The 72,089-nt window shown below is 39.7% G+C and overlaps 1 protein-coding gene and 1 non-coding gene across 5 annotated transcripts; both read right to left on the bottom strand.

Moving 5' to 3' along the window:
* Positions 1 to 39,746: 39,746 nt before the first annotated feature.
* On the bottom strand, positions 39,747 to 67,791 carry RGS13 (regulator of G protein signaling 13). 4 transcript variants are annotated; one of them, XM_005897389.3, is made up of 8 exons: positions 67,486 to 67,791; positions 66,160 to 66,230; positions 65,605 to 65,649; positions 62,044 to 62,117; positions 61,473 to 61,541; positions 58,192 to 58,253; positions 42,693 to 42,859; positions 39,747 to 41,543 (listed from the first exon to the last, which is right to left on the bottom strand). In XM_005897389.3, the coding sequence occupies exons 5-8, from the start codon at positions 61,535 to 61,537 to the stop codon at positions 41,358 to 41,360; spliced, it is 480 nt and encodes a 159-aa protein (XP_005897451.1). In that variant the 5' UTR covers positions 61,538 to 61,541; positions 62,044 to 62,117; positions 65,605 to 65,649; positions 66,160 to 66,230; positions 67,486 to 67,791; the 3' UTR covers positions 39,747 to 41,357. The 4 variants fall into 4 exon arrangements, with proteins under 4 accessions (XP_005897451.1, XP_070241624.1, XP_070241623.1 ...); XM_070385523.1 differs by lacking the exon at positions 62,044 to 62,117; XM_070385522.1 differs by lacking the exon at positions 65,605 to 65,649.
* Positions 54,833 to 55,023, bottom strand: LOC138991308 (U2 spliceosomal RNA). The gene has a single exon (XR_011467335.1). It is a non-coding gene; the product is annotated as a U2 spliceosomal RNA (small nuclear RNA).
* Positions 67,792 to 72,089: the final 4,298 nt, after the last annotated feature.

Below are 72,089 nucleotides of genomic sequence, written 5' to 3'. Positions count from 1 at the left end.
TCGTGGTCTGGAAACTGCATTCACATGGACCAAACTAGTCACTTTTAAGAGCTTAATGTGGTTTTTGAGGGCCATGTAGGTTCCTTGTCTTAAAGAATGGGTCACTTTTGAGTAGGAGAGCAGAGAAGGTAAATTCTAAGACTGGGACCCACAGTAAGCAAAGGTAAAGGGAGAAATGCAGCTTGGTGGGCGGGAATGGCCTTAGGGAGCAAGCCTGGCTTTGAGCAGGAGTGCTCATTCAGGGCGCGCCTCCCTCCCTGGGACACGAGGTCACTTCTGTAGATGTGTTTGCTTATCACAGGCGGGGGAGTGTGGTCCTGGCCTCCTGTGAGGAGACATCAGGGTTGTGCTGGACATCCTATAATACATAGCCTGTCTCCCTCCAGGAAAATTATCTAGTCTGAAATGTGAGTTGTGCCAAGGTTGAGAAACTCTGCTGCAGATGAATGTATGTGGAGGGAAGCAGAGAGAGATTTTAGATGTTATGTCCTGCAATTTATTGTTAAATGCTTCAGTATAGAAAGTGTTAGTTAATTTAATCTATACTCTAGGGTTGATTGGTTAACATGTAGATACTGTGGTCAGGAATACGCACTTTAGGGGTGGTGAGTCAGGGTAGAAAGACTCTAAACAGAGGCCCAGGCAGGAGAGAGCGTCACTGTCTTTATTTTAGGTAATATCAGTTGCCTTATTAATTCGTATAAAGAAAGAAAAGAAAGTGAAGTTGTTCAGCTGTGTCTGACTCTTTGCGACCCCATGGACTGTAGCCTACCAGGCTCCTCTATCCATGGAATTTTCCAGGCAAGAGTACTGGAGTGGGTTTCCATTTCCTTTGCCAGGAGATCTTCCTGACCCAGGAATTGAACCTGGCTCTCCTGCATTGCAGGCAGATGGTTTACCGTCTGAGCCACCTGGGAAGCCCATTAATTTGTACTATTTTTTAATCCATGAAATGAGGGCTGATCAGTCTAGAAACCTTGTGCAGGCTTGGCAGCTGTGGCACAAACAACGCACAGAGATCCCACGGATACATGCTGTGGATGATACCTGGGCTCAGGTTTCTGTACCTGACTGGTGTTCACTTGTTGAGCAGAGGATACTGTTACTCAACCCTGACCAGGTTAGTTGCATCCTGCCATTAGAAGAGTGTGTAGGGTGGAGAATCCCGGGGATGGGGGAGCCTGGTGGGCTACCGTCTATAGGGTCGCACAGAGTTGGACACGACTGAAGTGACTTAGCAGCAGCAGCAGCAGCAGAGGGTGGAAAGTAGAGAGATGCTGGTTGAAGGGTACACACATCCTGTTATAATCAAGTAAGTTCTGAGGACCTAGTGTACAGCATGGTGATTGTAGTTGGTAATATCCTATTATATACTTGAAAGTTTCTAAGAAACTTTCTAAAAGTTCTCACCCCTCAAAAGAAAGGGTAATTATATTATGTGAAGGAGGCATTCACTAACATAATGGTGGGAATCATTTTGCAATATATAAATGTATCAAATCAACCTGTTGCACACCTTAAACTTACACCGTGCGGCATATGAATTATATCTCAATAAAGCTGGGGAAAGAAATAATGGGGTAGAATCTGCTTGAGGTGAACTTTCCGTACAGAACACCATGGAACACCAGGAAGAATAGAGGATGTGACTCCACCAGCCTTCTGGAATGGGTGGCATGGTTAATTTGGGGTCAGTCACTGTTTGCATAGGTGGCACGGGCAGCTCTCAGACTTGCTCTCATTTTGGTGTAACTCTGAGTGCTGGAGCCTTGGAAGGAAGACTTACAGCTCCATCTCCCTCTAACCACTGGTTGCTACTGAAAACGACAGAAAAGAATCCATTGTATGTTACCAATGCTTTTAGATTGTTTTAGTGGTGTCAGGTTACAGAACAACTTGACAATGAGGCACAAGAATGTATTCAAGCCAGGAACTTGAAGTGATGAGAAGCTGAAGTTCAGTTCAATTACTCAGTCGTGTCCAACTCTTTGTGACCCCATGGACTGCAGCACGCCAGGCTTTCCTGTCCATAACCAACTGCTGGAGTTTGCTCAAACTCAAGTCCATCAAGTGGGTGATGCTCTCCAAACGTCTCATCCTCTGTCGTCCCCTTCTCCTCCTGCCTTCATTCTTTCCCAGCATCAGGGTCTTTTCAAATGAGTCTGTTCTTTGCATCAGATGGCCAAATTATTGGATTTTCAGCTTCAGCATCAGTCCTTCCAATGAATATTCAGAACTGATTTCCTTTAGGATGGACTGGTTTGATCTCCTTGCAGTCCAAGGGACTTTCAAGTGTCTTCTCCAACACCACAGTTCAAAAGCATCAATTCTTTGGTGCTCAGCTTTCTTTATAGTCCAACTCTCATATCCATGCGTGACTACTGGAAAAACCATAACTTTGACTAGACAGACCTTTGTTGGCAAAATAATGTCTCTGATTTTTACTATGCTGTCTAGGTTCAGCATAGCTTTTCTTCCAAAGAACAAGTATCTTTTAATTTCATGGCTGTAGTCACCATTTGCAGTGATTTTGGAGCCCCCGAAAATAAAGTCTGTCACTGTTTCCATTCTTTCCCCAACTTTTTGCCATGAAGTGATGGGACCAGATACCATGATCTTAGTTTTTTGAATATTGAATTTTAAGCCAGCTTTTTCACTCTCCTCCTTCAGTTTCATCAAGGGGCTCTTAAGTTCTTCACTTTCTGCCATAAGGGTGGTGTCATCTGCATATCTGAGGTTATTGATATTTCTCCTGGCAATCTTGATTCCAGCTGTTGCTTCATCCAGCCTGGCATTTCGCATGATGTACTCTGCATAGAAATTAAATAAGCAGGGTGACAATATACAGCCTTGATGTTCTCCTTTCCCATTTCAGAACCAGTCTGTTTTTCATGTCCAGTTCTAACTGTTGCTTGTTGACTTGCATACAGATTTCTCAGGAAGCAGTTAAGGTGGTCTGGTTTCCCATTGCTTGAAGAATTTTCCACAGTTTATTGTGATCCACACAGTCAAAGGCTTTGACTTGATCAATAAAGCAGAAATAGATGTTTTTCTGGAACTCTCTTGCTTTTTCTATGATCCAGCGGATGTTGGTAATTTGATCTCTGGTTCCTCTGCCTTTTCTAAAGCTTGAACATCTGGAAGTTCACAGTTCATGTACTGTTGAAGCCTTGCTTGGAGAATTTTGAGAATTACTTTGTTAGTGTGTGAGATGAGTGCAATTGTGTGGTAGTTTGAGCATTCTTTGGCATCCCCTTTCTTTGGGCTTGGAATGAAAACTGACCTTTTCCAGTCCTGTGGCCACTGCTGACTTTTCCAAATTTGCTGGCATATGGAGTGTAGCACTTTCACAGCATCATCCAACATTCTCCTGTCAGTGGTTGTTCAGCAGTGAGTTGTAATTTTGGAGTTCTCCCACGAGAAGATGAGTGCATGTCCTTTTATTCTGCCATCTTGAAGATCCCTGGGGAAGTTGAAAGCAGGAGATTTTTAATTGCTAATGTCTATCACTTCATGGCAAATAGATGGGGAAACAATGGAAAGAGTAACAGACTTTATTTTTGGGCTCCAAAATCACACAGATGGTGACTGCAGCCATGAAATTAAAAGATGCTTGCTCGTTGGAAGAAAAGTTATGACCAATGTAGACAGTGTATTAAAAAGCAGAGATATTGCTTTGCCAACAGAGGTCCATCTAGTCACAGCTGAGCCTGAATGCTGCTAAGTCACATCAGTCGTGTTCGACTCTGTGCAACCCCATAGATGGCAGCCCACCAGGCTTCCTTGTCCCTGGTATTCTCCAAGCAAGAACACTGGAGTGGGTTGCCATTTCCTGCTCCAATGCATGAAAGTGAAAAGTGAAAGTGAAATCGCTCAGTCGTGTCCGACTCTAGCTACCCCATGGACTACAGCCTACCAGGCTCCTCCGTCCATGGGATTTTCCAGGCAAAAGTACTGGAGTGGGGTGCCATTGCCTTCTCCGTGAGCCTGAATAGACAGAGCCAAAAAACGATAATTCCATGGAGTTAAAGTGTCCTGTGTTCCTGGATCTGCTTGGGTTTCTAGAGTAGATTTATTTAGCTTTCAGTGCTTCAGTAATTGTGCATTGCAACTGCTGATGAGTTTTGGTTTAGGAGATGCTTTGGACTCCAAAGACTTGTATCAAGAAAACATTTATTCATGATTCTTAAGCATGTGTATATGATATTCAGACCTACTAAAATTCATCATTTACTAAATGATGACTCTCTGGTGGTCTAAACCAGAGCTTTCTGCCGATTGTAATTCCAGACGCTTTGGGTTAACTAAAGCTTGTAGCTTTTAAACTGTCGTCTTGACAGCTTCTGTTCTGTGATTTTTGTGCTTGACCTCAGAAACTCAGAGGAGGAATCTATCTTCCTTAGGATTTTGTGAAGATGGTTACAGATTAATTTATAATTTATACCATAATAGATTAACTGATTTAATCTATAGATTCCCTCCAAATTTATGATGGAAAAACAGGGTAAACCACTCCATCCAACCTTTTGCCCTCAAACCTGAGTACTGAAAAGCCAGTGGATATTTCCAGGGGTCCTTCCCATAGTGTCTTGGAGCCTTTGCTAGACATTTTACAAAAAAGGAAAATTTTTATTATATTTCCCTCATGAATGACCTCCTCTACCATTCACTTCTCTAGCAACCTACACTTCCTTAAAGGATGATCCATGCAATATCTTTTTAAAGCTTATTTTTCTTGCTGGAATAGAAGCTTCTTGAAAATAGGGAACTTGTCTCATTTGCACATCTACCTCCAATGCCTAAATTAACATCTTACATATTGCAGGAACTGAGAATCGAAACAAATTCCAGTTCCTGTGTTGAATGATACTGGGGCCAAGCAAAATGTATTGACTTTGTTTGTTTTCTTCCAGGAAGCTAAGACTATAGACCAATTAAAATGGATATCATAGCTTGTTCCTCAGTATTGCTTCAAAAGCAGCAGAGTTTCTGTGTCCTTAATTCTGCCCAATCCTGGATGTTTCTCTGCTTTTCAGAAATGATTTTTTTTTTTAATTTAACTTTTTTAACTTTTTTTTTTTTTTTAATTTCAGGTATACACGTGCTCCCCATCCTGAACCCTCCTCCGTCCCCCCTCCCCATACCATCCCCCTGGGCCGTCCCAGCGCACCAGCCCCAAGCATCCAGCACAGTGCACTGAACCTGGACTGGCATCTCGTTTCATACATGACATTTCACATGTTTCAATGCCATTCTCCCAAATCTTCCCACCCTCTCCCTCTCCCACAGAGTCCATAAGACTGTTCTATACATCAGTGTCTCTTTTGCTGTCTTGTATACAGGGTTATCGTTACCATCTTTCTAAATTCCATATATATGCGTTAGTATACTGTATTTATGTTTTTCCTTCTGGCTTACTTCACTCTGAATAATAGGCTCCAGTTTCATCCACCTCATTAGAACTGATTCAAATGTATTCTTTTTAATGGCTGAGTAATACTCCATTGTGTATATGTACCACTGCTTTCTTATCCATTCATCTGCTGATGGACATCTAGGTTGCTTCCATGTCCTAGCTATTATAAACAGTGCTGCGATGAACATTGGGGTACACGTGTCTCTTTCCCTTCTGGTTTCCTCAGTGTGTATGCCCAGCAGTGGGATTGCTGGATCATAAGGCAGTTCTAGTTCCAGTTTTTTAAGGAATCTCCACACTGTTCTCCATAGTGGCTGTAACAGTTTGCATTCCCACCAACAGTGTAAGAGGGTTCCCTTTTCTCCACACCCTCTCCAGCATTTATTATTTGTAGAATTTTAGATCACAGCCATTCTGACTGGTGTGAAATGGTACCTCATAGTGGTTTTGATTTGCATTTCTCTGATAATGAGTGATGTTGAGCATCTTTTCATGTGTTTGTTAGCCATCTGTATGTCTTCTTTGGAGAAATGTCTATTTAGATCTTTGGCCCATTTTTTGATTGGGTCATTTGTTTTTCTGGAGTTGAGCTGTAGGAGTTGCTTGTATATTTTTGAGATTAGTTGTTTGTCCGTTGCTTCGTTTGCTATTATTTTCTCCCATTCTGAAGGCTGTCTTTTCACTTTGCTAATAGTTTCCTTTGATGTGCAGAAGCTTTTAAGTTTAATTAGGTCCCATTTGTTTATTTTGCTTTTTATTTCCAATATTCTGGGAGGTGGGTCATAGAGGATCCTGCTGTGATGTATGTCAGAGAGTGTTTTGCCTATGTTCTCCTCTAGGAGTTTTATAGTTTCTGGTCTTACATTGAGATCTTTAATCCATTTTGAGTTTATTTTTGTGTATGGTGTTAGAAAGTGTTCTAGTTTCATTCTTTTTTACAAGTGGTTGACCAGATTTCCCAGCACCACTTGTTAAAGAGATTGTCTTTAATCCATTGTATATTCTTGCCTCCTTTGTCAAAGATAAGGTGTCCATATGTGCGTGGATTTATCTCTGGGCTTTCTATTTTGTTCCATTGATCAATATTTCTGTCTTTGTGCCAGTACCATACTGTCTTGATAACTGTGGCTTTGTAGTAGAGCCTGAAGTCAGGTAGGTTGATTCCTCCAGTTCCATTTTTCTTTCTCAAGATCGCTTTGGCTATTCGAGGTTTTTTGTATTTCCATACAAATTGTGAAATTATTTGTTCTAGCTCTGTGAAGAATACTGTTGGTAGCTTGATAGGGATTGCATTGAATCTATAAATTGCTTTGGGTAGTATACTCATTTTCACTATATTGATTCTTCCAATCCATGAACATGGTATATTTCTCCATCTATTAGTGTCCTCTTTGATTTCTTTCACCAGTGTTTTATAGTTTTCTATATATAGGTCTTTAGTTTCTTTAGTTAGATATATTCCTAAGTATTTTATTCTTTTCGTTGCAATGGTGAATGGAATTGTTTCCTTAATTTCTCTTTCTGTTTTCTCATTATTAGTGTATAGGAATGCAAGGGATTTCTGTGTGTTGATTTTATATCCTGCAACTTTACTATAATCATTGATTAGTTCTAGTAATTTTCTGGTGGAGTCTTTAGGGTTTTCTATGTAGATAGACCAGTTAGACCTAATTGATATCTATAGGACATTTCATCCCAAAACAATGAATTTCACCTTTTTCTCAAGCGCACATGGAACCTTCTCCAGGATAGATCACATCCTGGGCCATAAAGCTAGCCTTGGTAAATTCAAAAAAATAGAAATCATTCCAAGCATCTTTTCTGACCACAATGCAGTAAGATTAGATCTCAATTACAGGAGAAAAACTATTAAAAATTCCAACATATGGAGGCTGAACAACACGCTGCTGAATAACCAACAAATCACAGAAGAAATCAAAAAGAAATCAAAATTTGCATAGAAACGAATGAAAATGAAAACACAAACAACCCAAAAAACCTGTGGGACACAGTAAAAGCAGTCCTAAGGGGAAAGTTCATAGCAATACAGGCACACCTCAAGAAACAAGAAAAAAAGTCAAATAAATAACCTAACTCTACACCTAAAGCAACTAGAAAAGGAAGAAATGAAGAACCCCAGGGTTAGTAGAAGGAAAGAAATCTTAAAAATTAGAGCAGAAATAAATGCAAAAGAAACAAAAGAGACCATAGCAAAAATCAACAAAGCCAAAAAGCTGGTTCTTTGAAAGGATAAATAAAATTGACAAACCATTAGCCAGACTCATCAAGAAACAAAGGGAGAAAAATCAAATCAATAAAATTAGAAATGACAGTGGAGAGATCACAACAGACAACATAGAAATACAAAGGATCATAAGAGACTATTATCAACAATTATATGCCAATAAAATGGACAACGAGGAAGAAATGGACAAATTCTTAGAAAAGTACAACTTTCCAAAACTCGACCAGGAAGAAATAGAAAACCTTAGCAGACCCATCACAAGCACAGAAATTGAAACTGTAATCAAAAATCTTCCAGCAAACAAAAGCCCAGGTCCAGACGGCTTCACAGCTGAATTCTACCAAAAATTTAGAGAAGAGCTAACACCTATCCTGCTCAAACTCTTCCAGAAAATTGCAGAGGAAGGTAAACTTCCAAACTCATTCTATGAGGCCACCATCACCCTAATACCAAAAACTGACAAAGATGCCACAAAAAAAGAAAAACTACAGGCCAATATCACTGATGAACATAGATGCAAAAATCTTAAACAAAATTCTAGCAATCAGAATCCAACAACACATTAAAAAAGATCATACACCATGACCAAGTGGGCTTTATCCCAGGGATGCAAGGATTCTTCAATATCCGCAAATCAATCAATGTAATACACCACGTTAACAAATTGAAAAATAAAAACCATATGATTATCTCAATAGATGCAGAGAAAGCCTTTGACAAAATTCAACATCCATTTATGATAAGAACTCTCCAGAAAGCAGGAATAGAAGGAACATACCTCAACATAATAAAAGCTATATATGACAAACCCACAGCAAACATTTCCTCAATGGTGAAAAATTGAAAGCATTTCCTCTAAAGTCAGGAACAAGACAAGGGTGCCCACTTTCACCATTACTATTCAACATAGTTTTGGAAGTTATGGCCACAGCAATCAGAGCAGAAAAAGAAATAAAAGGAATCCAAATTGGAAAAGAAGAAGTAAAACTCTCACTATTTGCAGATGACATGATCCTCTACATAGAAAACCCTAAAGACTCCTTCAGAAATGATCTTAAAGTTCTGCAGCATGGGTACTATAAGTAACCTTCCTTTATTTGTTTCCTTTGGAGATTTCTAACACTGTGTCAAGGTGGTGTCCTTATTTGCTGCAGTAAATTTAGGAAACTTCTTTTGATCTGTAAGCATTTTGGGTTGTCTTCTTGGGGGCTTTCTACTGAGCTAACACTGGCCAAGGGATCACTGGCATTGATCCTTCTATTTAATAGGTATGGATGCTAAAGCTCAGAAGGGTGAAGTACTTGATTAAAGTAAGTAGACTATATGTTCAAATTCATTCAGTCTTTCTGAAAAGCATTATTTGCACATGGCTCTTGTGAGGTTTCTATCTTCCTTCAAGGTTGCCTTGAGGTTGTCTGAACCTGATCCAGGACTGTGTTATGGGCAGATGAGAGGAAGGAGGTGAAGAGCATTTGTACCCTGTGTGTTGTCTTGACCACCTTTTTAAGGGGAGGACCTAGATTTGGGGTGTGCCTATTTCACCAGTTTGTATGGGAAACGTGAGATATGGAGTAGCTCTGTGTCCAATGAGAATATGTAACTTAGACAATGAAGAGGCGGGTAGAATGAAGCCTCTGGTGAACATAGTCTCAGCAGGGTTGATTTTGTTCCCAGGGGATGAAAACAAGTTCTTGGGGGATAAAGAAAATCTCAGGTGTTACAGGTTTGTGGTCCTCTAAAGGGCCATAGTACATAACCAGCTATGGCATATCTGAGGTATTAAAATCTTGTGAGGAGGGGACAATTAAGAAAAAAAGTCTAAAGGGGGGGTGTTAATGAACAAAAGGTTGAGAAACACACCTCTAGTGACAATTTCTTCTAGATAACCATGATTCAAAAGACGTCAAATACTGTTCAAAGATTGCAAATCTAATATTGGATCTGGTGCAGCCACTCATGGGCTCAGAAAAGGCATTTAGTTTCTTAAAAACAAACCACGTTTAAAAAGACATTCTTAAGTAGAAAGAAAGAAAAGTACATACATATGGTGACTGGGATCTCTTAGCACCTCAGTAGGTTTGGTTCTGTATGCTGTTAATTCTGAAACTGAAGTGTGTGTGTGTGTGAGAGAGAGAGAGATACAGAGAGAGACAGATAGAGAGACAAAACAGAGAGCAACTTTTCTGAGATAGAGGGCTCTGAAAACTTAGGTTCCACTAGCATGAACTTCACTTGGTAAAGAGATTAACTGGAGTCTAGCATCTCTGGCAGATTGCATAGCTAGCTACAAATGAAGCAAGTCATTAGAGACCATGATTTCCTAGCCCTGGAAAACATAACAAGCCCCAATATTTACTGTTGTCTATCACATTAACAAGATGTACCAGTCAAAATTAATCACAGCTGCTGGAAAGCAGATAATTAACATGTCTCATATTATTCAGCCTCTCAGCTCGTGGAGAGCTGATAATGGGGTCTCTGTGTGCTACTTGACTGTTTGCATTTAATTTGAATTCTAATCAGAAAATGCTGAAGGATTCCTGAAACATTAGATGGCATAATATACTAGCTTATTGACACCGGATCTAGTGTTTCTTCCTAAATAATCAGTTTCCAAGAAATATTAGATAATAAAATAGATACTGTCTATATAAACATATTCCCCTGGGGAATATGTTTATATAGCTATGTTTAGCTATATAGCTATATATAGCTATATAGCTATGTTTAGCTATGTTTATATAGCTCAGACAATAAAGAATCTGCCCACAATGTGGAAGACCCAGGTTCAATCCCTGGGTCAGGAAGATCTCTTGGCGAAGGCAATGACAATCCACTCCAGTATTCCTGCCTAGAGGACTCCATGGATAGAGGAGCCTGGTGGGCTACAGTCTATTGGGTCACAAAGAGTCAGACACAACTGAGTGACCACACTTTCACATAACCATATATACTGAAATAAAATTATCATGAAAGTTGGTCCTTCAAACACCTTGACATTGGTAGGTGTGATTTCAGAGAGAAGACTTAGTCCATAATGTAATGTAATGAAGATCATAATAATCTGGATTTTTATGAGGTTATTTTGCTTTTTATGCAGTCTTGGGTGTAGATTATTACTGTAAGCAATGCAGGCTAGTAGGCCTATATCATTCTTCAGTTTGCAGACTAATGGTTACTGTGTTTCATACTTCTCAGGGGATTGAATCATCACATTCTAGGCAGTTAACACTAATTTTATTTAATTTTTTTAGGGCAGTTTTAGCTTCACAGAAAAATTGAGAGGAATGTATAGAGATTTCCTGTATACTCCTGGCACCCCCATGCATATTCTCCCCCATTATCAACCTCCTCCACCATAGTGGTGCATTTGTTGCAACTGATAAACCTGCACTGATGTATCTTAATTGCCCAGAGTCTGTAGTTTACACTACAATTCAGCCCAGAGTCTGTAGTTTACACTACAATTCACTGTTGGTATTATACATTCTATGGGTTTGGACAAATGTACAATGACGTGTCATTATACTATCATACAGGGTGTTTTCACTCTCCTAAAAACCCTCTGTTCTCTGCCTATTCATCCCTCCTCCTTCCCCCAACTACTAGAAACTTAACCTTACTCTCTCCACAGTTTTATCTTTTCCAAAATGCCATATAGTTGGATTCACACAATACAAAGCCTTTTAAGATTAGCTTCTTCACTTAGTAATCAATGCTTAGGTTTGCTCCATGTCTTTTCATGGCTTGATAGTGCATTTCTTTTTAGCACTGAATAATGTTCCATTGTCTGGGTGTACCACGGTTTACCTACTGAAGGACATCTTGTTTGCTTCCAAGTTTTGGCAGTGATGAATAAAGCTGCTATAAATATCTGTGTGCAGGATTTTGTAAGGATATAAATTTTCACTAATAATACTTTTAATCCCTAGCCTTTCTTTTTGGCAGCCCTACTTCATGAATTTTGCAATTGCATTTTTGGACAACTGCATTGTTGAGAAGTTTGCAAAATGACCAAAATATGTATATATTAAAAAGTATTCTTTGTTTATTTATTTATTGTAGACTCCTATTTTAGACTTCTGAATTTGTTTATTGTAGACTCCTAAAATAAGCATCTCAAGAGCTTATTTTAAAACATATACCATATATTATAATATACATTAAAATAACATATAGGGGTTGACAAGTGTTGTGAAGAATAATGTCAGGGGAATAGAAAGAGGTGGTGGTGATAGTATTATTTTAGGTAGGGTGACCTGAGAATGTCTTCCTAAGACATTTGAGCAGAGAACTGGACTGAGAGCATTCCAGGCCCAGGGATTAGCAAGTGCAAATGTCTCGGGGTATAGGGAGAAGAGAATGATGAGTTCATAGAAGAGCAAGGAGATCCCAGTGTCTGGAGCAGATGGAAGAGTGATGGTTTTGCTGGTGGTGGTAGAGCAGTAGAAAATGGTAGAAGGAAGATTAATTAGGCTTGTTGTTGAGGTACTGGTGGGTCTCAATGTCCAAAGTAAAGATTCGGGGTTTTTTCCTGAGTGCTACTGAAATTGCTGGAGAATTCTGAAGACTGACATAATCGGAAACATTTTTAAAAGAATACCCTGGCTCATGCGTGTGTGTGTGTGTGTGTGTGTGTGTGTGTGTGTGTCTGTGGGTGTCTGTGTGTGTGTGTGTTGGGGAAATGATGGCAGTGAGGAGGTAGAAGCTGTATGGCCAGCTAAGATAAGAGTCTACTGCAATAGTGCAGGCCCCGTGTGACAATGGCTTGGTCAAAGTAGTGGCAAAGGAACTGATGACCAGACTGACTTATGCATTGCATGTGGGCTGTGACAGAAAGAGCAGAGTTCAGGAAGATTCAAGAACTGGGGTCTAAATTTATGGCCCATGGATCACCTTGATGATGATTACCCTGGGCATTCAGAGGTGGGAGAGGGATAGTGCTCTAACCTGGAGTGAACATGAGGACTTTGGGAAAACATGGTGGGATTTGAACTGGATATTCAGGGAGGTACAGAGTTTGTTTAAAGCCAAGAGGAAAGGGGCAGGAATTTAAGGCTAGTGAAACAGGGCCTGGAATAGGGGAAAGTGCAGAACTTGGAAAAGGCAGTGGTGTTTCCTGAGATGAAGAAAATTGGGAAGGAATAGGTTTTGAAAGACTATTGAGAATTCATTTTTGGACATATCAGTTTTGTAATGTCTTATTAAACATCTCAACTATTTTGGGTCCTTTCATATTTCATACTCTTTTTATGCATAATAGTTCTTTGTCAGAAGCAATAAACCAAGAACAGATAGTGTTGTACTCAAAGTACTTTATAATCTCTTTGTCTTTATCTTCTTTAGTTATGATTCACATGAAGATGATGTCACCAGTTCCAGATCCCATTAGGAGGTTTTTAAAAAAAACACTTTTCTCTCTCACAGTGATTTAGTTGACAATAATTATTTTATTCCATGTTGAACTTCTAAACTGCCTAGTTGTTGTTCAGAATTATCATTAGCTCTAATGTTTAGAAAACTTTGTGTAATATTTATCATTTCTTATTAGAGTTCTGGTTCATTCAGATCAGATCAGATCAGTTGCTCAGTTGTGTCCAACTCTTTGTGACCCCATGAATCGCAGCATGCCAGGCCTCTCTGTCCATCACCAACTCCCAGAGTTCACTGAGACTCACGTCCAATGAGTCAGTGATGCCATCCAGCCATCTCGTCCTCTGTCGTCCCCTTCTCCTCCTGCCCCCAATCCCTCCCATCATCAGAGTCTTTTCCAATGAGTCAACTCTTCGCATGAGGTGGCCAAAGTACTGGAGTTTCAGTTTCAGCATCATTCCTTCCAAAGAAATCCCAGGGCTGATCTCCTTCTGGTTCATTATGTTTTCTTTTAATGTGATTTAGTTTTTGTTTTCCATGAAAATTTATGTTACTTCATTAAAGCCATGAAACACCTTTCACAGCATGTACTTCTTACTTGTGGAGACCATTACAGAGGGCCTTCCCGTTGCTCTCAGATAATCTAGATACTGGAATGGAGATCAGCTTTTGATGAAGAATACTTTTTCTAAAACAATGACATCAAAAAACGGATGATAAATTTTCTCCACCTGAGGAAGTCCTACATGTGGATTCCTACAAGTAGAAATTTAACATTGAGGATAAAACCAAGTTATGATTTTTCTACTTCTAGCTGTGTGGCCTAGAACAAGTTAAATGACTTAACACTTTGGACTCTAAAGCCTGTTTTATCTGTTAAGCAATAAAGGTAATAATGGAACCAAATTCCTAAGTTTGTAGATTTTAAGGAGATAATCCACATGAAGAGACTCGTACAGCGTAAGGCACATAGTAAATGCTTAGTAAATTATTACTATAATCATCATCACCAAAGATAAAATACCATATCAAATGTGCTTTTAGTATTTACTCCTTGCAAACAAACCACTGATGCAGACTCTGGTGGATATAAAAATGGAAAATATATTTAGTTCCCTCCAAAAATTTATACTCTAGTTGCAGAAATAAGAGTACTATTTTCAGGAAGAATATGATAATAAAAATATTAAAATGTAGTTTAATAAAGAAAACTTATGGCAAAAAGGCACAAGATTTATGGCCCATAGATTTCATTGATAACAGTGGTTGAGGGCATTCAGAGGTGAGAGAGATGGCTTTCTAGCCTGGGGTGATCATGAAGCACTTTAGGAAAACATAGTGGGATTTGAACTGGATATTAATGGAGAAACAGGATTTATTTAAAGCCAAGAGAAAAGGGCCAGACATTTCATACAGGTGAAATTTAACAGGGAAAAGTGCAAACTGAGAAGAGTCAAGTGCGTTTATAGAGACAGTGTTCATAATATAGAGAGGTATGATTTATATCAAAGTAAAGTAGACTTTTCTGATGAGCTCTTTTTAAAAGTTCTATTGACAAAATAAAGTATAAAAACTAGAAAGATAAGTGAATAGATGTATGACATAAACAAGAATTAAAGTTTTCCTTGCTAAAGACAAAAAGTTTTGAAAATGTCAGTAAGAGTGATTCTCAGTTCAGTTCAGTCGCTCAGTCGTGTCCGACTGTTTGTGACCCCCATGAATTGCAGCACACCAGGCCTCCCTGTCCATCACCAACTCCCGGGGTTCATACAAACTCACGTCCATCGAGTCAGTGATGCCATCCAGCCATCTCATCCTCTGTCGTCCCCTTCTCCTCCTGCCCCAATCCCTCTCTGCAACAGAGTCTTTTCCAATGAGTCAACTCTTCACATGAGGTGGCCAAAGTACTGGAGTTTCAGCTTTAGCATCATTCCTTCCAAAGAACACCCAGGACCGATCTCATTTAGAATGGACTGGTTGGATCTCCTTACAGTCCAAGGGACTCTCAAGAGTCTTCTCCAACACCACAGTTCAAAAGCATCAATTCTTTGGCGCTCAGCTTTCTTCACAGTCCAATTCTCACATCCGTACATGACCACTGGAAAAACCATAGCCTTGACTAGACGGACCTTTGTTGGCAAAGTAATGTCTCTGCTTTTGAATATGCTATCTAGGTTGGTCATAACTTTCCTTCCAAGGAGTAAGCATCTTTTAATTTCATGGCTGCAGTCACCATCTGCACTGATTTTGGAGCCCCAAAAATAAAGTCTGACACAGTTTCCACTGTTTCCCCATCTATTTCCCATGAAGTGATGGGACCAGATGCCATGATCTTAGTTTTCTGAATGTTGACCTTTAAGCCTTTTTCACTCTCCTCTTTCACTTTCATCAAGAGGCTTTTGAGTTCCTATTCACTTTCTGCCATAAGGGTGGTGTCATCTGCATATCTGAGGTTATTGAGATTTCTCCCAGCAATCTTCATTCCAGCTTGTGTTTCTTCCAGCCCAGCATTTCTCATGATGTACTCTGAATAAAAGTTAAGTAAGCAGGGTGACAATATACAGCCTTGACGTACTCCTTTTCCTATTTGGAACCAGTCTGTTGTTCCATGTCCAGTACTAACTCTTGCTTCCTGACCTGCATATAGGTTTCTCAAGAGGCAGGTCAGGTGGTCTGGTATTCCCATCTCTTTCAGAATTTTCCACAGTTTATTGTGATCCACACAGTCAAAGGCTTTGGCATAGTCAATAAAGCAGAAATAGATGTTTTTCTGGAACTTTCTTGCTTTTTCCATGATCCAGCAGATGTTGGCAATTTGATCTCTGGTTCCTCTGCCTTTTCTAAAACCAGCTTGAACATCAGGAAGTTCACGGTTCACGTATTGCTGAAGCCTGGCTTGGAGAATTTTGAGCATTACTTTACTAGCGTGTGAGATGAGTGCAATTGTGCGGTAGTTTGAGCATTCTTTGGCATTGCCTTTCTTGGGATTGGAATGAAAACTGACCTTTTCCAGTCCTGTGGCCACTGCTGAGTTTTCCAAATTTGCTGGCATATTGAGTGCAGCACTTTCACAGCATCATCTCTCAGGATTTGAAATAGCTCAACTGGAATTCCATTACCTCCACTAGCTTTGTTCATAGTGATGCTTCTAAGGCCCACTTGACTTCACATTTCAGGATGTCTGGCTCTAGGTGAGTGATCACACCATCGTGATTATCTGGGTCATGAAGATCTTTTTTGTACAGTTCTGTGTATTCTTGCCACCTCTTCTTAATATCTTCTGCTTCTGTTAGGTCCATACCATCTCTGTCCTTTAGGGAGCCCATCTTTGCATGAAATGTTCCCTGGGTATCTCTGATTTTCTTGAAGAGATCTCTAGTCTTTCCCATTCTGTTGTTTTCCTCTATTTCTTTGCATTGATCTCTGAGGAAGGCTTTCTTATCTCTCCTTGCTATTGTTTGGAACTCTGCATTCAGATGCTTGTATCACCTCTTATTGAATCTTTTATTTACTTTTCTAATGGTATAAACACTATGCCTGGGTTTTCAAGACAACTATACAACCATTTGAGAGCAGAAAACTCTGTGCTTGTAGACAAAAGTCTTTAAATTTAAGGTCTTTGGCTTTACTACAAGTTTCAGGTCTTTATTTTAGAACTCAAAAGCCAAGACTTTGACCATTTCATTTTTGGGGCTCTGTTTTCTTGAGCTATGGTTTGCTGCTGACAAAATAGGAGAGGGCCATAGAAATGCAAGTAAAATGTATTTTTAAAAATTGAGATATAATTGATATATAATATTATATCAGTTTTATGTATACAGCATACATATTTGATATTTATTTATATTGTGAAATGATCAGCATAATGTGTTTTGTTAACATCCATCACCACATGTAGTAACAAAATTTATTTTTCTTATGAAGAGAGCTTATAACATTTACTTTCTTTGCAACATTCAAATATGCCATACAGTATTGTTATTATTGTTGTTAACTAGTCACCATGCAGTACATTACATCTCTCGGACTTATAACTGGAAGTTTATACCTTTGACCTCTTCACCCATTTCATCCATTTGTGATACCCACAAATTAAAAATCTTGGTTAATATCTCACATATTATTTTTTTTGCTACGAATGCTACCTAGCAGTGAAGGTCAGTACTCTTGCCTGGAAAATCCCATAGACGGAGGAGCCTGGTGGGCTGCAGTCCATGGGGTCGCTGAGGGTTGGACACAACTGAGCGACTTCACTTTCACTTTTCACTTTCATGCATTGGAGAAGGAAATGGCAACCCACTCCAGTGTTCTTGCCTGGAGAATCCCAGGGACGGGGGAGCCTGGTGGGCTGCTGTCTATGGGGTCACACAGAGTCAGACACGACTGAAGCGACTTAGCAGCAGCAGCAGCAATGAAGGTCAGATCAACTAAAATGTAAAAATAATAACAGATAAGGTAAAATAATTGGTTATATTTAATGCAAGCACTAAATTTCCATATTTTGAACATGTAAAATTAGGTACATGTATTTTAATAATTAAAAGTTTTATGCAATGGATCACATGTTTAAGGACTATCACTTTGTTTTTTATTTTTATTATTTTTATTGAAATATAATTGACACAATATTATATTAACTTCAGATGAATAACATAGTGATTCTACATTTATATATCTTACAAACTGATCACAATGTCTAGTAACTATCTGTTACCATACAAAGTTATAACAATATTACTGACTATAATTCAGTGCTGTACATTACATCCCCATGACTAATTTATTTTATAGCTGAAAGTTTGTACTTAATCTTTTCACCTGTTTTACCCAATTCCCACACTCCCAGCCCTCTGGAAACACCCAGTTTGCTTTCTGTATCTGAATCTGTTTTATTTTTTCTTTTGCTTTTTAGACTCTACATATAAGTATTGTATGGTATTAGTACAGTATTTGTCTTTGATGACTTATTTCACTTGGCATAAACCCTCTAGATTCATTCATGTCTCAAATGGCAAGATTTCATTCTTTTTTATGGCTGGGTAACATTCCATTGTTTGTATATATACCACATCTTCTTTATCTGCTTTATATATTTAAGTTGCTTCCATATCTTGGCAAGGAAATGGCAACCCACTCCAGTATTCTTGCCTAGAGAATCCTGTGGACAGAGGAGCCTGGTAGGCTGATGTGCATAGAGTTGGACACGACTGAAGCGACTTAGCAGCAGCAGCAGGATATCTTAGCTATTGTAAATAGTACTGCAGTGAACATAAGAGTACATTTATCTTTTCAAATTAGTCTTTTTGTTTTCTTTGGATATATACTGGAGATGGAATTACTAGATCATCCAGCAATTCTACTTTTAATTTTTTAAGGAATCTCCATACTTTTTTCCCTAGAGGCTGCACCAATTTACATTCCCACTGGCAGTACATGAGAATTCCCTTTTAATCTACATCCTCGTCAACACCTGTTATTTGCTGTCTTTGTGTCTTTTTGATAATAGCCATTCTGTCAGGTATAAAGTGATGTGTCATTTTGGTTTTGATTTGTATTTTCCCGATGATTAATGATTGTGAGCATCTTTTCATGTGCTTTGGACCATCTGCATGTCTTCTTTGGAAAAACGTCTATTCAGATGCTCTGTTTGCTTTGCTTAATATTGAGTTGTGTGCTTTCTTTATATATTTTGGATATCAACATCATTTCCCTTTCAGAAGTTGCCTTTTTATTTCATTGATGGTTTCCTCCATGGTGTAGAAACTTTTTGCTTTGATGTAGTCCATTTTTTAAATATTTGCTTTTGCTTCCTTTGACGGAGGAGACAGATCCAAACTAAATATTTCCAAGACTGATGTCAAAGAGCATACTGCCAGTGTTTACTTCAAGGAGTTTTATGGTTCCAGTCTTAAAATTAAGGTTTTAGGTCTGTGTAGTCAAAGCTTTTGGAGAAGGCAATGGCACCCCACTCCAGTACTCTTGCCTGGAAAATCCCATGGACGGAGGAGCCTGGTGGGCTGCAGTCCATGGGGTCACTGGGAGTTGGACATGACTGAGCGACTTCACTTTCACTTTTCACTTTCATGCATTGGAGAAGGAAATGGCAACCCACTCCAGTGTTCTTGCCTGGAGAATCCCAGGGACGGGGGAGCCTGGTGGGTTGCTGTCCATGGGGTCACACAGAGTCAGACACGACTGAAGCGACTTAGCAGCAGCAGCAGCAGTCACAGCTTTGGTTTTTCCAGTAGTCATGTATAGATGTCAGAGTTGGATTATAAGGAAAGCTGAGCACCAAAGAACTGATGCTTTTGAACTGTGGTGTTGGAGAAGACTCCTGAGAGTCCCTTGGACAACAAGGAGATCCAACAAGTCCATCCTAAAGGAAATCAATCCTGAATATTCATTGGAAGGACTGATGCTGAAGCTGAAACTCCAACCCTTTGGCCACCTGATATGAAGAACTGACTCATTTGAAAAGACCCTGATGTTGGGAATGACTGAAGGTGGGAGGAGAAGGGGACGACAGAGAATGAGATGGTTGGATGGCATCACCGCTCAATGTACATGAGTTTGAGTAAACTCTGGGAGTTGGTGATGGACAGGGAGACCTGGCGTGCTGCAGTCCATAGCATTGCAAAGAGTCAGACACCACTGAGCGACTGAACTGAACTGAATCTATTTTTAGTTTATTTTTATATGTGATGTAAGAAAGTGGTCCAGTTTCATTCTGTTGCTTGTAGCTTTTCAATTTTCCCATTGTTATTTGTTGTTGTTGTTGTTGTTTAGTCACTACGTTGTGTCCAACTCTTTTGCGACTATATCCTGTCAGGCTCCTCTGTCCATGGGATTTCCCAGGCAAGAATACTGGAGTGGGTTGCATTTTCTTCTCCAGAGGATCTTCCTGACCTAGGGATTGAACCCGTATCTCCTGCTTGGCAAACAGATTCTTTACCACTGAGCCACCAAGGAGCCCTTGTCATATATTAGTTGACCATATATGCATGATTTTTATTTCTGGGCTCCCAATTCTGTTGTTTCCATTGGTCTATGTATCTGTTTTTGTGCCCGTATCATATAGTTTTGATTACTATAACTTTGTAGTATAGTTTGAAATCAGGGAGCATGATACCTCAGCTTTCTTCTTCTTTCTTAAAATTTCTTCTTCTGTTCATAGTCTATTTTCAATACAAAATTATGAATTATTTGTTTCAATTCCATGAAAAATACCATTGGCATTTTGAGAGGTATTAATTGAATCTGTAGATTGCTTGGAGGTAGTATGGACATCTTAACGATATTAATGCTTCTAATTCACTAGGACAGTATATCTTTCCATTTGTTTGGTTGTTTTCACTTTCTTTTGTCAATATTTTATAGTTTCCAGAGTATAGCTCTTCACCTTCTTGGTTGAATTTATTCCTAAGTATTTTTTTCTTTTTTATACAGTTGTACATGGGATTTTCTTAATTTATCTTTCTGATAGTTTGTTCAGTTCAGTTCAGTTGCCCAATTGTGTCTGACTCTTTGCAACCCCATGGACTGCAGCACACCAGGCCTCCCTGTCCATCACCAACTCCCAGCATTTACTCAAACTTATGTCCATTGAATGGTGATGCCATCCAACCATCTCATCCTTTGTCATCCCCTTCTCCTACTGCCTTCAATCTTTCCCAGCATGAGAGTCTTTTCCAGTGAGTCAGTTCTTCACATCAGGTAGCCAAAGTATTGGAGTTTCAGCTTCAGCATCAGTCCTTCCAATGAATATTCAGGACTGATTTCCTTTAGGATGGACTGTTTGGAGCTCCTTGTAGTTCAAGGGATTCTCAGGAGTCTTCTCCAACACCACAGTTCAAAAGCATCAGTTCTTTGGTGCTCAGCTTTCTTTATAGTCCAACTCTGATATCCATACATGACTACTGGAAAAACCATAGCTTTGACTAAATGGACCTTTGTTGGCAAAGTAATGTCTCTGCTTTTTTATATGGTGTCTAGGTTAGTCATAACTTTTCTTACAAGGAGCAAGCATCTTTTAATTTCATGGCTGCAATCACCATCTGCAGTGATTTTGGAGCCCCCAAATATAAAGTCTGTCACTATTTCCATTGTTTCCCCATCTATTTGCCATGAAGTGATGGGACCAGATGTCATGATCTTAGTTTTCTGAATGTTGAGTTTTAAGCCAACTTTTTCACTCTCCTCTTTCACTTTCATCAAGAGGCTCTTTAGTTCTTCTTTGCTTTCTGCTGTAAGGGTGGTGTCATCTGCATATCTGAAGTTATTGATATTTCTCCCAGAAATCTTGATTCCAGCTTGTGTTCATCCAGTCCAGAATTTCTCATGATGTACTCTGCATATAAGTTAAATAAGCAGGGTGACAATATACAGCCTGACATACTCCTTTCCCAATTTGAAACCAGTCTGTTGTTCCATGTCCATTGTGTAGAATTATAACAGATTTATGTATATTTATTTTGATCCTGCAACTTTATTAATTTATTTGTTAGTTCTAATAATTTTTTGATGGACTCTTTAGGGGGTTTTCTGTATATAGAATCATGTCATCTGCAGATTTACTTCTTCCTTTCCAATTTGAATGCCTTTTATTTCCTTCCTTTTCTGATTGCTGTGGCTAGGGCTTCCAGTACAGTGTTTAATAAAAATGGAAATATTGAGCATCCTGATCTCTTTCCTGATTTTAGAGGAAATGCTTTCAGACTTTCACCACTGAATATGATGCTAGCTGTGTTTGTATACCGTTTTTATTATGTTGATACATGTTCCTTCTATGCCTAATTTACTATGTATTATTAACTTATTAAAAGTTTTTTTAAAATCATGAATGAATGTTAAATTATATCAAATGGTTTTTCTGTGCTTATTTATATAATCATATGATTTTAATTATTCATTTTGTTAATATGGTGCATCGCATTGTTTGATTTGCCTGTATTGAATCATCCTTGCATCTATGGAATATAAATAATCACTTGATAGTGAATAATCCTTTCAATGTGTTGTTGAATTTGACATGCTAGTATTTTGTTGAGGATTTCTGAATTTATGTTCCTCAGGGGTTTTCACCTGTAATGTTTTTTTTTTTTTTTTTAACTTCTTGGATTTGGACAACTGTTTTCTTCACCAGGTTAGGAAGGTTTTCAGCCATTATATTTTCAGATGTTTTCTGTTGTTGTTAATTTTTTTCTCTCCTTCTGGGATCTCTATCATGTGAATGTTAGCACACTTGATGTTGTCCTGCTGCTGCTGCTGCTGCTAAGTCGCTTCAGTCATGTCCGACTCTATGCAGCCCCATAGATGGCAGCCCACCAGGCTTCCCCGTCCCTGGGATTCTCCAGGCAAGAACACTGGAGTGGGTTGCCTAGAGGACCCTTAAACTATCCTCATTTTTTGGATTATTATTATTATTTGCTCTTCCAGTAGATTAATTTCCACTTCCCTATCTTCCAGATTGCTGATCTGTTCTTCTGCATCCTCTAACCTGCTGTTGATTCCCTGTAGTGTAGTTTTCATTTCAGCTATTGTATTCTTCAATTCTGATTGGTTCTTTTTTGTATTTTCTATCTCTTTGCTGAAGTTCTCACTGAGTTCATCCATTCTTCTACAAGTTCAGTTAGGATCTTTATGAATATTTATTTTGACTCTTTACCTGGTAAACTTTATATTTCCATTCTGTTTAGTTATTTTCCTGAAACTTTTGTCTTGTTTCTTTTGTTTGGAAGGTATTGTTTTTGCCTCCTCATTTTGCTAAACTCTTTGTGTTTGTTTCTATGTATTAGGCATATGAGGTGTATCTCCCAGTCTTTGAAGAGTAGCCTTATGTAGATGTTGTCCCATAGGGCCCGGTGATGCAGTCCCCTGGTCACCAGAGCCAGCTGCTCCCTGTGTATCCCCTGTGTGGGCTGTGTGTGTCCTTTTGCTGTGGTTGGACTGCGATTGCTGCAGGAATGCTGTTTGGCAGGGTTGGTCCTCAGGCCAGCTGGCTGAGAGGTCTGCATGTGATTGCTGTGAGCTTGTTGAAATGTGGGACTGGCCCCCACTGTGACTGGCTCTGAAGCCTTGCTATGGCTGTTGTGAACATGCTGTGGTTGGGGGCTGACCCTCTGGAGCAGCAGCTGCTTTGGAGGGGCCACTGATGCTGGTAGAGGACACTTGCTGGGCGGGTGGGGTGGGAGCTGCTTTGGAGAGGCCCTCTGGGATGGGTGTGTTGAGCGGGAGATAACACCTTGGGAGAATGCCGGGAGCCGGTGAGGCATTCCACTCGTGACAAAGATCATGAGGAAGGAGACTCGGCATACGCAAAGGTGGGATCGAGCCTCAGGAGTCCCCCCAGATATTCTCGAGCATCTACCCCCAAAAAACCAGAGTCTGCTCACTTTATTGCTTTGTGCTCTCACCTCTGACTTTTCTGAGGGCTGTCCCCCACCACTATCTCGCTCTCTCTGTCAAAGAGTTAACTTACAGCTCCAATTAATAAAAGTTCCTGGGCAATTAGGAGTGTTTAAATCCAAACCCCTCAGATAGCTCTCTAACTTGCCTGACAAGTTTACCCGGACTCCTACAGTTATGCATACGATTGTTTACAGTCTCCCAGCCTCGAGAGGCACAGGAAGCTTAAGATATTCAAATAGCTTAGAGCCTCTCAGAGAGTTAGAAACTGTCAGAATAAAACTAGTAAAAGATTTCATTGATGAGCCAATGCTTGTTGCCAAGTTTTCACATCCCCTGAATTGTGTCCTTGAATGTGTATTAATTAATATAGTTGGTATGTAGAAAAATTAAGTAGTGGCCTTGGTGTTAGTAACTTTAGACCCTTAAGGTAATAAATTCTTTCCTTTGTTGTAAACCCATTACACATCCGCCCTATAGGAATGGAATTTTATCTTCGGAAGATGGCGCCAAACCTTAAAATAATTACTCTTAGAGAAAATAAGTCTTACGGTTGATAAGTCTTTGTCAAGACCCATAAAATGTTAATAGGCCTTCTGGCCAGAAGATGATGTAAATCACCTAAACCATTTGTATACGATAAATTTGCAGGAAAGAAACCCTGGTTTTTGATAAGGATCAAAGACTGCTGACTTTGCATCCCCTATTATCCTCTATGTGTAACTTAGGGTATAAAAGCCCCTGTTGAAAATAAAGCTACGGGCCTTGCTCACCAACGCTTGGTCCCCCCATGTCATTCTTCCCCTCAATTTCCAGCTGAGTCTCCATCTGGAGCGCGGATATCCTCTGGGACCATTTATTTGCCTGGGCTTCTAAGACCCACTCGAGAAGGTGTCTAAGGTGGGGCACCTTCCGCTATTCGAGAGGGCGCCTGCGGCCTCCGTGGTCAGAGCTAACCTGGTGTCAGGGGTTATATTGATTTTCCGTGTAAACCAAGCTACTCAGCTTCTTTTCTCCACTGAATTTCCTACTGAGCTATCCTCATTCTATTATTCTTTATATCTTTGATGAATAAATAAATAAATAGTCGCCGACGCCGTCTCCCCTTCGAATACCCTGGATCAGCGGGGGCTGGACCTCGGCAGGAGAACACCTGGGCGGGAGCATTTTTTAACCAAGATGATGGAAAGTAACAGAAATGGCACCTGCCAGTGCCAGGCCAGGCAGGTAGAAAGAGAGCAAAAGAAAGTGGCACCTACCAGTGCTTCTGTCACAAAGAAAGTGTTACCAGATCCCTGCCACTCCAGCACACTGCCTAAATTAGTCAGTTGATCTTGTCTGACCCAGGCAGTTTTCAAGTTGCTTCTTCTGTGCTAAGACACAGTGTGAGTCTGTACAGACTCTTCAGGGGCAGAATCTTGGTTTTCCACAGCCCTGTGGCTCTCCCTCAGAGAAGGCAATGTCACCCCACTCCAGTACTCTTGCCTGGAAAATCCCATGGAAGGAGGAGCCTGGTGGGCTGCAGTCCATGGGGTCGTGAAGAATCTGACACGACTGAGTGACTTCACTTTCACTTTTCACTTTCATGCATTGGAGAAGGAAATGGCAACCCACTCCAGTGTTCTTACCTGGAGAATCCCAGGGACGGGGGAGCCTGGTGGGCTGCTGTCTATGGGGTCACACAGAGTCGGACATGACTGAAGCGAGTTAGCAGCAGCAGCAGCAGCAGTGGCTCTCCCTGAAATAAGTCCCCACTGGTTTTCAAGGTCTGATGTTAAGGGGCTCATCTTCCCTGTGCAGGTCCCCTGAGATGGGGACACCTTGTTCCTCAGGGGACATCTGTGATTGTGTCATTCCGCGCCCCCACCCCACCCTGTGGGCCACTGCATCGGGAGTGTGTGTTGTGACTAGACTGCATCTCTTCTCTTTCTACCCATCTCCATACAGCATTTTCTTTATATCCTTAATTGTAGAAAATCTGTCCTGGTAGCCCTCAGGTTGTTCTCAGAGATAATTGTTCTATGTGTGGTTGTGGTTCGTTGTGTCTGTGGGGGGAGGTGCATTCAGGAGCCTCCTACTCTGCCATCTTGATCCACCAGACGTGAAGACTGTCACTTTAAAAGGGTGACAAATTATTAACCTTTGACTGGCCTTTTATTTAGGAATGTATGAGGTTAGTAAATGGGAAAAGGGCATTTCTTGTGCCGGAAACCGTACAGTGGAGAAAAGTCACTTAGATCTAAGGGGCTTATAAGCATTTTATAATGGCTGGATCATGCTCTATGTGTGTATGTGTTTTGTGTGCAAACGTGCAGCTGTGAGTGGTGGAGAAGGGGGCGAGATGGAGGGAGGGAGAAGGCAAAAGAGAGCCAGTAAATGCTGAGGTTAGAGTGGTTTGCAAGGATAAGAGCTCTGAAGAGACATGTATCATGGAAGAGGCGATGAGTTACTGAAAAATTGGACCACACTTGGTGTTTTGATGGGAATCACCTCATAGAGAAGGGTATTTCCATCATTCAGAAGAAAACTGGCAATCCAAGCAAGAGTGGCAGAACCCATATCTAAGTCAGCCACGATGAAGAACTGAAGACAGCATCATGAGATATTTAAAGTAATAAAGAGACTTCATTACTAACAGGTCTTGGGGACAGGAGAGGAATGAGTCTTGATTGACCTGTGGAGTTCTGGTTAAGGTGACTGGAGAGCATCATTTACTTCACAAATAATTATGTATTAGTGTGTCAAACTCTTTGCCAGCCTTTCTGAAAGGTTGTAGGCACACAAGGATAACTGAGAACTTACTGGAAGAGAAAGGTAAGTGAACATACAAATATATTACAGTTTGCAAGTGATGCCATGCATCCTGAAAAGGAATCCAGGAGAAAAAGAAAGCAGAGACAAATTAAGGAGAAACAGTGGCATTCAGTTATAGACACAAAAAGATCAGGAGAGCTCTGGAACTGCCAAGTGGGAATTGAGAAATACACGGAGAGGCAGCCAGGATGTGGGGCACGAGAATCCACCTTGGAATCAGAAATACCTGGGCTTGAATTGCTGCCTGGCTCCATCAGTTGTTAGGTTTATGACTTCAGGTTTCATCATCTGGTTTATGATTTTGGTTTCATCATCTGAAAAATGGGATTCAGGTCACCCCCCTTTCAGAGTTGTTGAGGATGAGGGATAATAATCTCTTCCATCTTTAGTGCAGTAAGTGACAAAGAGGGTGCAGGGTACATGGTGGTTCTGAGGTGTGGTGGCCTTGCACAGTGCTGGTCTGGAGTTCAGGTGGGACTCTCAGCTGGGGGAAGCAGATTGGTGATGCTGCAGCAGGGGAGAGGCCACTCCAGAGAAGTCTAGCAAGAAGAAAGGGCATGACAATTGCTAAACATCCTCCTGTTTTCTGAATGGTTACTCAGTTCCAAAAGTTCAGATTATTCAGTTCAGTTTATCTGGATAATTTTCTTGCTTTTGGGAAGACAGGGAATTACTAAAGATAGTAATGTCTTTTAAAATTGTCTTTGTGTTTTTTCCCTTAAAATATGCACATATCAATAACTGTTCCATATTCCATACAAAGAACTCTCTAACTTGTGCATTTTTAGGATGATGACTGTGACCATCCTTACAATATAATTTAATGACAGTATCTCATTTGAGATTTATTTTTTAAATCAGTCATTGTTTGTCACAAGAGTCTCCTCAATTTCAGAGGCTGAGTTGTAAGCATGTGACTGACTGAAAGAAGCTGCAATTTTGGTCTTTAATTGGCAAAATCTTGTTTGATTTATGGGACAATTGGGTATTTCAGAGTCAGAATGTTCCTAGGTTTAGTTCTGGCTTGGTTTCCTGGTTCCTGGAGGGAACTTGGACTAGTTTCTAATCTCTCTGAACCTCAGTTTTCTCAAGCTTAAAATGTAGTTAATAATAACTTCCTTGCACATTTATTGTAAGACTAAAATGAGACAAGAAGTGCAAAATGACCATCGCAGTGCCTGGCACCTAGTAGTGTCCAAGTTCTTTCCCTGGACACAGCATGTCAGCAACTTTTTTTTTTTTTTTTTTGTTTCCTCTTCTCAAAGAGTAAGTATCAATGTCACTTTTCACCAGTTCTTTGAGCTAATAATAACATTCATTTGTGGCAACTCTGGAAACAAACTGCCACACTAAGACACACAATCTGAGCTAGCACGTATAGTCCAGTTTTAGGGTTAGTGGCTTTGGATGTAACTTGCGTATGAGTCACTGAAGGGCTGGGGTGCTAACAGACAGCCTCACAGCTTAACAGCAGGCTGTATTTACCTTGACTGTCATTTATTATCCCTCTTACTAGCAGAGGTCGGTGAGAAAGAACTCAGTTACTGCTGCTGCCAGAAAAACACATCTAAATGTCTAATAATATAGCTAAATGCATTATTAATTAGAAGCAACAAGACGAGCTATAATCCTGTCAAGAAGTCAAATGATCCAGTAGGTTTTCCCACCTCCTAGGGAAGCCCTCTTTCTGTATACCATTCCTTTTAAAGAATAAGTTTCAAACTAAGTATGTTTATAGATCTGGAAGGTTCTTTTCTTGTATTGAAAAGTTTCCTTTCCTTTTTAAGAGTGGAAGCTCTCTAATGAAGAGTTTATCACTGTTAGTGCTGCTTATTTACTATCATTGCACTTCTGCATGCAGCTTATTTCTTCATTTCCCCCTCCTCCTTTCTGGCATTTGCCATCTGAGACTGCTGCTCCCCTGCATTTACAACACTGCTTCTTTTAATTTTGTGTGTTTCATTTTATTTTTCTTTTGCATTCCATCTGCAGCTTTCCTCCACTTTTGTTCTCACATGCCATTACTGTCTAAAATTCCACACTCTGTCTGAATAACACCCCTTTTAGGCTCACGGTGACCTGCCAGTTACAGTGGTCTGGGCGTCTGATCCATCAACTCACTTCACGCTGCACGTCTGTGGGGCAGTTCCAGTTACTCCCTGCTACTGCATTTTTGTTTGCAGTTAGGACTCCCCCCCAACCTCCCAACTCAACCACGGGCCCATGTGCTCTTTGGCCCTCACCATTCTCCTTCTCTATACATGAGGGGTAAAAATGCATTGTGGTAGGATTGTTTTGAGGCACAAGTAAAATTAATGGATATCAATATTTTTCGTGACTCTGAAGACTTCACTGCTTATTGAAAAGGAGTTATTCTTTCTAAGCCATTATGCCCATAAAGTGTTCAAATTTGAAAATACCACTGGTCAAATCCTTTTAGTAAACACATCTCTTTCTAGTTAGGTAAATGATCTAACCCCCTAAGTGACTGGTTCCTAGTTTTAAACAAAACCATAGGACAAAGTGACTGTGATAGGTGCCAGATGTTGGGTGGTGTCTTCAGAAAGTGGCAAATGCTGCTGCATGTATGGCTGACAGATTTTTTTTTAAATGACCGCAGATGAGAAAGATGCTGCTTGTTAAAATAGATAAAATACACATGATTTCCTACTTTATTTTCTATAAGTTCGTCAGCTGTAGAGCCTAGATTCCTTCAGCATTTTCTTTCTTTGGTTTTTGTTGTTTCTAAAGACATTTTCCACTATTTGCCTACACCTGTTCCTCCAGGCTTTCAAACTGAAGATGCAGCTGTTACTACTGACCGGCCATAGCTGTGGTCCTGAGCCTGGGTCTCCTGCTCATTTTCCACCCAGGACAGTGGTGAGAGCATGGGATGCTGCATGGTGAGTACCATGACCTCAGCCTCTTGCCAGGCTAATAACAGCTCCTCTTCAGTCTCCTGCCTTTGCTTCCATGGATATATGCTGACTACTCAGAATGTGTGTTTCAGTTCCTGGCTTAAACATTGTATTTGCTAACTAAAGAGAGGAGGTTTCCTCTTATTATTGAAACTTGGGCATCATTACATCAATCAGTTGCCTGGTAATTCTTTCTGGAAGAGACCTAAGCCTCAGTGATGTTTAAACCCACCTGTGTGAGTTTATTAGCAGCAGTGCCTGGTGATGGCTATGACAATGTGACAGTGATCTTCCATGTTAAAACTGTCTGTGTAGGTAATGGCACTTTATACTTGAATGCGTATTTTAATATATTTATTGTGCACTTACTTGCCATTTAGCTTGTTTGCAGGAGTCTGTACTTATTGTGGTTATGGTATTGGTTAGAAAAATCTGAAAAAGTTATTTAATTTCTCAAAACTTTGGAGTCAGCCTCAGTTAGGGTTGTTAGGACGGAGGAGCACATGAACTGTATAGAGAGGATCCCCTGACCTTTCTCTAGCTGTCCCCGTCCTACTTATATCATATTATTTTCTTTCCCTTTCTTTGTAGCATGTGTCATAATCTGATGTCATATTCTTTATTTGTTAATGGTTTTGTTACACCAAGACGATGCAAGCGGTAGCCATGTCTTCTGCCTGACTTGTTGGTGAATCTCAGGTTCTCTCCTGAGAACCATGTTGAATTTGACAGGTGCTCTGTGCCTGTTGAATGATGAATAATGTAACCAAACCCTTGGCACAATATCCACAGTATCCACAGAGTAACTCAATAAATGATCATTATCATTACTGTAAATATGATGAGCTTACAGTGAGAATCTAGGAGTCATTTGTATGTTATTTTTTTCTCTAAGGTTTAGGTGAGTGCTTTGGGTTTCTACCCTCTGTTTCCCTGTTAAACAATCTCTGCTCAGGGACTCAGCCATACTAACAATGCCCAGATCTGCATTTCTGCCTCCCTCTGGATTCCCAGGTGTGGCTTGTGGACACTCATTCAGCAGGTCTCAGTCCTGCTCACCTTTCCCAGTCTGCCTCTGTCTATTCATGGCACAGTACCAACCCTGATGCTCAAATTAGGATCTTCAGATCAGCCTTGATCTTGCCCTGATTGCCCTTGTCTGACCAGTTCACAGTTTGTCCCTCAAAAACATCTCTCTTTCCTCACTTGCCTAGCTCTGACTACATTGCCTCCCATTTGGACTTTGAAGGCAGTTTCATAATATGATTAAATTTTATTGAACACAGTGTCAAGACTTGATATACATTTATTTTTTTTAATTTTATTTTATTTTTAAACTTTACATAATTGTATTAGTTTTGCCAAATATCAAAATGAATCTGCCACAGGTATACATGTGTTCCTCATCCTGAACCCTCCTCCCTCCTCCCTCCCCATACCATCCCTCTGGGTCGTCCCAGTGCACCAGCCCCAAGCATCCAGTATCGTGTATCGAACCTGGACTGGCAACTCGTTTCTTACATGATATTTTACATGTTTCAATGTCATTCTCTCAAATCTTCCCACCCTCTCCCTCTCCCACAGAGTCTATAAGAAGACACTTAAACATAGAGAAGCCTATGAGGTGAATTACAGTGAAGTGAAAGTCGCTCGGTTGTGTCCAACTCTTTGTGATCTCATGGACTGCAGCCTGCCAGGCTCTTCTGTCCATGGGATTTCCCCAGCAAGAACACTGAAGTGGATTGCCATTTCCTTCTCCAGGGGATCTTCCTGACACAGGGATTGAACCCGGGTCTCCTGCCTTGGAAGCAAATTCTTTACTGTCTGAGCCACCAGGGATGGGGTATATGTTATTAATGTTATTGTTATTATCATTTTACAGATGCACAGAAAAAAAGTTCGGTGAGTTTAAGTAGTTTCTTAAATTCCCAGAGTCACTCACTGTTGAATTTGAGCTTAGATCTGATTTCAAAGCCTCCACCAGCTTTTATACCTTCCTCAGTGCTGCTGAATTCCCCATCCTGAGCCCTTGTTTCCCTCTACACTGCCTTTCCCCCTTCCTCTGAATGTTCCCTTAACCACTCTTCAAGAATCATCTTGCACAGCATCTCTTCACCTCTTTCCAAATTCTCCAGGGTAGAAACAGATGCTTTGGCGGGGTTCCACAGCACTATGTTACATGTCAGCCTTGGCCATTATTTTGCATTTTAATTGTCAGCTTACATGTCCTTCAGAGCAGAAACCTCATCTAATTAATGTCCATATGTATAGTATCTGTACTCAGTAGGAACTGGATAGGTGTTTTGATGAAAGGAATGCGTCTATAAATACTATTTGTTGGGAAATATAATACTTGGTACTTTATTTTTATAGGCATGCTATTCATTTTTTGATATTAAAATGTGAAATTAACAGGAAATAACTGCCTTTTGTTCAATCATTCAACATCTCTTTATTCAGTGGGAAATAGTATTTCAAAATAGCCTGTACAGGTGGATTTTTTCTCGTATATTTTATTATTATTAATTTTTTTACTGAGGTATAGTTGACATACGGAGAAGGCAATGGCACCCCACTCCAGTACTCTTGCCTGGAAAATCCCATGGATGGAGGAGCCTGGTGGGCTGCAGTCCATGGGGTCGCGAAGAGTTGGACACGACTGAGTGACTTCACTTTCACTTTTCACTTTCATGCATTGGAGAAGGAAATGGCAACCCACTCCAGTGTTCTTGCCTGGAGAATCCTGGGGGCAGGGGAGCCTGGTGGGCTGCCGTCTATGGGGTCGCACAGAGTTGGACACGACTGAAGCGATGCAGCAGCAGCATAGTTGACATATGGAGAAGGGAATGGCAACCCACTCCAGTATTCTTGTGTGGAGAATCCCACAGACAAGAGGAGCCTGGTGGGCTACAGTCCATAGCATCACAGAGAGTCAGACACTACTGAAGCAGTTTAGCACAGCACAGCAGATAGTTGACTTATAATATTATATTACTTTCAGGTGTACCATATTAGGGATTCAAAGTTTTAATACATTACACTCCATTTGAAGTTATCATAAAGTATTGGCAATATTCTCTATGCTGTTCAACATATTCTTATAGCTTATTTATTTTATATATAGTACTTTGTACCTCTTAGGAAATGACAACCCATTGCAGTATTCTTGCCTGAAAAAAATCCCGTTGACAGAGGAGCCTGGCAGGCTATAGTCCAAAAGGTCACAAAGAGTCAGACACAACTGAGCAACATCCTAGCACAGTTTGTACCTCTTAGTCCTGGCTTTTTAAACTAACTCCCCTTCCCCTTTTGGTTTTCTATTAGCAACATAAGGGGATTTTAATAAGAAAATTCTTTTCCACTTGTCCTCCAACTTCCCACTTGTGTTTGGTATGTGGTGACCTCTATTTATCCTGATATCTTTGTTCTTTCAGCCTTTATTCCTGTGTGACCCTATATGCCTGTGCCTATTTTCTCAGAGTTTTGCTTTCTTCTGGTCAACAGGTAATATGTCAGAACTAGCGTTTCATTCTTCACTTAAAACTTGAAATCAGATGCCATTTTTAATCTTTTATGATCATGATGGAAATTTCAGGCCTTAGATATGGGAAGACTATTTTGGGGCTGTGGAATCTTATGATTTTCTTCAAATCACACCCTATTATATGTTTGGAGAAAGCTTTGTACATTTCTTTTCTGTAATCATCCTTCTAAAATTGGTTAAAAAGTCCTCTGTAGTTGACGAAACTATGGTGTGGCTGATATATTATAAACAGGAAAGTGTTCATCGCTGCCAAGATGCTTCAATCTGAATTCTACACATCTTTGTTATCTTTTTTGGAGAAGATAAGACTTTATTTTTTATGAGGAAACAATGAAGGCTTATCTTGTATCTCCAAAATTTGAAAATATATATCTAAAAATGGGAAAAAATTATAAATACATCCAGGTTTTTATATCAGAAATTGAATATATGTTTTAAATTTATTAATCTGAAAATACTACGGATAAAACAAATGTGTAAAAATGCATGAACATGTCTACATAGCCATTTGAGAAATAACATCAATTTTTGAATTATTTTAATATGATGAAATATGTATTATTTTTTTGAATTCTGAGAAAAACAAGCAAGATTTAAAATATTAAGTTAAAATGGTATTAAAACTATTTTAACTATCAGTCACATGAAATATATACTTCCATATATTCTTGAATGGATGGCACTTTATTTATTTATTTTTTTAATTTTATTTTATTTTTAAACTTTACAATATTATATTCATTTTGCCAAACATTGAAATGAATCTGCCACAGGTACACCCATGCTCCCCATCCTGAACCCTCCTCCCTCCTCCCTCCCCATACTCTCCCTCTGGGTTGTCCCAGTGCACCAGCCCCAAGCATCCAGTATCGTGCATCGAACCTGGACTGGCGACTTGTTTCATACATGATATTATACATGTTTCAGTGCCATTCTCCCAAATCTCCCCACCCTCTCCCTCTCCCACAGAGTCCATAAGACTGATCTATACATCAGTGTCTCTTTTGCTGTCTCATACACAGGGTTATCGTTACCATCTTTCTAAATTCCATATATATGTGTTAGTATACTGTGTTGGTGTTTTTCTTTCTGGCTTACTTCACTCTGTATAATAGGTTCCAGTTTCATCCACCTCATTAGAACTGATGCAAATGTATTCTTTTTAATGGCTGAGTAATACTCCATTGTGTATATGTACCACTGCTTTCTTATCCATTCATCTGCTGATGGACATCTAGGTTGCTTCCATGTCCTGGCTATTATAAACAGTGCTGTGATGAACATTGGGGTACATGTGTCTCTTTCCCTTCTGGTTTCCTCAGTGTGTATGCCCAGCAGTGGGATTGCTGGATCATAAGGCAGTTCTAGTTCCAGTTTTTTAAGGAATCTCCACACTGTTCTCCATAGTGGCTGTAACAGTTTGCATTCCCACCAACAGTGTAAGAGGGTTCCCTTTTCTCCACACCCTCTCCAGCATTTATTGCTTGTAGACTTTTGGATCACAGCCATTCTGACTGGTGTGAAATGGTACCTCATAGTGGTTTTGATTTGCATTTCTCTGATAATGAGTGATGTTGAGCATCTTTTCATGTGTTTGTTAGCCATCTGTATATCTTCTTTGGAGAAATGTCTATTTAGTTCTTTGGCCCATTTTTTGATTGGGTCATTTATTTTTCTGGAGTTGAGCTGTAGGAGTTGCTTGTATATTTTTGAGATTAGTTGTTTGTCAGTTGCTTCATTTGCTATTATTTTCTCCCATTCTGAAGGCTGCCTTTTCACCTTGCTAATAGTTTCCTTTGTTGTGCAGAAGCTTTTAAGTTTAATTAGGTCCCATTTGTTTATTTTTGCTTTTATTTCCAATATTCTGTGAGGTGGGTCATAGAGGATCCTGCTGTGATGTATGTCGGAGAGTGTTTTGCCTATGTTCTCCTCTAGGAGTTTTATAGTTTCTGGTCTTACGTTGAGATCTTTAATCCATTTTGAGTTTATTTTTGTGTATGGTGTTAGAAAGTGTTCTAGTTTCATTCTTTTACAAGTGGTTGACCAGATTTCCCAGCACCACTTGTTAAAGAGATTGTCTTTAATCCATTGTATATTCTTGCCTCCTTTGTCAAAGATAAGGTGTCCATATGTGCGTGGATTTATCTCTGGGCTTTCTATTTTGTTCCATTGATCAATATTTCTGTCTTTGTGCCAGTACCATACTGTCTTGATAACTGTGGCTTTGTAGTAGAGCCTGAAGTCAGGTAGGTTGATTCCTCCAGTTCCCTTCTTCTTTCTCAAGATAGCTTTGGCTATTCGAGGTTTTTTGTATTTCCATACAAATTGTGAAATTATTTGTTCTAGCTCTGTGAAGAATACCGTTGGTAGCTTGATGGGGATTGCATTGAATCTATAAATTGCTTTGGGTAGTATACTCATTTTCACTATATTGATTCTTCCAATCCATGAACATGGTATATTTCTCCATCTATTAGTGTCCTCTTTGATTTCTTTCACCAGTGTTTTATAGTTTTCTATATATAGGTCTTTAGTTTCTTTAGGTAGATATATACCTAAGTATTTTATTCTTTCTGTTGCAATGGTGAATGGAATTGTTTCCTTAATTTCTCTTTCTGTTTTCTCATTATTAGTGTATAGGAATGCAAGGGATTTCTGTGTGTTGATTTTATATCCTGCAACTTTACTATAATCATTGATTAGTTCTAGTAATTTTCTGGTGGAGTCTTCAGGGTTTTCTATGTAGAGGATCATGTCATCTGGATGGCACTTTAAATTCTCTGTTCCTAAGTAAAAAAGTTTAAAACTCCCTCAACTGGTGTTAAACATGAAATAGTTTGTTATCCACTTCCCCATGGATATGTCAATTTTTGGAGGAATTACTTTTCAAAATGACTTCAGACTTTAAGGACATGATGAATACAGTAGTAATCAGATGTATTAAAGCATACTGCATGGGGTTCACTCCATCAACTAGTCCCATTTATAGATGAGGAAACTGAGGGCTGTTGGTACTAGAGGTGCAGAGACTTCAGATGCAGGAACAGACACTAGCCCAGTGGCTTTGGCCAAAACTTTTTGTTTCTTGTTACCACATAGCACTGGGTTTCCCCAGCATGAGGTGAACATGCTATGAGGGCTGGGCAGAGGGAGTGTATTTAGAAGGCAATGTCAGCACATAACAGCCTTATCCTGTATTGGAATACAAGGGGAAAATAAGTAGTAAACAATGCTGATTATTCTGTTTGTTAGTCACATTAGTGTCTGGCTGATTTAGTATAATTGCATGAGAAGGGATCAAGGTGTCCTGAAACCGCATGTCTCAAGGGCATAGGTATATGACTTTTCTGATTTGTCCATAAATATATTCATTTGCCAGTGGAGTAAGTTGATAAGATTATTTGACACATGTGGAAGCATTTTTATTTTTCCTGGCTTCTTGTGCCTGTTGCAGTGATTTATTCACTCATTTGTGTCTGGCTCTTCCATGTCCCCATGGACTGTAGTCTCCCAGGCTCCTCTGTCCATGGGATTCTCCATGCAAGAATACTGGAGTGAGTAGCCATTTCCCTCTCCAGGGGATCATCCTGATCCTGGAATTGAACCCAGTCTCCTGCATTTCAGGTGGATTCTTTACTGTCTGAGCCACCAGGGAAGGGATCTATTGTGCCTAGGGATCATTATCAAGTTCAGATATCTAAGACTTAAATTTGAATTCTTGTATTGATATTTTCAAAAGAAATAAATTCAATTCAGTGGATTAGACAAAATTGGACTACTGTTGTAACACCTTCTACAAGCAACTAAAGCCTCATTAATCAACTCTAAACTTTCAAAGAAAAAATTTTCTTTTGCACAGCTAAACCCCAAAGTTAGTAGAAGGAAAGAAATAATAAAAATCAGAGCAGAAATAACTGAAAAAGAAATAAAGGAGATTACAGCAAAAATCAACAAGACTAAAATCTGGCTGTTTGAGAAGATAAATAAAACAGACAAACTATTAGCCCGAATCATCAATAAAAAAAGGGAAAAGAATCAAATCAATAAAATTAGAAATGAAAATGGAGAAATCACAACAGACAACACAGAAATACAAAGGATCATAAGAGACTACTATCAGCAATTATATGCCAATAAAATGGACAACTTGGAAGAAAGGGACAAATTCTTAGAAAAGTATAACCTTCCAAAACTGAACCAGGAAGAAAAGGAAATCTTAACAGACCCATCACAAGCACAGAAATCTAAACTATAATCAAAAATCTTCCAACAAACAGAAGCCCAGGACCAGATAGCTTCACAGGTGAATTCTACCAAAAATTTAAAGAAGAGCTAACACTGTCCTACTCAAACTCTTCGAGAAAATTGAAGAGGAAGGTAAAGTTCCAAACTCATTCTATGAGGCCACCATCACCCTAATACCAAAACCAGATAAAGATGCCCCCCAAAACAGGCCAATATCACTGATGAATATAGATGCAAAAATCCTCAACAAAATTCTAGCAAACAGAGTCCAACAACATGTTAAAAAGATCATACATCATGACCAAGTGGGCTTTATCCCAGGGATACAAGGTTTCTTCAGTATTCACAAATCAATCAATGTGATACACCATATTAACAAATTGAAAGATAAAACCATATGATTGTCTCAATAGATGCAGAGAAGGCCTTTGACAAAATTCAACACCCATTTATGATAAAAGCTCTCCAGAAAGCAGGCATAGAAGGAATGTACCTCAACAAAATAAAAGCCATCTCTGATAAACCCACAGCAAACACCCTCAATGGCAAAAAATTGAAAGCATTTCCTCTAAAATCAGGAACAAGACAAGGGTGCCCACTTTTATGACTACTATTCAACATAGTTTTGGAAGTCCTTGCTGCTTGCTTGCTTGCTGCATCACTTCAGTCATGTCCGACTCTGTGCAACCCCATGGACTGCAGCCTACCAGGCTTCTCCGTCCATGGGATTCTCCAAGCAAGAACACTGGAGTGGGTTGCCATTTCCTTCTCCAATGCATGAAAGTGAAAAGTGAAAGTGAAGTCGCTCAGTCGTGTCTGACTCTTAGTGACCCCATGGACTGCAGCCTACCAGGCTCCTCCATCCATGGGATTTTTCCGGCAAGAGTACTGGTGTGGGGTGCCATTGCCTTCTCCTTGGAAGTCCTAGGCACAGCAATTAGAGAAGAAAAAGAAATAAAAGGAATCCAGATTGGAAAAGAAGAAGTAAAATTCTCACTCTTTGCAGATGACATAATTGTTTACATGGAAAACCCTAAAGACACCACCAGAAAATTACTAGAGCTAATCAGTGAATATAGTAAAGTTGCAGGATATAAAAGTAATGCACAGAAATCCCTTGCATTCCTATACACTAACAATGATAAAACAGAGAAATTAAGGAAACCATCCTATTCACCATTGCAATAAAAAGAATAAAATAGTTAGGAATAAATTTACCTGAAGAAACAAAAGACCTAGATATATAAAACTATAAAGCACTGATGAAAGAAATCAAAGATGAAACAAATAGATGGAGAAATATACTATGTTCATGGATCAGAATAATCAATATAGTGAAATTGAGTATACTACCCAAAACAATCTATAGATCCAATGCAATCCCTATCAAGCTGCCATTGGTATTTTTCATAGAACTAGAACAAATAATTTCCCAATTTGTATGGAAACACAAAAACCTCAAATAGCCAAAGCAATCTTGAGAAAGAAGAATGGAACTGGAGGAATCAACCTGCCTGATTTCAAGTTACAGTCATGAAGCTACAGTCATCAAGACAGTATGGTACTGGCACAAAGACAGACATATTGATCAATGGAACAAAATAGAATGCCCAGAGATAAATCCACCTACCTATGGACACCTTATCTTTGACAAAGGAGGAAAAAATATACAATGGAGAAAAGACAATCTCTTTAACAAGTGGCACTGGGAAAACTGGTCAACCACCTGTAAAAGCTTGAAACTGGAACATTTTGTAGCACCATACACAAAAATAAACTCAAAATGGATTAAAGATCTAAATGTAAGATCAGACCAGAAACTATAAAACTCCTAGAGGAAAACATAGGCAAAACACTCTCTGACATAAATCAGAGCAAGATCCTCTATGACCCACCTCCCAGAATAATGGGAATAAAAGCAAAAATAAACAAATGGGACCTAATTAAACTTAAAAGCTTTTACACAGTGAAGGAAACTATAAGCAAGGTGAAAAGACAGCCTTCAGAACGGGAGAAAATAATAGCAAATGAAGCAACTGACAAAGAATTAATCTCCAAAATATATGAGCAGCTTGTGCAGCTCAATACCAGAAAAATAAATGACTTAATTAAAAAATGGGCCAAAGATCTAAACAGACATTTCTCCAAAGAAGACATACAGATGGCTAACAAACACATGAAATATGCTCAATGTCACTCATTATCAGAGAAATGCAAATCAAAACCACTATGAGGTACCATTTCACGCCAGTCAGAATGGTGCCATCAAAAAGTCTGCAAACAATAAATGCTGGAGAGGGTGCAGAGAAAAGGGAACCCTCTTACACTGTTGGTGGGAATGCAAACTAGTACAGCCACTATGGAGAACAGTGTGGAGATTCCTTAAAAAATTGGAAATAGAAATTCCATATAACACAACAATCCCACTGCTGGGCATACACACTGAGGAAACCAGAATTGAAAGAGACATGTGTACCCCAATGTTCATTGCAGCACTGTTTATAATAGCCAGGACATGGAAGCAACCTAGATGTCCATTGGCAGACAAATGGATAAGAAAGCTGTGATACATATACACAATGGAATATTATTCAACTATAAAAAAGACTGCATTTGAGTCAGTTTTAATGAGGTGGATGAAACTGAAACCTTTTATACAGAGTGAGGTCAGTCAGAAAGAGAAACACCAATACAGTATATTAACACATACATATGGAATTTATAAAGATGGTAATGCCAACCCTATATGCAAGATGGCAAAAGAGGCACGGATGTAAAGAACAGGCTTTTGGACTCTATTGGGAGATGGTGAGGGTGGGAGCATTTGAAAGATAGCATTGAAACATGTATATTACCATATGTGAAATAGATGACCAGTCCAAGTTCAATGCATGAAGCCGGGCACTCAAAGCCGATGCACTGAAACAACCCAGAGAAATGGGATGGAGAGGGAGGTGGGCGGTGGGTTCAGGACAGGGGGACACAAGTTCACCCATGGCTGGTTCATTTGTCAAAGTATGGCAAAAACCACCACAATATTGTAAAGCAATTAACCTACAATGAAAATAAATATATTTTAAAAAATAATAAAAAAAGAAATGAGCCCCTAAATATTGATTCTATGTTATAATAATTCTTTGTTTAATGAGAATGATTCAAGTTAATCCTTACCTTCATGTGATACAGCTTAGGTTTATAGGCATTTTATAATAAATGCTTTTGCAATCAAATTCGAGACCTGAGAAATACTTTTCCTACTAAAGCTAAAAATCTCAATAAAAACTTTCCTACAGTTAATTCTTTGGAAAAATGATATTAAATATTTTAAGGAACTTATTCTCTATCAAAAGTAAAGAATGTTTATCCATTCCTATGGCACATTTATCTTGTGCTATGTGCTGAACAAAGCAAGTCGAACAGACATATGAGTTCTTTCTCTAGAATCTCCTGACAGAGTCTGAGAAGCTTCTATAAGAGGGCAGATAAAACAGTCTTTTAGCTGGAAAAATAACTTGATCATGTCTTTGAAAAAAAATAGCATACTTATAAAGTTTTTAGTTTATATTTGTATTTATTGATTATCAGGATTGTGATGGATTCACATTGTGAGAAAAAAAATCTCAAAATATAGGAACCAAATTTCCTACCCTATAGCAAGATAAGTATAGAAATAAATGAGGAAATTCATACATTTAAATAGCTTAGACTCATTTGGAATTTTTTACATGTGGAAGATATATATGATATAGAAGTAGAGTTATGAACATAATATCAGGAAAATTTAAAAATATCTTTCAAGAACACATCTTTTTATATTGCTCATGATATAATACTATTGATGATACTCTGAGCACCAGGTTTGTCTACTAGTTATTAATAAAGTTACTATAAGCACTCTGTTCAAAGAATACATTCATGCTAGAGACACAACTCATATAGCTACAATTTTTAAAGAACTGAACTATCTGCATTATGACAGCAAAATCTCATTAATTAAAAAATCCACTTAATTGATTTGTATGGTAAAAAGTTTATCATTTAGTTGATTTGTACAATAAAAACCTTATCATTTAGTTTATTTGTACAGTAAAATCCCTTTTTCATATTTATTTGTTATTTATGTTACGTATGTTATTTATGAAGAAAGACCTTCCTTCTCCATATATATTAAGTGAGCTACATAAGTATGCCATAGATTGTGTTATTCATGTTATAAGAGTTCTGTAGTCCGTCCATTTCAGGATCTGTTTCTAGTTGAGAACCAGAAATCAACTTATGGCTTGATTTCTTATATTTCTTTTCTACTCTATTTCTGATTTTGTTTATTTAGTTTTATATGAGAAGAACAAAACCAACACTTTCTGTATACCATCTTCAATTTAAGCTTTTGAGTGGTGGTCAAGAATTGTTGTTGGCTTGAATAGTCTTCAGAAGTTTCTGGTACATTTCTGACTTCAGAAACCTGGGATAGGAATCCCTTTCCATGTGCATGTACACTATTTTTTGAGCCTCTTCAAAACATGTTTGAGTGGGTTCTTGAATATTTTTGATGATAGCTTCTCTTGTTGAACTGTCAATGTTAATCTGCAAAGTAAAATTACATGTGAAGCATAAGTAGGCATAATTGAAGATGAAAATAGAATGGAAAGGTTTAATTTATTTCCTGCTCTACTTTTCAGTGGACTAGGGTAATTTTGTCTGCACTTTCATTGACATCTTAAAAGACTTATATGAGATAAGCTCCTTGCTTTTTTAAAAAATAAACATCCAACTCCACATCCCAGATTAAAAAAAAAAAAAAAAACCACATGTACACACAAAACATTAAGCCCATGACCAAGGAAATCTCAGAAACCACTGCTTACTTAGGCGGATGCAAGTGGTTTGTTAGTGGAGTCTGCAAAGAAGGACGTTTATGAGATGGAGTCCTCTTTTAAAGGAAAGGGAAGTTGGTGCTATTTTAAAGTTTACCTTCCTTAAATGGTCATAGATGTTGATTTAACTGAACATCTCCTGAAATGGGAAGAAAGTGAAGAGAAGTAGAAAAATAGGGGAGGGAAGTGGTTATTTCAATAAACCAAGTATTTTCCAGACAAGAGTTTTGAGGAACAAGTCAATTAATGTCGGACTCTCCTGAGAGACTGGAATCTCATAAACCATCTGTCCTCATCCTCATGATCAGAATTTTCACTCCTGGTTCTCTCTCCACCAGGAGGAGTCTCAGTGTATCTATTTCATTGTAACTCTATTTTCTTTCTGCAGTTGTAAGTGATGGGCAGTAGTAACAGTGTGACCCCTCTGCTGGTTTTAAACTAAGCAGAGCAGGAGCCCTGGTGGGGTGGGCCAGACTCTGCCCACTCTGCCTGCCCTACTAGGGAAGTTGCCACTATGGTATGTGTATCTGTAGGTCCTTGTAGCGCAGTCAACTCTTCTTACAAGGACTTCTTTTTATACTTTCCTGAGAATTAAGATAATTTAATGAGGAGAGGCTTTGGAGCCAGACAGGCCTGATTTTGCCTCTTAACTGCTGTGTGATACTGGAGAAGGTATTAATAAATTAACTTTGCAGATTCTTAGGTTTCTTATCTGTAAACTGAGGTTAACAATACCAACTTCATAGCATTATAGGAGGTACTGGGTATAGACTGCTGGCACATATGTGTGGTTGACAGACACTAATGCTTTCCTGGGAGGTGTTGATTTCCAGTTTCCGGCATAGTCAGGTGTGGTTACCTCTCTAGGGGACTGTGGCTGGATGTAAACCTTATAAAGCTTCTTTGCTCTGGAAGTTCTGCTCCACTGTGAGGCAGTTTTCTTATAGGTTTCACATGCCATCCAGAATTTAATATTCTCATCACTGTGCTCTGTTTTTAAGTATGCTGCGTAGACCACCGGGCCATCTAGAAGCAGAGGAGAAATTAGTTTATTTTCATGGGTCAAAATCATAAAAAAAATCTGAACAATATGTAGTACAATTTAAAACTAATGCCTGAATCAGAGACCCCAAATTATTTAACAATATATTATATATTATATAATGATACACACACACATTCCACATCTCACTTAGTTCTATGCATCGGAAGGGTGTTTTGACAACACCAGTCAGTGGTGGGGTCATTCCTTCATCCCTTTATTCTGTGTAACTCAGGGCAAGATGCCTACTAATGTGGCTGGGATAGGTCACAGGGACCCAGAAACAGGACTTAAATGGGATCAGTGGACAGAGCTCTGATCATGAAACTGAGATGAAAAATGTAAAACCTTGAGACAAACTAGAGGATAAGAGCAAGGTTTAAAGCTAAACAGGCTGGTTAAGATTGAAAAGAAAATATCCAGTCCAAGTAGAAATGATAAAGTGATCAGGCTCTACAGCCTGGGATGTGTCTCATATGCAATTAAAGCAGGAGAACATGGATAATGAAAAATTGAACTTCATGTTCTTGGTTTAGGGTTCACACCAGAAATGAAGGACTAGGTAATGACTGGGATTCAGATAGGGTGTTGGAAACTGTCCCAGAATCTAGAACAGCACAGTGAGGGTGTGCAGAACAACCATTAAGTGACACTTGATGCCAGAGATGGCCGTCCTGTGTTCTGGTCTTTTCTGAAGTGGGAAGATAAGGGCAGACATGTGGGAGGAACGTTCTCCATTAAGCCACTATTCTGTGGGTGCTCGTGTTTGAAGAAGAGAGTTAAGTGAGCTTTCACAAATCTAGCACTTTAGTAAGAATCTTTGAGGAGATCAAGTATTGTGAAGATTAAAGATGAACACTCTGAGGAAAACATAAAACTTCTTTTGGTGGCTAGGAAGTCTCTTGGCACATCTGAGAAACTGGATTGCTAAATGTAGATAATGGGGTAATTTTCCATTGATAGAAGAAGGCTATCAATGAAGAAGAAACATAGGCTTTTGATGAACAATAACTTAGAATCATTAACTGTTGCAAGAAATAATAGTAATCAGAGGGAGTGGCTATGGTGAGTAAAATCATATTTTCCTAAATCTTCACATGAGACAGTGGATCTAATGAGTTTCCTAGCATAGAAACCAGGCTCCTTGACTCCTGGATTCTACTGCTTGTTAGCACATATACAAAAATGAAGATGACAATTAAGGTATTTTGTGTTCATGAGAAAAACTCAAATGGAGACAGATTTTAATAATGCTTTCTGAGGAAGCTTTAGAGTTCAGGAAAGTTGGTGATCTGCAAGAAATGTGCTACCCTAGGAAGACACAAAATTAGAGCTTAGTTCATTATTATTATGGAAGCAAGTGTAGCCTTCAGAACATTGGGTGGAAGATGGTTCAAAAGAAGCATGTTTGAATTGAGAGGACAGATGAGATGGGGGTAGGGCATATATGAAAATGTAACACAGGAAAGGATATGGGATTCAATATTTCTACCCAGTGGGGAATATACCTTAAACTTAAAACAAGAACGTTATTTTCACAGCAGTTTAAGATGTATCTAACCTCATCACAGGCACAGAAAACTGGGGTCAGAGAATACAGATGTAGCAATTGGCATTCCTGTTAGAGAAAGAGCTGAATGGGCAGGCACATCATGAAACAAAACAAATCAAAATAGAAAACCATTTCTGGCCTAACAAGTAAAGCTGGAAGCCAATAATTTGCAGTATGCATTGAAAGAACTGGAATTCTATTTAAGAAAATAAAAAGCAATTTTTTATACTTTGTACATGGAGAAATTTTGACTGAGTGCTTCATTAGGAACAGAAAACAGGATCCTAAAATAAACGAGTTGTGGAATAGGGGAAAAATGAGCTGCCAGATGAAATCTACAGACCCTGGAATGAGACTTAGCCACCAGGCTGGTTGCATGGGTTGAGTGGATGGAATGGGGTAGGGGGATAATTTGGAAACCAGTATGAGATTCCATGTTATAGTATTCTGAATTTGTGTTTGTCTTTATGTTTAGTTTCATTTTGTAGTGAAGAGTTTATTCTAGAACTTGCCTGCATCTGTGTCTTCCTTAACTTCCCTCCTGATTGAGCAGAGGAAGGGTCTTTTGGGGCCAGCCAAGTAGTTCAATCTAATCTAAACTAGTAGTTTACTCTAATCACATGGACCACAGCCTTGTCTAACTCAATGAAACTAAGCCATGCCCGTGGGGCAACCCAAGGCGGGCGGGTCATGGTGGAGAGATCTGACAGAATGTGGTCCACTGGAGAAGGAAATGGCAAACCACTTCAGTATTCTTGCCTTGAGAAGCCCATGAATAGTATGAAAAGGCAAAATGATAGGCTACTGCAAGAGGAACTCCCCAGGTTGGTAGGTGCCCAATATGCTACTGGAGATCAGTGGAGAAATAATTCCAGAAAGAATGAAGGGATGGAGCCAAAGCAAAAACAACACCCAGTTGTGGATGTGACTGGTAATAGAATCAAGGTCCGATGCTGTAAAGAGCAATATTGCATAGGAACCTGGAATGTCAGGTCCATGAATCAAGGCAAATTGGAAGTGGTCAAACAAGAGATGGCAAGAGTGAACGTCGACATTCTAGGAATCAGCAAACTAAAATGGACTGGAATGAGTGAATTTAACTCACATGACCATTATATCTACTACTGCAGGCAAGAATCCCTCAGAAGAAATGGAGCAGCCATCATGGTCAACAAAAGAGTCTGAAATGCAGTACTTGGATGCAATCTCAAAAATAACAGAATGATCTCTGTTTGCTTCCAAGGCAAACCATCCAATATCACAGTAATCTAAGTCTATGCCCCAACCAGTAACGCTGAAGAAGCTGGAGTTGAACGGTTCTATGAAGACTTACAAGACCTTTTAGAACTAACACCCAAAAAAGATGTCCTTTTCATTATAGGGGACTGGAATACAAAAGTAGGAAGTCAAGAAACACCTGGAGTAACAGGCAAATTTGGCCTTGGAATACGGAATGAAGCAGGGCAAAGACTAATAAAGTTTTGCCAAGAAAATGCACTGGTCATAATAAACACCCTCTTCCAACAACACAAGAGAAGACTCTATACATGGACATCACCAAATGGTCAACACCGAAATCAGATTGATTATATTCTTTGCAGCCAAAGATGGAGAAGCTCTATACAGTCAACAAAAACAAGACCAGGAACGGACTGTGGCTCAGATCATGAACTCCTTATTACCAAACTCAGACTCAAATTGAAGAAAGTAGAGAAAACCACTAGACCATTCAGGTATGACCTAAATCAAATCCCTTATGATTATACAGTGGAAGTGAGAAATAGATTTAAGGGCCATGATCTGATAGATAGAGTGCCTGATGAACTATGGAATGAGGTTCATGACATCGTACAGGAGACAGGGATCAAGACCATCCCCATGGAAAAGAAATGCAAAAAAGCAAAATGGCTGTCTGGGGAGGCCTTACAAATAGCTGTGAAAAGAAGAGAAGCAAAAAGCAAAGGAGAAAAGGAAAGATATAAGCATCTGAATGCAGAGTTCCAAAGAATAGCAAGAAGAGATAAGAAAGCCTTCCTCAGCAATCAATGCAAAGAAATAGAGGAAAACAACAGAATGGGAAAGACTAGAGATCTCTCCAAGAAAATTAGAGATACCAAGGGAACATTTCATGCAAAGATGGGCTCCCTAAAGGATATAAATGGTATGGATCTAACAGAAGCAGAAGATATCAAGAAGAGGTGGCAAGAATACACAGAAGAACTGTACAAAACAGATCTTCATGACCCAGATAATCACGATGGTGTGATCACTGACCTAGAGCCAGACATCCTGAAATGTGAAGTCAAGTGGACCTTAGAAAGCATCACTACAAACAAAGCTAGTGGAGGTGATGGAATTCCAGTTGAGCTATTTCAAATCCTGAGAGATGATGCTGTGAAAGTGCTGCATTCAATATGCCAGCAAATTTGGAAAACTCAGCAGTGGCCACAGAACTGGAAAAGGTCAGTTTTCATTCCAATCCCAAAGAAAGGCAATGCCAAAGAATGCTCAAACTACTGCACAATTGCACTCATCTCACATGCTAGTAAAATAATGCTCAAAATCCTCCAAGCCAGGCTTCAGCAATACGTGAACTGGGAACTTCCTGATGTTCCAGCTGGTTTTAGAAAAGGCAGAGGAACCAGAAATTAAATTGCCAACATCTGCTGGATCATGGAAAAAGCAAGAGAGTTCCAGAAAAGCATCTATTTCTGCTTTATTGACTATGCCAAAGCCTTTGACTGTGTGGATCACAATAAACTGTGGAAAATTCTGAAAGAGATGGGAATACCAGACCACCTGACCTGCCTCTTGAGAAATCTGTATGCAGGTCAGGAAGCAACAGTTAGAACTGGACATGGAACAACAGACTGGTTCCAAATAGGAAAAGGAGTACGTCAAGGCTGTATATTGTCACCCTGCTTATTTAACTTATGCAGAGTACATCATGAGAAACGCTGGGCTGGAAGAAACACAAGCTGGATCAAGATTGCTGGGAGAAATCTCAATAACCTCAGATATGCAGATGATACTACCCTCATGGCAGAAAGTGAAGAGGAACTCAAAAGCCTCTTGATGAAAGTGAAAGTGGAGAGTGAAAAAGTTGGCTTAAAGCTCAACATTTAGAAAACAAAGATCATGGCATCCGGTCCCATCACTTCATGGGAAATAGATGGGGAAACAGTGGAAACAGTGTCAGACTTTATTTTTCTGGGCTCCAAAATCACTGCAGATGGTGACTGCAGCCATGAAATTAAAAGACACTTACTCCTTGGAAGGAAAGTTATGACCAACCTAGATAGCATATTCGAAAGCAGAGACATTACTTTGCCAACAAAGGTCCATCTAGTCAAGGCTATGGTTTTTCCAGTGGTCATGTATGGATGTGAGAGTTGGACTGTGAAGAAAGCTGAGCGCCGAAGAATTGATGCTTTTGAAGTGTGGTGTTGGAGAAGACTCTTGAGAGTCCCTTGGACTGTAAGGAGATCCAACCAGTCCATTCTAAATGAGATCGGCCCTGGGTGTTCTTTGGAAGGAATGATGCTAAAGCTGAAACTCCAGTCCTTTGGCCACCTCATGCAAAGAGTTGACTCATTGGAAAAGACTCTGATGCTGGGAGGGATTGGGGGCAGGAGGAGAAGGGGATGACAGAGGATGAGATGGCTGGATGGCATCACTGACTCGATGGACGTGAGTCTGAATGAACTCTGGGAGTGGTGATGGACAGGGAGGCCTGGCGCGCTGCGATTCTTTGGGTCGCAAAGAGTCAGACACGACTGAGTGACTGAACTGAACTGAACTGAAGTAGTTCAACAGTTTTCAATATTCCCTAGTCCTCTGCTGATGAAGCCATCTCTGTGTTGCCACATGTAATTTTATATAGATATCTAATGTAGTAGAAGGTGATAGTTCTCAACTATCCCTGCCCTTCTTGTAGGAGAATTGTGCTTTCACGTCCCCTTTGTACCAGCCCTATTCACTGAACTTGTGTCAGCGATGCACAGAGCCATGTGCAGGTCAAACAGAAGGCTCGAGGCTCATCAGGCAGTTCCACCATTGCTCCTCTCCCCACTGTGAGCAGGACACATTCTGGGAGAGCTGCTCCTTTAGTCTGAAGGCCAGACCTGCACCAGAGCTACAGTTGACCCCAGTCATTGTGTAGTGTGAACAAGAAAGACATCTTTCTTGTAATAAATTAGGGGGTTTTCGTACCATGTGTTACTGTATCATAACCTAGTGAAAGCTGACTGGGACCACCTGAACTTGTCTGAGATTTCTGATATGATTGATGTGTAGAACAAGTGCTCACATGATGGGTATGTTTTATAGGATTTTGTCTTTCATATGATAATTTTTTATGTTAGGCAAGTTAAGCAGCCTACAATGCATTTGTACAAAAGAGTCCCAGGAATCCAAGCTATTATTAAAGTCAGAACTGAGATGCTCACTTTAGCATTTCTGTTGACTCTACAACAGGAGGATTACAAGGTGGGAAAGCTTTTTCCAAATCAGGTGATGCAGCTCAGTGTGGCTTGTTCTGGTCCATTCTGAGCGCTCTGCTGCAGAGACCTCGATTCTGCTTGAGCAGACTAATAGGGATAAACAGCAGAACTGCTCATTAAACTGAGAAGATGAAAGAACTACGCTTATGTCACACATAGTGTACACTGTTTTCCTTGAAGAATGAGAGTGGTGTCTTTGGTGCTCCCTAGTGTGTTCTTCATAAATTAGTCACCAAAATTAGTATTTCCACGATGCACAAGGTGACACATGCTGGTATCTTGATGTAAGAAACTAACATGACATTGCTCTTGTCTGGGTCAGAATGGTGGCCCATCTATCCCAGGACCATTTTCTGCAAGGCGGCAAGGCTCATGGCATGCATTAAATCCTGAGTGAGCTGTGCAGCTGTCTGCCATCGGAAATGTTTCTAAAGCAATATTGAATCCATTTTATTTTTAATAGAAACCACCAGGGAAAATGAGCTCCATAATTCTACCAGCCTCTGCATGAAGTTTTAAAATAAGTATGTTTTATTAAAATTCTCTGATTTGACTTCTATGACATTAATCGTTTCTGGTTTTTCTCCTAACTTCTTTTAGCTGTATTATTGTACAGCAAAAGAACTTAAAGTACTATTAAGTGTTTTTTAAATACAGAATTTAACAACTTGATATACTTCCTTTTGCTTTCAGTCTTTTGCTCATGTTTAACTTTCTATCTAAACAGTATTCATTCATTTTCACAGACACACTCTCAAATTACCTTATTGACATTATACAGTGACAGCAATTTTGTATCACTCTTGCAAACACTTTCTCTTTACTCCTTTTTTTTTCTCCTGTTTACTCTTAAAATTAAAAGACCCTTGCTCCTTAGAAAAAAAGCTATGACCAACCTAGACAACATATTAAAAAGCAGAGGCATTACTTTGCTAACAAAGGTCCATGTAGTCAAAGCTATTGTTTTTGCAGGAGTCATGTATGGATATGAGAGTTGGACCATAAAGAAGGCTGAGTGCTGAAGAAATGATGCTTTTGAACTGTGGTGTTGCAGAAGACTCTTGAGAGTCCCTTGGACTGCAGGGAGGTCAAACCAGTCAATCCTAAAGGAAATCAGTCCTGAATATTCATTGGAAGGACTGATGCTGAAGCTGAAACTCCAATACTTTGGCCACCTGATGCAAATAACTGACTCATTGGTTGTCTGAGGAGGCCTTACAAATAGCTGAGAAAAGAGACGCTAAAGGCAAAGGAGAAAAGGAGAGATACACCCATTGAATGCAGAGTTTCAAAGAAAAGCAAGGAGAGATAAGAAAGCCTTCCTCAGTGACTGAACTACACTGAAACTCTTCAAGGTTGCAATGATCCACTGCAGGGGCTGCTGCACTATATTATATTTAGCCAAGTTGTCATTGTTGAATGTTTAGATTATTTACCCTTTATATGTTGTAACTTGTACTACAATTGAACATTTTGGGTTATAAATCTTTACATATTTTATTATTTCCTTAGAATTGAAAGAGTGGAATTACTAGATTGATGATGTAATATTTTTGGAGATTCCCGATACCTATTATAACATTCTTTCAGAAAGATTTCATTATTTTTCATTAGTAACAGCAGTGTTGACATGCCCACTCACTCCTTCCATTCCAATCAGATTGTGTAAAACCAGCAACTTGTAATTATTTAAATTTGTATTTTAAAATATTAATGCTTAAGCGTGTTTTCTTTCTTCTAGCTGATTTCCTTTCTTTCTGTGAATTTCAAATCTTCTGCCTAGTTTTCCTTTGCATTGTTAGTGTATTCTTGAATTTCTAGATCTTTTTGTATATTAAAGACACCATCTGTTTTATTTATGGCATTATCTTCTGTTTACTTTTATATGTTACTTATGTTTATGATTTGAGGGGAGTATTTGTAAACTCTCTAACCTTAAAAAGTCTAAGTTCATCCATCTGATTTGCTTTCAGTCTTTTCTGCACTTTTACTAGAGAAAAATCTCTGAATCAAAAATCTGGCCATGACCTGTTATTTATAGCCTTCAGCCTCTGCCATTGCTCTGATGGTAAGTCCCCACCTCTCCAGCCTCCTCCCATCACCCCTGAACCCCATCCTGATGTGAGCCTTGTTCCTGGCCAGGTAGCGTGTGACCACCATGCTGCTGTGTATGCAGTTCTTTGTGGCGGGCTTTATACCCTGATCTCAGACGCAGGTTCGGTATCTCAGTTTCTGAAAAAAATCTCTCTGAAGCCCCTGTCCCTCCAGTAGGTTAAATAGGTACTTCCTGTCATTTGACAAACAGCACATCATCCACACTTATTTTCATTCTCATTCTATCTCCATCTGTGTCCGGGTCTATTCTGTTTGCTGGGTTACTTCTTACTCTCCCCTCATCTGCCAGCCCCTTGAGAACGAGGACTGCCCTGCCCTCACCTTTGCATGCCCTGTGCCGACCTGCTGTGTCATAGATAGCAGATAAGGAAATATTGGTCCCAATAAGGAAATGTTGGTCCATCCAGGCTTTTGGATCTCTCATGCGTCTGTATTTTAAAGAGACTGTCTATAGGTTTAGGAAAGTAAAGAGACTGTCTCTAATTATTCAGCATCCAGGAAGCACCAAAGACCAGAGGCTTATAGGAGGTACTGTTGCTACTTTTGGTTTATTGAGAGGGAAATAGAAGATGTACTAACTGAACAGCGAGGTCTAGAAGAGGCCAGGTTTTGTTCGATTGTTTTCCCTGCAAGGTGATCATTTGCATGAGAAGTTAGAGAAACCTAAAGTGCCAAGCAGGAAGGACTGGGCGTGGCAGCATTGGGAGTATGAGCTTGAGGAGGGCGACCATTGGCAACCACAGTGGGTAGCGAAGCGCAGAATAAAGGATGGTGTAGGAAGCTGCCAGTCCCCAGGGAGCAGCACAGATGTGGAGAGCTGAGGGGACACCCTGGAGGGACGATGGTGTCCCTCAGTGACTTGCAGGGTCCACCCTCTGCCGTGATGAAGCTTCCCCAGCAGCGTAGGCCTTCACGGCGTGGAGCAACCGCTGTGCCTCCAGCACTACGATAAGCCTGCGCTTTCCACCTGGCGTTTCCAAGGCTGTCCGCGGTGGCTGTAACTGCTTAGAAACCGAAGGAAGCATTCAGTACTCTTAAGGATGATTTTGACCAAAATTAAGATTGATGCCATCTTAATTCAGAGTCAGAACACGTGCTGATCTAAAAGTGCTTAACTACGTGTCTCTTCTTGTGTTTGTGCCCCAGTGAATGGAAACAGGCCAAGGAAAAATATACAACGTGCTTTCTCACTTGAAATCATCACTGAAAATTTTTAAATGGGCACTCAGTATCACCCTGAGTGATAGTCATGCTGCTATCTTCCGCTAATATTGTGCCTTTCCAAACTCTCAAGAAACAATTTTCTACCCTTTTAAACTGATGCTTTTGAATTGTGGTATTGGAGAAGACTCTTGAGAGTCCCTTGACTGCAAGGAGATCCAGCCAGTCCATCCTAAAGGAAATCAGTCCTGAATATTCATTGGAAGGACTGATGCTGAAGCTGAAATTCCAATACTTTGGCCACCTGATGCAAAGAACTGACTTATTGGAAAAGACCCTGATGCTGTGTAAGATTGAAGGCAGGAGGAGAAGGGGACGACAGAGGATGAGATGGTTGGATGGCATCACCAACTCTATGGACATGAGTTTGAGGAAGCTCCAGGAGTTGGTGATGGACAGGGAAGCCTGGCGTGCTGCAGTCCATGGGGTCTCAAAGAGTCGGACACGACTGAGCAACTGAACTGAACTGGCCCTTTTAAAATGCCAAATCATCCTCTCCTCAGTTTGCTGCCTCAGACTTAGCTGAGGACACACGTTTAATCAGGCGGAGGTTCCCTTATCTTCTCTCCAGCAAATCAACCAAGCCCCCTCCACTGTACCTGCCCTTTCTAACTCTCTTCCTGAGGGGAAGGATCCCAGCTCCTTTTTGGGTTGGCCAAACAATTCTTTTGTAGCTCCGACCTAATTCTGCTTTCTCGGTTACCTTGTGGTTCTCCTTTGCTCTTACAGTGGCGCCCCCCTCTGTTCTATGCCATCAGTTTCTTCCTCACTAACGGTTGCTGTCATGTGCAAATGTGCTGCTCTATTTCCCAAGCAAAACCAGTAATAACCCCCAGACTCCTCTAGTCAGGGCACCATTGATCTCCATGTTGCCACTCCCCATGGTCACCCCCTTCTGCCTCTTCCCTGACTCCCCTGCAGCCTTAGCCAGTGCACACCCCCAGAAGTGCTCTCTTCTTTGCCTCCAGTGAAAATAAGCCGTTCTGGTCATCCTTCACTCGCCTGACCCTCCTTTCTACCTCCTTCACAAACTCCTCCTCATCTCTGGATTTGGAAATATTCCTGTGCACCTAAGCCCCTTGTCTGGATCTCTGCTGACCTCTCTGAACTCTCCCTCTAAGTGATCTCTTGGCCCTGTGGCTTTGATTAACATCTATATGCTAATGATTCCTAGATTTGTCTTCCCCACTGAATTCCAGTCCTAGTTGGTTTATTGAAATAGCCCTCTAACTAGTCTCTCAGCTTCTTTTTTTCAGTGGGTACTTTTATTAACTTTTTAATGGACTTGTTATATTACTGTCAGGGATAAAACATAATGATTTGATATTTTTATAGATTGTACTCTGTATAAAGTTATCATAAAATATTGGTAATATCCCCTGTGTTGTACATTGCATCCTTGTATCTTATGTATTTTATACCTAGAAGTTTGTACCTCTTAATACCTTTTTCTCCCTTACCTACCCACCCCCCACCAAAGGGTATTTGTAAAAGTACATTAATGCTCATTACTCTGCTGTTTAAGGTTGTTCATGTGGCCTGTAAGGCCTTGTGCTCCTGTCCTACTAAATTTCTTTTGGTTGATTGAAGATGCTAACCTCACTTGTATTTCAGGGCCTGTCTTCTGCTTGGGTTTCTCTGACCCCAGTGCTACTGGCGACTCCTTGTCATTCAGTTCTTAGCTCAAAACTTGACACCGTCCTACAGTTTGTCGCTAATCATGTCATTGAATTTCCTTCTTCCTATTCCTGCCTTTCTTTGTCATACAGCCTGGCTTATTCTCTTCAAAGCACTGAACTGCTTTCTGGAATTAATTGATCTATTGCGTGGCTTGCCTGTTTGTCTCTCTCCTCCCTCTAGAGGGTGCACGTGAGCTGAGCACAGTGACCCTCTGGGCCTCTCACTGCACTGTCTGGTGGTGCCTGAAAGGGAGCCCAGCACACGGAAGGATTTAATGACTCACCCAAGGGCATTAGTTGCTGTTTTAAACTTATTTTTATTTATGTTTACTCGAACACAAATAAACCTCTATCCTCACCTTTTGAGATTTGGTCGGTAAATATATGTATGAGCCTTCTGCACTCTTTAACATTTTAATAAAAAAAATAATAAAAACTTTGGTTAAGCAAAGTTTTGATTTTAATTCTTTTTCAGTCTTGACCTTCCAGTTTGTAGAGCCCTCAGGTTTTAGGTGATCATTGGCCCCCTGGTCTTTTTAAATGTACATTTCTGTGTCTTTTCTAGTTCTACTGGATTTAGCCTTCAGAAATACCCACAGGGTTTTCTTTTTACTTTACATCTTAGTGATGCCTCTCACTCTGGTAATAGTGTGGGGTGCAATGACATGTTTTAGGTCAGCTTCACTCAAGGAAAAATCTTTGATAATACTCAGGTGTTTTTATGGGGCAGTGAGTAAATAGCTCAGACAAATTTTTTCCTGATCCATTCAAAAAGTTATTACTACTTTTATGCCATTTGAAAATAATTTATTTTTTTTCATAAAATCATTGATGTTTGGAAACTTGAAGGACTTTCTTTTTTTTTTTTTTTCCCAGTGATACCCCCTGAGGGGGTACACCGTTCCTGGAAGTACTGCAATACCAGGTCGATGCGTGGAGTGGATGGAGCAAACTCCTATTCCAACTCCCTGCTCCAAAAATCCATTTAATATATTGTCCTCGGATAGAGGATGTATCAGATATTAAACTGATAAGAACAGATACTACACTTGATCTTAGCCAAAAGGCCGAGAAGCGATCTGAAGGACTTTCTATCATCTTTTGAAGGGTACTTTCTATATAATTCATTGTGGAGATTTTTTAATGAGACCAGTTTTCACAGCAAATCCTGAGGAATCCTATACCTTCATTGAAAGAAGCACTCATTAGTCTTTACTTCTTCTAGAACTGTTCCCTATCTTTAACATACTTAGAGTCAGAACTCTTTATCAAATTACAAAAATTTGAGTCATTTAAGCCTCAGCTCAAAATTTGCGCCTTGAGAGAAACTTTGCCCTGTGGATTTCTGAACTACATGTTCTTAGAAACTGTCTTTTAATCTATATGCAGGCATCTACACATCTTAGCTAGAGGAGGCATTTTACTCCTGTCCTTGGTTAATGTAAACACACTCTATTCTCTGGCACATTTAATGTTTATATTCTTAGTTTTATCTTTCTGATTGCATGTCTCAGAAAATGACTTGTTTTATCTGCTTTTAATTGTGTGATTGTTGAATTTGTACATGAATTTCACAGTAATTCAACTTCTGGTAAGATTCCTACCCTGTTTTGGTGATTTCTGTAAAGAGCAGTACCCTGTCTCCCTGTGCTCATCTTTTCTTTAGACTTAGTCTCATAATGCTAGATCTCGAAATTGCCAAGTCTAGCCAAGATCCCACTTGAAATTTTTTTTCCAAGTAGTAATTAACTTCATTTACTTTGTTTATAAGGCTGAGAAGACTGGCACAGAAACTCTTACATAATATGGTTTGGTGTTTTGATCTTTTCTTAGTAGCGTTTGCCTCGTATTTATTCATTAAACATTTATTGCATGCCCATTAGGTACAAAGCACGCTTTGAGCCTCTGGGAGGAAAGATGAAAGGTGAATGAGAAGTGATCTGTGCTCTTAGGAATTTATAATCTAGTGAGAAAGGGGATATGGGAAAAAACCCAATACACAAAACAGCTATAATTAGAAGCAAAGTAAATAATGATATTAACTAATAGAAGAGAGAAAAAAATATATTTCCAAGAGCTTTCCAAGAAGAGAGGGTGGCAGTTGAATGTTTCCTTTAAGGGTGGGCAGAGTAGATAAGGAGCCAGAGAAGACTTAGTGCAGAGCTGGACCAAGGAGTCATGGATGTAGAAGGTGAAATAGTCATCACATGGGCAGAAGAGCATGTATGTTAAGGGACAGAGCTGGAGGTCCGTGTTAGCAAGAGCACTGGGGTAAGGTACAAAGCTGAACCAAGTTGGAGATTTTGGACTTCTGAGTAGGCAGCGGAGAAAAAGGAATGATATTCAAAACAAGCACTTTTTTACTAAGAAAAGTAACTCTCAATCACTGTGTGCCTCATCTGTATCAGGCACTGAGCGAGGGGGTGTATATCTAATCTGTGCAGCAATGCTGAAGGGAGAGGTGACATCAGACCATTCTACAGATGAAGAATAATAAACTCCAGGAGGGAAATTAGTCTTGGCAATGTTGCACAATGTGGATTGCTGGTGGTTGGGACTGAACTCCAAATTATTAACAGAGGATTAGTCAGTGTAGTCAACTGAACTTAGACCTTTGTCTCTTCCTCCTATACCAGTGTCCTAAAATTGACCAGAAAGAGTATCTTAAAATCGGCAATCATGCTGGCAAACTGGATCACAGACTATGAGGTCCCCCTGAAAAGTGAGAGGCGAAGGTGATGGCATCAGAGAAAGAGGTGTGGGCTTCCCTGCTCACCAGGAAGGGCTGCTGCATCAGGTGGGCTCGGGGTGACAGAGCCGGGGCCGTGGCTGTGAGAGCCAGGGCAGCTGGCCGAGGGTCCAGGAGGCGGGGCAGGCCTCTGCGCCTGTGCCATGGCCCTGCAGGCTGGGCAGCAACAGCAGTCTCCAGACCAGGTGGGGCCCTGGAGTCAGAAGAGCATGGCGAGCCCCTGGGGACAGGAAGTACCCTGCCCAGAATAACTGCAGCGCGCCAGGCTCCTCTGCCCATGGGCTTTCCCTGGCAAGAATACTGGAGTGGGTTTGCATTTCCTACTCCAAGGAATCATCCCGACTCAGGGATTGAACCTGGGTCTCTTGTGTCTCCTGCACTGGTGGCAGGCGGATTCTTTACTACGAGCACCACGTGGAAAGCCCAAATTGGAAGCACAGTCAACTCCACTTCCGCAGTCAATAGGTGTGAACAGATTCAACAGTCACAGAGAGGCTAACAGGGACTCTCAAGTAAAAAGAGATATTAATCATTAGCAGACATTTGAGGGGAACAAATGGCATTTTGAAAAAATTGCCAAGTTCAGCAAACAAAGGAATTTTCTTTGCATTTCCCCTAATTGTTTTTGTACCTGTCTTCTGTGTTTATCATTTCCTCTGTGTGTGTGTGTGTGTCTGTGTGTGTATGTGATCAGTCACTCAGTTGTGTCCGACTCTTTGCAACCCCATGGTCAGTAGCCCACCAGGCTCCCCTGTCTATGGAATTTTGCAGGGAAGAATATTGGAGTGGGTTGCCATTTCCTTCTCCAGGGGACCTTCCTGACCCAGGGATCAAACCCACATCTCCTGCATTGGCAGGTGGATTCTATACCACTGCACCATCTAAGAAGGCCCTTATCATTCCTTGTAGCCTCCCAACTTTCCAACCAAATGCAGTTGACTGCTCCTCCACTTTCCTGTGTTGAGCCTCTGACTTTATCTTTCTCACATCCACTGCTATCATCTTCCATTTATGCCATCTGAATGCTGACACATATAACTAAATATGGACTTATATAAAGTCCCACTTCAGTCAGACACTGATAAAGTTAGAAGTAAACTTTGAGGAGTTTTAGAACATCAAAACTCAAATTTATTCTACTTCTCAAGACACTGAGAACAGCAAATTGTCAGGTTTTTTTGTTTTTAATTATAACTTTAGAAAGCTGCAGTAAGGTAGTATATTTCAGTATGTGTTACTATTTAAGCATATTTCCATGGGATTTTACACATATACCCGTGAAGAATAAACATTCACAGTGACTAATCTTGCTTTAATTAACACCAAAGAAAGTAATAGTGGTTGACACGACAAACTGTTTTCAGGTTTCTTGTTTTAACTGGCCATTGCCATTTAGAAGGATGTGAGAAGAGCAGCACATGTACAGCATCAAGTGCCTCCTTTCCTCCAAGCATAAAACTAACTAGTTATTAACAAATGACATATACATGATACTCACATTTTGTAGCCATCAGTGTTTCAAAAGACTGGGCCCACTGTAATACCTCTTCCAGAGTCAGGCTTTGAAAAGAAACAAAAGGTTCTCATTGCACTAAAATATTCTCAAGCGTTTTTTTTTTTTGTAAGTAGAAATACGCTATCTTGAAAATAATGTCACAATATAGTTGTACTCTCTTTTTCTATAGTTTTGGATGGAAATTTGTTTCCTCAGTGATCTTTTACATTTTATTTTTACTAAGTGGTTAGAATGATAAAAATATAAAAGTAGAATAAACTTGAAAATCTGATAAGATGTTTTAAGATGAATTTTAAAAAGATGAAGAATCAGTGTTCTACAGTCTACAGTCTGTGTACCCCAAATTGCTATTGTTAAAGTTGTGATGTATTTCTTCTTAGTATTTTGGTTGTAGGCATGTTTGTGTGCTTTTAACCAAGAAGTAAATCATTCTGAGCATGTGTGTATGTTTGTTTGTGTGTGTGTGTCTGTGTGCATGCTTTATGTGTGTGTGGGTATATATATACATGTACACATACATATGTATATACACACACACACCCTTTTAATCAGCCTTTTCTGTCTTCACAATTGTCTTAATAACCATTTATAGTGTTATAATTTATAACTGTAAATTTATAATCACTGATAGTCACTATCCTTTGCAGTGACCATGCAAGGGGGCATGCCATAGTGTATGTAATTATTCTCAATGAGTGTTTTGATAATTTCTAATTTTTTACCAATAAAACCAAATACGCCCCAGCTGTCATTGAGGCTTGCCATGCCTGCGGGTAAGGTAATTCCTTGTGAGATTTACAGGAGTAGAACCAATGCTTTAAAAAGGATTGTCGGTCTTATGCTGCGGCCACCAGCCATGTGTTTGCCCACATGTTTACTAGAATCTTAGAGTTTATCCACAAAACCTATTGGCCTGCATTCATGTGATACGGTTAGTAACTCTGTATTTACTATGGATAAATATTTCTTGGTTGGTTATTTGATTTTTTTTTTTTTACATATTGAGGGTTTTAGTTTTTATTAATCTGAATATGTCAAGTTACATTTGATCCAAACAATATGAGAAAAGCTATTTACGGTTTTGAAAATATCCGTGGAAGATACTGGCTTCAAGACTTCATTTCTGTTCATTTTAGTGGGCTTTTTGAGGTGAACTGGTGACTATTCTTACCTGTGAGTCATTTTATTTCCCCCCTTTAAAATACTCAATGCATAAATTGCCATTCAGTTTATGATACATTCTTAATTTTCCTTGTTGTAATGACTGCATCTAATCAAAGGCCACTGCAGATACCAGCAAGGACTGCCCATCGGCTGTTACCTGGTATAGTTAGCTCAGTACTCAGTGTTGACGAGACAGCCATCAGCATTAGCAGGTACTTAACACAATGAAGGCAGATTAAAGAGGCTAAAAAAGTAATCTGGGACGTGGAAAATGCTGGGAGTCCTAAAATGGTCCAATATCCTTTGTTTTCTGAGCCTTCAGATGACGTTTGCTAGTTCTAGACGGGCTGTTTGCATCATTGCTGAGGCTTAACAGTACACTGCCGTGGATATCACTTTCAACAAACATTTCCATGAAATGGTGTCTGACTCATTGTTCTCTTCTCTTATTAGAACTCTAAAAACAGAAGCCTAAAATAACCTTTTCAATCCAGTGAGATGAAAAGCGTTTGGCAAGGTGTAAAGCAGACCTAATCATCATGTAGGAAAGAAGAAGACCTTCATGATGGGAGGAGAGGCCGTTGCTGTCTTGGAGTAGCTCAGAGTTTGGTGTTGGTGATCGTTGGCAAGGGAATTCCTGTGCCTCTAAGGGGCATAAGATTTATGGAGATACATCATGATTAGGGTGATTATGGTTAGGGGTAAAGTTGTGAAGCTAAATTTGGTTTTGGTTTAATCCCAGTTTTGCTTGTGGTTTTTCCTATTTCATGCTTTCCCATGGCTACCATTTTCCCTTATCAGAGTAATCCTAATCAGATTTGTTCCCTCTACCGAATTCTCTGATAACATCATCCACTTCTGTGCTCCCTCCTTCTTCTGGGTAGAGAGAGAGCAGGTACCAAACAGATGCGGGAACATCTGAGCCGCTGCAACATTGTGCAGAGAGGAATGAGGAGTGTTTGGAGTCTGACAGTCCTTGGTTCTAATTCCTATGCTGGACTCAATAGCTATTAGTCTAAATTGAAATTTACAAGCTTCAGTTTTATTATCTACAAAGTTATCATGAAAATTAAGTCAGGTCAAGAATGTAAAGCATTTATCAAGTAACCGTTATGTCCTGGTTTGTGAGGAACATGAATTCTCTTTCCTTGGCCTTCGCCTTCCTGGAGGATGGGTTTCCAGGGCAGGTAGAAGGAAGCCAAGCACTGATGGTGATGCTCTGTGAAAATTATCAGCAGAAGCGAAGGAAGCTGTCCCCAAACCAGCCTTCTCTTCTTTCTTCTCACACAGGTCTGTGCAGTTCAGCAGCGTAAGCTAGTCAGTTGAAATGCTGAGCTTTGGGTCTTCCCACTTCTCCCACCCACCACCAGAGACTCTCCAGTCCCCATAAATGTGGTAGTTGGTCAGCATCTTTGGATGTCTGGGCACTTCAGGGCGGGAGCCTGCACTCCAGGATCTCCAATGGTAACGGGGGATGGTGATGTGTGTCCACAGCTGAGTCTCCATGCAGACGGTCGGGCTCCCTGGCTAACCCCACAGGGATCCTCCACCTGGGGGTTCTTTGAGGTGAGCAAATCCGCTCAAATGGTTTGTTACCCTCCTCAGGCATTACACTTTCCACTTTAGTGTAGCCACTGCCCCATCCAAACAGCTGCGTTTTGAGTTATGACAAAGTGTAGAAGAGACCTGGACACTTGATGAGCATTTGGTTATCCCTCCAGTCTCACCTTTCCCAACCAGGGATAAGGTCTGGCACTTTGTAGATAAAGGACTTGAACTATGTAAATATTTTGGATCAAAGAATCTCATCTTAACATGTAAAGTTTTAGCTATATAGGACTTAAAAAAAATCTAAGAATATTTGTTCATAATAGACGCTCTAAAAACATTAACTTGCTGAATTCTCAAGTGTAAACCATGAATAATGAAAATGGAACTTTAGTGTAATACATGATTACCCTTCCGGTGGAATTACTCATGTGTAAATGCAAATTTTACTTTCTGAGCAAAATGTATTGACAGAAGTTGAATAAACATACACCTACTTATCATGTGAAAAATATGCATTAAAATGGTAATAGAATTTACATGTGACTTACTTTGAAGGGGGTCTCTTAGATTCATCTCTGCACATCTTACAAATCCAACAATTCCGCCTGCTCATTTTTCTAGAGAAATGCAGCGTTTACTTAGTATAATTTAGTCATTTAAAATTACTATATGTTAGTGTCTATTTCTAGAGAACACAAAAAGTTTAATCATAAAAAATAAGGCTGGGCTCTTGAAGTTAATGGAACACAACTACTGTGGGAATGAGAAGGAGGGACGAGAACAAAATGACTCATAAATATGTCATAAATAATTTTGAAAATATAGGAATATACGCACTTTGAGTTGTGACTTTAGAAGCCATCTGGCCTACCTATTCTCTAATAACATCTTTACAAAAAATACAGCTCTTCCAAAAAAATCTTTCCACGTAGGGCCTCCCAACAATGAATTCACCAACTTCCAAGTCTTCTCATGTCAAGTAATTCATTTTTATAGGAAGATCTCTCAATATATGGAACAAGAGCTGGCCTCTTTGTAGTTAACCAAATAAAACATTGTAAATAGCCAAGTAAAAAGTGAGATTTTTTAAGGGCAAATTCTGAGTGGAGTGTCGCTTACCTGACTTTCCCTACTCCGGTCAGTGTAACTTTGACTTTAAAATTCAGGTAGAGTTTAGTCAGCCCAGGCTTTATCTGACAATGTATTGCATAGAAAGTTTTTAATTCTGGATTTTGAGGAAAAAACTCAAACACTTGTTAATAATTAAATCTACACTTTATAATGAGGGCTGGAAATATTTTGCTAAATATATATTCACACTTAACTACAATGAGTTATCAAGAACAAACAGTTTTATATCAGTCTTTATTGACTCATGGGAATCCTCTGTTGAACACTTGTTATGTGTCAAGTTCTGGCTGCCAGGGGTCTACATAGATCCTGTCTTTCCTCTTCTCATCCTCACTCACAGGCAGTGAAAATTTATGCGGTGGGGACTCTGGGACAGAAAGTACAGGGCCCATGAGTACAGATGGGAGCAGAACCTAACCAGACCTGGAGGTGGTGTGAGAAGGCACTGAGGTGAAGTGGAACCTAGGGGATGAGCAGGGACTGCTGAGTGAAGGAGAGATGCAGCTTGGATCCAGGTCAGGAGGCAGTGGGTCAAATCCTCGCTGAGGAAATGAAAGGATGTGGTCACTGTGTGAGTCCACAGTGTGGCAGGGAGAGAGCTCGAAGAGGTTCTGAAGTGTTCACTGCAGCAGGAGTGTGGTAGGAGATGAAATTATTAGGGAGGGAGAAGCCAAGCACCACAGGCCTTCCATACCATCAGTTTCATAGTAAGAAGCTGGAAGTCAGTGAAAGTTTGAAAATATGGAATAGGCGTGTTAACATTTGAAATTGGTTTTGTGAAAGAATGGATTGTAGGCTGGCCAGGGTGGAACTGGGGACACCGGTTAGGAGGTGACCACAGGAGTCCAGGGGAGGGACAGTACAGGCTTAGATGAGGAAGGTGGCCTCAGAAATAGTGGGAAGGGATACATCAACATGTTATGGTAATTCCTCCTCCCAAACATGTTGATGTATTGGCTCTTCCTGGTGGGAGAAAGAAAGGAAAAAAGGTCAGGTAAGAGATTCAACCTCAAAGTAAACATGGGCAGTTTTCAAAGAACACATAGGAGAAGCCAAAAGTAAAGGGGAGATGGTCCAGGAGACAGTGTAACCTGAGAAAAGCAGGTGGCTCCAGACAGATGAATGAACACACATATTTCAGAAGGAGACTGATAAAGAGAGGCTTACAGGAGGAAAATCAGAATAATAAAGTGTCACAGAAATCAAGGTATGAACTATCAAAAGGGAAAAATGGCTAACTCTTAGAGATAGATGGGTAGAAATTCAGAGAACAAAGGACTGAAACTGTGCATCAGTAGCAAGAAGGTCATCTATAACCCCAGGAGTGTGGTTTCAGTGGAGTGGCAAGGGCAGGAAGAAGGAAGAAAAAAGAGGAAATGGAGACCTGGACACACAGGGCTGCTTGTATAGACTATTTACACTTTCTTTCCCTCCTTCTTTCCTTCCTTCCTTCTGAGAGCTGTAGATAGAAAGGCATACTGGAGATGGAGAGGCAGGGCTATGCTGGGTGGCCATCCTGACCCACACATCTCTGGGGACATCATTCACAAAGTCAATACTGGGAGTGGTTCAGCCTGAGGCTGGCCAAAGATGAAGACATAGGAGAAAGAAAATCAGTAGAATTTCAGGTTTCTGGAAAATGAGGAGGAGGAGGGATTCAGAATGGGGGAGCCTGGACTTTGAGACGTCTTGATGGAAGCACAGGAGGAAGTTACTCTCTCCTTGTAACTGGGAGGGGTGGGGAAAGCAGGAGCAAATCTAAGAGTATTTGCAGGTTTGGGTGAGAGCTTGTGGATGCTGTGATCTGATGGACTCCACTATCTGTATGAGTTTCTGCTGTCAGGGGGACCAAGGGACAGATTGTTAAATATCTCTGTAGGTTGGGACAAAATTAGGACTCTTGAGTGCAAATATAGATACATGCAAATTAAAGCAAAGGGAGAATTTATTATAGGGATGTGTTTGCTCATGCAGGTAGATTCTGGATGGCCTTCAGTGCTGGGCTCTACTCTGTTGGTAGGAATAACTCACTGAGGACTTTAAATAATAGTGTGATGAAAATAAGTCTTTTTCTAGAAGAACAAATCTGACTGAAGATGATTAACACTGAAATAATGGAGGCTGAGAAAACATTGCAGTGACTGGCTGTACTTAACTGATCCTGTGTGTAAATCAGACAGACCCTCAACTATGTTCATGTTGTCCAGGTTTCAAGATTCTCCATCTCTGCCATGGCCTCTAAGACACAGATTCCCTGATGACTCTCTGCCTGTCTTGTAAGTGGGAGGATGGTGGAGGACTTCTTTCCTTCGTGTGCCTTTCCTGTCAGTGTTGCGGGTCATCTCTGCCTTCCACTGGCCTGGACTTATGCTCCCAGCTCTACTTTACTCAGAGTTTTTATACCTCATTGTCGCCTTGCTTGATCTACTGGCTCTACGTGCATACATTGGTGATCTGTGTTTCTAAAGTTCATGTCTGTTGATAGGTCATCCTATTTTAAAAATTTCATGGACCTGTTTGACAAAAGCAAGGCAGTTCTAGTGTGCAACACCCACAAGGACAGAAGCACAGCAAAGGTTAATTTCCAGGTGCACTGGCGTTTAGGGGGCTCCTGCAGCTCCTGAGAGGTGGCAGGGTGTATTAAAGTAATCCTGGGCTCTGAAGCCAGACAGACATGTGCTTGAGTTCAGGCTCTTACTAGCTGTGTGAACTTAGGTGTATTAACTAAACTCTCAGTTGCCTAATTTCCTTTTCTCTAAAATGGAACTGCAAATATTAGGAAAAAAAGCACGTGTGCATAATCTTTCTGTTCCAGTTAATCTGATTGATCCTCCTTCGGCTTCTTATACCCTGCCCTTCAGAAAGTATTTCCTAAGTCTTCTGCATGCGCAGGAGGCATGCATTATCAGACTGCCTTCCTTCCTCTTTGTAAAGTTCAGCTCAGACTTCCTAAATTGTTCTAGTTAATCTTATTCGTGTTTCAGGGTGTCAGCATACATTCCCTGTAATCCTCCTTTGTAAATATTTAGTGACAGAGTTATGTAGAAGATGTATTTTACATAGAAAAATTCGATCACTAAAGCTGTGTGTGGTGACATTTTCTGGTTTTCTAGTCTATTAAGAGATGGAACTTGTTGGTTACTGTCCTGGTGCCTGGAATCACGCTGTTCATCCTGTAAGATGCCTGGGACTGCATGTCCCTTGCATGCCTATGTTCCCCCTTTCCATTGCTGCTGGATTCAGTGTCAATATGCACCTCCACTTTGCTGGAGCATCACAGAACACTCCCCATGTCCTTGTAATGCCTTTGACGTTGAAACCAAGAGATAAATGCACAGATATTTAACCCAGATTCTAGTACTAGAACAGAGTGAACTTCTGAGTTTATTACTCCTTCCAACCAACACTACTAAAATTATAGTAAAGGAATGTATAAGGCTTAAACATGAAGGGAAAGGGAGATTAAACAAGGATACAGAAAACAAAGTATTTCAAACAAATTCTGGAAGATGGAGTGCAGGTAAACTTTAGAAATTATAATTCTCATACCTTTTTCTAAAAGGAGAATAGAAAAGGCAGACTTTGGAACTTCATCTGACAAAATGAAGAAAATACAATTCACAGTGTGAGGACAAAGAACTTCCAAAATAACTAGTGGTTTTAAAGAGAAATGTCTGCAGTCCTGTGTTCAACAATATCTATCATTAAGTAGCGCATCCACGTCTAGAGTTACCAATACATAGAGTGACAGAGTGAAACACTTTCCTATTTACAATTGCAAACTTTTAAGAAATATTTTTGTTCCCCAAAGGAGTAAATTCTAAAGAAAATTTAAAGTATAGTTCTTGACAGTTAGAATTTGATTAAAATATCCTGTTGATAAATCATATTTGTCTTGCTTATAGTTAAATCCAATTAAGAACATTTTTGGTGAAATTAGACCCTTTAAATCAGAGCAAACATGGTCATTTACTGGTAAAAATAGAAATGAGCCTCAACTATTCCCTAGAACTACAATTCTATTTTGACAAGAAAAAGAGTTTCCTGTGAAAGAGTGACTTAAACTGAGAAGGTATAGAATTGATTTAAATTGGAGAAACTCACCAAGCTTCACATCAACAATAATCATTTTTTTCTCATACTGGTGGTAAGATATGTGGAAAAATTCCATTGACCTAAAGATAAAATAATAATAAAAACAAACAAAAAATTATCACGTGCTTTATGGAGAACACATATTTGGCAAAGATTTCTATAAATACCCTGCCTTACATTTTAAGCAAATATTTTTTCCACTTTGTAACTACTGGATTATGATTATCCCCATTTTTAATTTATTAACTCTTTATTTAGGTTTTTTTTTTTTTAGTTTCATGCATTGATATTATAAAAATTCCTATACTTTTAATTTGTATTTTCCATTGCTTTATTAAAAATTTTTTTCTTACTTAATATTGTGTGTTAATTTACCTATTATTTAATATCCTCTACGTAAAACTAGTATGCCCTTTTACTATCTAAGCATAGAATATTTAGAACAAGTTTAGGTTTCCATTTGATTTTGCCTTCAACTTTTTTCCTGATTATTTTAAAGAAAGACAATTTTTTTATCTATGAGACTGAATTTGTAGACTGGTTTTAAATGCATTATTATTAATAGAGTCAGATATATAATATAGCCAGGAATAGATTCAATTTCCTCTAATATTTAAATGGAATTTCTCAAACTAATAGGAAAATAAATACATTTTCTTAAAGGGAGGCTTTAACATATTTAAAAACATTTTTATTATCCTGATAGTCTTTCTGTTCATAAGTTGTGTTGGCATTTAAATGCATTTATTTTACACTGTAATATGTCATATAAGATCTAGAAAAAATTTTATCTTAGTGAGATTTTGTTGGTAAAACAAACAAAATTTTTTTGTTTGCAAAAAAATTTTGCACACAAAATTATTGCCTTTTTTAATAAAAAAAGTAATATGTGTGGTTGTGCTTAGGCATAACATTAAAGAATGAAGAAATTTCATAAAATCAAGTTAATGCTTCATAGAAACTAACAACCTACACCTGAAATCAGTACAGCTTATTATGTGATGGAACTAATCATTTAGTAATGCATGATTTTTGAAACAAACAATTTTGAAATACCTGACTTTATATTCTTATCTAAACATATATACACAATCACTCAAAAAACACATACAATGAAAGACCATACTCTAAAACTGTAATATTTCCTTTGTTGCTCGTTAGAAGCTTCATTTATACACATGTCACTTTAAGTTTTAAGTATTCAAAACCTAGGCCACGCAACTGTGTGTTTACTAGTTTGTTTTTGTAGAAGGAAACTGCTAATAAACATCCAGCGGTCATTTATATCAAGCAAACATCATTGTATTCCACTATTTTACAGAATCTCATACTTACAAATATATGCTGTAGAGGAGTCCACCATGCTAAATTTTAGTTCCTCCCTGTATGATCCTTTTGAAATCAGGTTCTGAAATTCCCTGAAACACCCAGTGTTTTTGCTGGCATAAAAGAACTTTACTCTCCCTGTAATTACCTTCGACGGCACTCTGGCCTCTGTACTGAATGTTCTGTTTTTACATACATATCTATGCAAAGAGAGGTTTTGTCGTCTATGGAAATTAGTGCTGTGGGGTGCGATGCATTGCTGATAAAGAGGTTCTATCTAACATTGTCAGCCCATCTGAAATGATCAGATGATTGGAAGCCGTAGCTCCATGAAATCTTCAGTGTAGTAGTCAACTTTTTTCCCCCAGTTATTCATTTTCCTAGTTTTAGAAAATGTATAGCTTAAAGTTAAAATATCCCTTTAAAAAAAGGGAACTGAATGCCAGTAAGTTGGCTACCACAGCAAACACTTGCTATCAAATTATCAAGAACTATTAAAATCAATCTGGAGCAGTCAAATTACTAAAGACTTATAACAAGGGAAAGATCTAAAGAGGCCTGTTTTCTAGTTAAATCTTTCTAGTTCTTTCAACTGGTCCTCACAGGGTAGTTTTGGGACTTCCCATTATTCTCCAGTTTGTTAAAACACCTGTTAAAATCTAAACAGCACAGCGCTGCAGATGAGGACTGGTGAATTAGAGGGTGGTGAGATTGCCAGTGTCCCTGTCCTATGTCTGATGTAAATGTGTGTGTCAGGGGCGGGGGAGGAGTAGGGTGATGGGGGGAGAGAAATGGAGGCGGGGTGGAGGAATGCGGCTGTGGTTGATGGAGTGTTTCTTAAAGTAGTAAGGAGCCTAATGATGTAGAAGGTTATCTTTATGTGTATTTTATGATTTTGAGGTTTAAACCCAGGGAAATGAATATGTCAAGCCTAAACGGTAAGTGTGGGAGTAGAAAAGGCAGACAGACTTCAGAAAGTCAGAAGCTGAATAGATGTAGCAATGTTGCAGGAAATAAAGGGTGAGGTTTGGATTAGTTGGGAACCATCCAGGTCGTTTGCTTAAGGCAGTCATTTTCACTGGCTTCTAGCTATGCAGTTCCTTCCCCAGCTTAGAACATTTGAGACTCTCCAGGCACCGAGCCGGGGATTCAGGAATGACTCCTCTTTCTCGTGGTTTGGGTGCAGGAAGCAGGCAGGAAGTTTCTGAAAGTAACACTCTGAATGAATGGCAGTTTCAAAGATTGTTTAACCCAACAAAACTGGAGCATCTTCCTCTAGAGTGAAAACTGGATATCAACAGGGGCTGGGGAACAAAAAAGCCAGTGGAACAGAGTAACAGAGTGGGGAGTTAGAGGGCAGTCCTGGAAGGATTCCAGAACAGGTGTGGACGCTTGTGGTAGATCCCATAGCATTTGTGATTTCTCTGGAAAAGTGTAGGTCAGGACAATTAATGGGTTGGAGCAGTGCAGCTCTTGGTGCCTAAGGGGTGTGACTGATTCAGTGGTGTCAGGTCAAGGCGGGTACCAGGATCCTGGGGCTTCTGGTGGTGCAGCTCTGCATCGCCATTGCCTTTGAAAGGCTATTTTTTTTTTTCTGATTAACTTCGATCTGCATTTATTCTATTTCTATTTCAGCCAAACTAAGTCCAAAGTCACACAAGTTCAAATGCGTACAGTCAGTTAATATTTAATATTTTTGTATGGTTAAAATTCAAAATGAACTTTATAGGAATAAAATAATGAAATAGTGGATACTGATTGGTGGTGGTGGTGGTGGTGGTGGTAGTTTAAGAAATAAGCCTACATTGTATTAGTTTTGCCAAATATCGAAATGAATCTGCCACAGGTATACCTGTGTTGTAGAGTTTAAAAATAAAAAAAAAAAAAAAAAAAAGAAATAAGCCTACAATTTGCAGTACATCCTACTTACATAGTTGTTGGTGTTCATTCATAGGGTAACACTTCTTAGCATATTCTAGATGCAAAAGAAATGCCTAGCGTCTTGACTGCTGGGCACTGGTGAGTCCTTCAGAGAAATGTACCCAGGAGTGGACAGTTTGTGGCAGTGTTTTCATTCCCATAGAGGAGATTTTCTGACATATCCACAAAACCTGCTTTGAGAGCATATGCAATGGTTACTATACTTACTGCTGTGAAGAACTTCTATGGAAGTACAGACTTTTATTTTCTACCTGCCCACAGAGGTATATTTCTTTTCAAACCAAATTTTATAATCATATTCAGCAGTTATTTCTAGCTGTGTTCATCTGATACTTAGAAAAACTCAATTAGAACGTGTTTATTCCCTTTAAACTGAAAATTAAATGGTTAGATAATGTTATAAAAACATTCACAGTGATACTTAGTACTGTATAAAAATGCTTATTCCTGTTTGCTAATTCAAAAAGACAAGTGAAATAGAAAGTGAATTGGAACAATCTGTCAAAGCCAGTCTCGGGCGAGGTGAATATGCCAGACATAGCCTATTTAGACTTTCACAGAAGCATTTTTTAAGCAACTGTTTTAGCTCTATATTCTTTCATTAAAGAATTTAAAGACATTTTATTCAAGTTCTTATCTACAAAGATACAAAATTTTTACTAAAAATTTAGAAAACATCTGAGTTCTTTGTCATTCATACATAGTATCTTGCTCTAAGAAACTTCCCAGACTGCTAGTCTCTTAGCCACAGTCCTGATTGTATCACCAAATAAGAGATGAGGCCCTTTTTCTGGGGTGAGCACATATTCATGATTTGCATTTCATGAGGGATTTCATTTCATTTCATTGCATTGCATTGCCTCTCCCAGATCCCCTTGGTTTCTGAGTGGATTTCTGCTCGTTCCACCCGTGCCCTGGTCAGGATGACTGGAGTCTGCTCCTGCTTTCTTTCAACTCTGGATCTGCCGCTAGCCTGGCACCCGACCCCCTCTGCCTGCACTGCCTTCCCATGTTGCATCCTGGCAGAGCCAGGATCTGTCGTCATGTACTCAAGGTCAGTGTCCTAGTGTGTAGCCCCATGTCTGCCACCGAGCCCTGCCTCACTTCCTGGTCTTGTCGCCTCTGGTTTGCTGCCAATTTAGACGCAGTCTAATTTTGGCTTCTCCCCTGTGTGAGCCAGAAACATAGTGACAACATATATTAGAAGCAAGTCAACAGAGCATTGGACACTGTTCCCAGGACAGAATGCACTTAAATAGCACTTAAAACTAGCTTTCAGTTTTGTCTGCATTCATTCAAATGATTGATGCTAAAGATGCCTTTGTTACAATCATGGTTCTGCCAGCCTATAAAGCTCAGTCACTAATGTGCGATCGTTACTGTTTCCACGTGGCGGCTGTTCTGAATCTGTTCTCTTGGCCTCCCAGGAAATCAGTAATGCTCTCAGGACCCTGATCTCCTGTTCATATTGCACAGCGACAGCAGCCCTGCTTGGTTTCCGTTCTCTCCTGAGCATGTAGCCATCAGTCTCATTCTGTCCTCACCAATTAGGCTCCAGGGACCAGTAAGAAGTTTATTGTTTTTCCCTGCTATATTTAGAGCAACATTAACTTAGCTAGGAAAGTGATGTTCTTTTCCTGGAAAAAAGAGGACATTGCACAGTTGCTTCATTTGGACTGGGATGCATCTGTTAGGTTTATTGTACATTCACATTATCTGTGGAAGCCTCTGCTGGGAGTTGAGGGTACACCCCTTTAAAGAGGATTTGCATTGGCTCTGTCAGGGGGCCCAGGCCCTTCCAACTCAGGACAGCTTTGTTAGTTTTTGACTTGGGGTTTGGGGTGGGAGTGGGGGGATGTTCCTGGACCACACAGATAGGGTAAGTTTAAATGATAAATCCAGCAAAGCACACACCTGGTAGTGGGCTGAATCCAGCAGTCTTGCTCAGTCTTGTCCTCAGTCTTTTCGGCTAACTGGGCTTTCCTGCCTGCTCTCTCACTGAAGATGCAGCATGTTGAGGGTCTTTGACTCATCTTCCTACCTAATACAGACTGGGGTCTCTCCTTCTGGCCTTCAAAGGACTCCTAAGAGCTGGTCTTCTAGATAAAGGAGATTAGCAAATGCTAAGCTCAGCTATACATTTCATTCTAGTTTACAGCCCTGCTCTGGTTTGGAATCCCTTCTGTTTTTCCTTGGGGGTTTCTCTTACCTTTCGTGAGCTCAACTCTGCATTTAAATGGGGTTATTTGTTATAAAAATATTTTTTTCCCCTCACATTTCTATGTGTCTGGTAGTGAGAAGATCTTTTCTTTTGTATGTATATATAATATATAATGCATTTATTTCACAAAGTTAAATGCAATGAAATAGCAAGGAAGCTGGAGCTCCAGTATTTCCTTGTTGTCACAGATGGAAACACCATCATTTGCTTCTTTAAGTGAGAAGTGCCGGAGACATACTGGGCGTGCTGGACATGGTTGCAGAGCTGAGGCCCATCTGGTTTCTCATCATCTAAACAATTCACCTCACTACCCTTATTCTTTATACAAGCTAGGGATTTCCTGTGAAGTGTGTGAATTTTCTGCTCTAGATGGGAGGAACAAACACACCTGGGCCATATTTCCTGTGCTTTGTTTAATTTTTTTTAATTGCAGAGATTAAAATGGCCCTTG

Source organism: Bos mutus, chromosome 16 (assembly GCF_027580195.1).
Source record: "Bos mutus isolate GX-2022 chromosome 16, NWIPB_WYAK_1.1, whole genome shotgun sequence".
Classification (NCBI taxonomy): Eukaryota; Metazoa; Chordata; class Mammalia; order Artiodactyla; family Bovidae; genus Bos; species Bos mutus.
Note: the sequence above shows the minus strand (reverse complement) of the source record. Positions and strands in the feature narration are given on the sequence as shown.

Excerpts from the sequence above, each read along its gene's own strand:
- RGS13 (XM_005897389.3), bottom strand. The coding sequence starts at position 61,537 with ATGAGCAGGCGGAATTGTTGGATTTGTAAGATGTGCAGAGATGAATCT. Across the intron at positions 58,254-61,472 it reads TCTAAGAGACCCCCTTCAAA|CCTGACTCTGGAAGAGGTAT; the intron begins GTAAGTCACATG and ends TTCTTTTCAAAG. Across the intron at positions 42,860-58,191 it reads AACACTGATGGCTACAAAAT|ATGGCCCGGTGGTCTACGCA; the intron begins GTGAGTATCATG and ends CTCTGCTTCTAG.